Source organism: Chelonoidis abingdonii, chromosome 2 (assembly GCF_003597395.2).
Source record: "Chelonoidis abingdonii isolate Lonesome George chromosome 2, CheloAbing_2.0, whole genome shotgun sequence".
Lineage (NCBI taxonomy): Eukaryota > Metazoa > Chordata > Testudines > Testudinidae > Chelonoidis > Chelonoidis abingdonii.
The window spans coordinates 54,165,997-54,238,085 of record NC_133770.1 but is presented as its reverse complement, the minus strand read 5'-3'; positions in this window follow the sequence as shown (position 1 = coordinate 54,238,085).

Here is a 72,089-nt window from a genome sequence, read left to right as displayed (position 1 = left end):
CGTAGTGCCTTGCTTTATAACCCATGTAGTCCCCCCACCTTCACCCCCTCCGCCTTGTATCCTATGGCCTGGACTTCTTGGAGAACTATATCACTTCAATGCAATGTAGACCCAGATGACTGAGTTCCATGATTCATTGGGTAAGTCATATGACCCTGAGTGCATCTTGGGAGATATAGTCCAACACGGGATCCCGATGCACTTATTCTCCCCATGTCCCAGTCTCAGAATTATGATCTTAAATTTGTTGATATTTATGTTATACCCAGAAGACTTTCCATATTCCTTGTCAGTAATAATTATAATACAGTAACTTCCATTTCTCACAGTAACATCAGTGTTTTGTCTGTGTACACAGATATAAAATGATAATGTTTGGCGTTAGTCAGCTTAATTTTTTTAATTTACATATTTATATTTATTTATTCATTTTGTGAGACTGTTAGATCTGGGCCAAAGTTTCTGAAGCTAAATGAGAGAGGAACACAGAAAATAAACAACATTTCCTAGTTCTACAAATCAAGCTTGAATAGTGTCCCTCCAAGCAAGGTTTATGTGATAATGGGGTGAGTGGATGCACATAAATGGAGATCTGGCCCCCAACCCACTTGCAAAGTGGGAACTAAGAGTTTGAGAAACCCTTCCTGTGATGTATCGGGGATGAACAGGAATCCTTATGTGCCCATTTCCCTAGTGCAGCCCATACACAGCACTTATGTGGTGTACAGGGGTCATTGCTCATAGTGTATGAAATAAGTATCTCCACTCAATCCAGTCAGATGCTTTTTCTGCTTCTTATGAGAGAGTTGCGTGAGTCTTAGCAGAAGAACCAATCAAATGTATCACCATGCACACACTGTTCATTGGATGCCACCTCCATATGAACACTATTCAGTCATTGTCAATAAGGATGGAAATTTCCTCTTCCCATCTGAAGCTCATAATGTGTCAATATTTAATAATGAGAATTGTCTGTAGCTGGAGTATTCTTCTATTTGGTGACCTTCTTTAAGGTATATTGTGATATGAACATCATACATAGAGGAAACAATTTTTTCCAAGGGAAAATATTATTAAACACCAAAAAGGGATAATTTTTGGAGGCTAATGGCTTATAAAATTTTGCTGTGAACCCATTTGGGCTGGCAGTTTTACCTGACAGAATACTTTTTTTAATGTCTTAATTAGTTCTTTTTACTTCTATGCTCCTATTTAAAGGTTCACATTGTACTGAGGATAAATTAAGTAATTTTAGATTTTTGAGCAGCTCTGAGTTATTTTTAGTAAGCTGGGACTTATATAATGATTTGTTATAGAAACAAATTCTTACTTAACCTCTTTGTTAGTCTCCCAAATAACGTAAGGCTTTTTTACTGCAGAAATTACTTAATCACTGTTTTCACAGAAGAAGCTTGTCATATAGTGCCATTCCTTAAATTGTTCCATTTATCTCAGACTCACTGATTTGCACTTTTGTGATTTTGTTAAGAGTACACCTTTTCCTCTATAATTTATACATTGGTCTTTGTGATATTTTTAATGGAATTTGAAGTTTGGAAGGAGAAACTTTTCTTCATGTTATGCTAGGTCAGCAGTTCTAAAACTGTGGGTCAGGATCCCAAAGTGGGTCACGACCCCATTTTAATGGGCTTGCCAGGGCTAGCTTAGATTTGCTTGGGTCAGGGCCAAAGCCCAAACCCAAAGGGCTTCAGTTCTGGGTGGCAGGGCTCAGGTTACAGGCTCCCTGCCTGGCGCTGAAGCCCTTGGGCATCGGCTTTGGCCACCAGGCCTTCCTCCCCCAGCCCCACCCCCCACCCCAGGATGGCAGGGCTTCAGTGGGCTCAAACTTCTGTTCCCCCTCCTGGGATCCTGTAGTAATTTTTGTTGTCAGAAGCGGGTCATGGTGCAATGAAGTTTGGGAACCTCTGTGCTAAGTAGATTAGTTTGATTCTGAAGACAGCTTTGCCTTCAGACTGCCTACACCTCTACACCTTTTGGTAAATGTGTCCATCTCGGTATACTGCACCATGTCATGTGGCATTCATAAGGAACCAAATAACATAATTTTCTATTAACACTGATCAAGGAACTTCATGAGAATAAGGAAACAGTAGTATGCCCAAAGGTTCTCTCTCTGCTTCACTTAAAAGCCTCTGCCTAGAACACTGCCTATTCTCCCCCTCCATACACACATCAATTTGACTTCCAGCTGGAGATTTAAAGAAACAGTGCCCATAACATTAGAGCCTGCAGCAGAGCACAGAGTTTTTACTGTCCATTCATGCTAAGTTTTCCCACCACTTCATCAGTTGTTACTCTTACACAATGAAAATGTTATAGAATAGATGAAAATAATATGAAAAATATTATTCTCAGTGACCTAATTTAAATTTGAATATATATCTTTTATCATATTGTTTATTCAGTCAAGAGCTAATAGAGTCCCGGATATTATGGGTGGGATTCTCAGTACACTAAGATCCCTTATGTATATTTCTCTCTCCTTTTCTTCCATTCAGTTGAGGAACTATTTTAATGGCAATTCCTATGGGCTAGATACTCAGACTTAATGGAGCTACACTAATTTACAACAGCTCAGGCTCTCCGTCTATTTTGTAGATTTTTCTCTGCCCTGTTTTCTATTGTTAGGGATTCAGAGTTTCCATTTTTCTAAGTGTATCTTCAGTTATAGAAATTGTCACTGAATATTTTTTAAAACAAAAATACTGTTTAAAAATAGCTGTCTTAATTAAGATAAAATACTGGTGTGGCCTTTCCCAATTTAAGACTCCACTTCAGCAAAGGACTTCAATGAGGATACTCACGTGTTAAAAGTTAAGCACGTGTTGTAGTCAATCACTAAAAGTTAAGCATGTTTTTAAATGCATTGCTGGCAGGGCAAAACTTTTCATTGTTTAATGTCTCTGTGACAACTAATATCTGAGCTGTATAGTAACAATTTCCCAATGCAGTGGATTATCATGCAACAAACTTAAGCTATGTCTACACTACAGACCTTACAACAGCACAGCTTTACCACTACAGCTGCACCACTGTAAGGTCTCCCATGTAGCCACTCTACGCCGACGGGAGAGCGCTTTCCTGTCAGCATAATTAAACCACCCCTTCTCCCATTGACATAGCGCTGTCCATACTGGGGCTCTTGTCGGTGAAACATGTCTGTTGGGGTGGTGGGTGTTTTTCACACCGGTGACCAACAAAAGTTTTGCCGACAAAAGTGGTAGTGTAGGCAAAACCTAACTTACCAGATATCCCACCTTTCATCCCATGTGCAAATTATATAAGCATCTCTAATTCTTGTATCTGCCATTCTCTCTCAGGAGCATACACAATAAATTGCCATTACTAGGACAAAAGTTTTGGCAACTGTAGCACTGACAACATAATAACAATCCCATGCTGAAAGCTTTCTTTGTTTAAATGCATCACTTTAATAACTTCTCCTTAAACGTTCACATTTAAAACCCAGCCTGCTTTATCTTAAATAGTGTGAAGAGCCAGAGTTTATATTGATGATTCTCTGCTACAGTGTATAATGAGCAGCTTTCCTGCAAACTGTTTTTGCAACCAATGTGTTTATTTTACAAATGGACCCAGGCATGCTGTGTTATGACAGAAACATGTGGTGAAAATCTCCTGCTCACAAATGCCCCTAAGCCAGGAGGCCTCCAGGATATCAACTGAGTTTTGGACCAATGATTTCCTGTTGCTTTATTTAGCTCTTGCTGGTACCCATTTCACTGCTGACTGGCCAAATGCCATTCAGCAATAGAAGAACCTTGCCTGGAGGGTTTGACACAGATGGGTCTGGTGAGATGGGTGTGTTAAGGTGAGGAATCAACCCCCTGACCTTTTTTTACTGATAGTGTTATAACAGATTTTACTCCTCACACAACAGCTGCTCCCTGCTTGAGTATATATAGAATTTATTTATTCTTCATTTTTCTTTGTTTTTACCTGTGAGACACCTACACGCCAGAAATAATTAGGAAATGAATTATCTGTGTACACAGCCCCAAGATGGTGGATTATACCATCATTTTGGTGTCAAGAAATTTACAAAATGGTATTTTACAAATAAATATGAGGTGATTAGACCTAGCTTTTAAAAATAATTTTACATGTATGTTACAAGTGACACATTGAGTGGATCAAAAACTAATAGATATTCCTACCACACTATTATAAAATGTTGCACATTTACAACTGTTAATACTGTCCTTTAATAATATAGTAAAAACTGATTGACTGGGACTGATTCTCCACTGAGACACCTGTAAACCAGGAGTAACTCCATTAGAGTCAATGGTAAAACTGGTTCAAGTGAGAGGAGAATAAGGGTATGTCTAGACTTCAGTCACTGAGTGTGACTGCAGATCAAGCTGACATACCTGAGTTCACTGTAATCTAACTAGCATAGGTCCCAGAAGTCTGAAGCTGTGGCAGTGCAAGTAATTACCTTGGGTTCTGAGTGGGTTTGAAAAACCCATACTCAAACTTCTGCTGCCACAGATTGTTCTGGGACCCAGGCTAGCTCAGGATGTCTAACTGAGATGCAGTCATACCCAGTGATAGCTATGTAGCCTTACTCTAGTTTGTCTACATGAAAACAGACTGCTGTAAACTGGGGTGGGAATCTACCCCACACTAGTCTGCTGTGATCTAATAGACTATGTGCACCCTGCTGGCATGCATTAACAGTTGGTTAAAGCACTTTGAGCTAGTCCTTTTTTACCTTTCTATGCTTGTGACAGCATGCAGAGTAAAAGCAGGCTGCATCCACACCATAGTGTGCAACTACACATGACAGTGAAAGGGGAAGGGGGAGGCAGTGGGAAAATGTTCTGGTTGTGCGGAGCTGCTGAAACTTTTCCCTGCTACTTTCCCACTTTCACTGCAATGGGAAAAGGCTCCAGCAGTAAGAGGCAAGGGGATGCTATTTTTAGCGATGTAGACATAGGAGGCACTCTGGGTGTGTAGAGACACATGTTGAATACATACCCTAAGGTTCAGGTGTGTCTCTACTCTACATGCCTAAGCTGTCTATAATGTCTACATGACTGTTTATAGCTGCACAAGAGGGGCACAGCGTATCTGTAGTCTACATGCCACCATAAATGTAGACATAATCTTTGAAGTGGGTTTAGGTCAAACCTCTCTAACAAACTATTAGCACAAGTCAGCAAGATGCACACAGAGAGTTAGCTGTGGCAGGCTAGAGCAGGGCAGATTCATACCCCAGCTTGCCACGGTCTAATTATTCACGTAAACAAGCCATAAGACTTTTTGGAATACCATTAAAATCAACTAACTATCAAGGCCTGACAATTCAGACACCCCTCAAAATGCAACATAGAGTAATTTCAAAAAATTTTTGTAATAATTCACTAACAAAACTGGACTTTGCATGAAAAAAGTTTTTGAAAACCCAGGTTTAAAGAAGATAAGAAATGTTGACATTAAAGAATTGTCATGTTTTTCTTAGCTCCCTCTTCCCTGCAAACTAGATTAAGGAGGGAGAGCAGGGTAACATAACAGTGAAATATAAAATGAAGCATTGTTAAATGATAAAATTAAAGACTTTGATAGTGATTTTTTAATTATTTGAAGGACGATACTGAAGGACCAGATAAGGAGATCAGAGGAGGTGATGACCATCCTCTGATGGAAGGTAAATGTTGCAAATTCCTGGTCACACAGAATGTGGTAATTTGGGCCTCTCCATTCTATCATGTAATTATTGTCTGGTATAAATGTATGTTCACATAGTATACATGACAATAATTCTGTCTAAAACTGTATAAATAAAGGTGATTAAGCGTGAACTTGTGTCTCAATTCCCAATTTAATCCCTGACAGACTCATGGTAGTTAAATACCCATGGCTCTTTCCCTGGTGCTGAATCTACAAAAATGTTGGAATTCCAAGTGAGTAAAACTATGTGTAGGTGACTAAACAATTATATGTATCATTCATAAAATTATTTTTCAATACATTTATATAGCATTTCATTCAGTAAGATTCTTTTTTTTTTTTTAATTATTAACTGTAAAAAAAATGTTTGGCATATATTGTAAGCAAAGGTATATGGATGCCTATTTCCTGGTACCTAAAAAACCTTAAACATGTACTAGAATCAAATACGGTTGTATATAGCATTTTTGTGTCATATTCAAAGTTTCTTCAAGTACTTTACATTTGCTCACACCAGGAATTGCTCACAGGCAGTTTTGAACAAGTGAAGGTCTTTTACTGAGCACAAATGTTGTCCAGAATCTGGTGGTTCACCACAGTGATTTATTTAGCATGCATCTAAATAGCAACCAAAAATGGGTTAAAAAAATTAATATCTCTTCTGAATGGAAGTAACTCTAAATATTTACCCTATATCATCTTATCAGGCTTTATTCTGAACATGTTCATTGATTTTACTTTTGGAGCAACATAATATTTAATGAAGAGTCTGGTGGCACCTTAAAGACTAATAGATTTATTTGGGCATAAGCGTTCGTGGGTAAAAAACCCACTTCTTAAGATGCATGGAGTGAAAATTACAGATGCAGATGTAAATATACTGACTCATAAAGAGAAGGGAGTTACCTTACAAGTCGAGAACCAGTGTTTACAAGGCCAATTTAATCAGGGAGGACGTGGTCCATGCCCAATAATTGATGAGGAGGTGTTAATACCAAGAGAGGGAAAATTGCTTCTGTAGTGAGCCAGCCACTCCTAGTCCCTATTCAAGCCCAAATTAATGGTGTTAAATCTGCAAATGAATTGTAGTTCTGCAGTTTCTCTTTGAAGTCTGTTTCTGAAGTTTTGTTTGTTGAAGAATGGCTACTTTTAAATCTATTATAGAATGTCCAGGGGGATTGAAGTGTTCCCCTGCTGGCTTTTGTATGTTACTATTCCTGATGTCTGATTTGTGTCCATTTATTCGTTTACGTAGAGACTGTCCAGTTTGGCCAATGTACATGACAGAGGGACACTGCAGGCACATGACTGAATATATCACATTAGTAGATGTGCAGGTGAATGAACCCAATGTTGTGGCTCAGGTGGTTGGGCCCTCTGATGGTGTCGCTAGAGTAGATATGGGCACAGAATAGGCAACAGGGTTTGTTACAGGGATTGGTTCCTGGGTTAATGTTTGTGTGGTGTGGTGTGTAGTTGCTGGTGAGAATTTGCTTCAGGTTGGGGGGATATTTGTAAGCTAGGACTGGCCTGTCTCCCAAGGCCTGTGAGAGTGGGGGATCATTTTCCAGGATAGGTTGTAGATTGCTGATGATGTGCTGGAGATGTTTTAGCTAGGGGCTGTACATGATGAGCCTGTCCTGTAGTAGGTGACTTTTGGGTACCTGTCTCGCTCTGTCAATCTGTTTCCTCAGTTCCCCAGGTGGGTATTGTAGTTTTAAGAATGCTTGATAAAGATCTTGTCGGTTTATGTCTCTGTCTGAGGGATTGGAGCAAATTCAATTGTATCTTAGGTCTTGGCTGTAGACAATGGATCATGTGATGTGTCCTGAATGGAAGCTGGAGGCATTTGGTAAGTATAGCAGTCGGTAGGCTTCCGGTATAGGGTGGTGTTTATGTGACCATCACTTATTTGCACTGTAGTGTTCAGGAAGTGGATCTCTTGTGTGGACTGGTCCAGGCTGAGGTTGATGGTGGGTTGGAAATCATTGAAATCCGGCTGGATTCCAGGTTGGATAATAATTGTTTAAACAAATACATATTTAAAAAAAAGTTATCTGCATGTGGACAGATGATGAACAGAAAAAAAGGCAAAAGTAATCAAACAAATTGTCTGTTATGAATTATTCACCCAGCACTAATTATCATCAAAAATTTCCAGAATTCCATCTTGAGAAATACTAAATACTTCTAAAAATGAATAGCACAAATAACAATTCAAAATGTATGTCACCTCCTGTTAACATCTATACATTCTCAGGTCAAATAGCTACTATGAAGTTGTGAATTAAAACTTGAAAGTTTAAATTGAAAACTGTCTCGTATGTTCTAATCAGTTTTTTGAAAAATGTAACAGTAGTTCCAGGATTCCACTTAAGTAGTTATTTCCCATGGTGTAATTACCAGTGAAGAAGAATAGGGTGATATCATAAGCATAAATCCAAATTCTGAACCTTAGCATACAAAATGTGGGTGCCTAGCATAATCCTCCCTAGCTAATACACAGTAGGATCTGATAGCGTTTTCGCGGGCCCACCAGCCAATTTCCGTCCTGGCGCCCTCGGTCTCGCCAAACACCCCTCCCTGGGGGACCCTCCCATAAACATCGGTGCCCCTGATCTTACAACAAAGGGAATTAAGCCGGGCCCACTTCCCTCCTGCTCTTACCTCCTCTCCAGATGTTTTCCCCGCCGGGTACAACTAGGAATACTGATACAAGTTTCCTTGAATACAAACAGAGGAGGACCAATCTTAACCTTCCCCCGCCCTCTTTCCCCCTCCCACCAATTCCCTGGTGAGCTGGCAGGCTCACTCCCCTGAAGTCCCACAGGAAAAAAAATCAACCAGTCTTAAAAAGAAGCTTAATATAAAGAAAGAAAAAGACATTAAAAATTCTTCTGTAATCAAGTTGACCAATATACTGGGGTAATTGCTTAAAAGAAAAAATGAAATAAACACCTTACTCCAAAAAGATATCAATTTAAAACCATTCCAGCAAAGTACAACAAACATGTTAAATACAAAAAAACAACATAAAAGGCCTATCTTGGTTTTTTCTACTGACTTACAAATTGGAAAACCCCCAGAAAGGATTAAGAAGCTGAGATAGACAAGCCTCCTCATAGCCGAGAGCAACACAGAGAACAGAAAGACACCACCACCCCAAAAAATTCCTCCCTGAAGCTTTGAAAAATCTGGTTTCCTGATTGGTCCTCTGGTCAGGTGTGTGGTTCCCTTTGTTAACCCTTTACAGGTAAAAGAAACATTAACCCTTAGCTATCTGTTTATGACAGGTGGCTAAACTACAGTGACATTGAATTTACAGCTGGAATGCCCTTCCAGCCTGCCCTACTTTGGAGTGCATTATTGGCGGAAAGGCAGGTTTTGGGTCCCTTAAGATTATGTGATTTAAGTCTCAAAGCTCTCCGAAGACTACTGCATGCATAACCATCTTTCCCATGGAAAGAGGATTTTTAAATGGCATAGGGACTTCACTTCAAAATTAAAATAAGCATAGATTTGAATGATTATTTTAAAATATGAAACAAGAATTAACATTTATGTTCAGGACAAAGTTACCAGCTCCCTCTCTTCATGCCCTCATCCTTTATGTATCATAAACATCCTATAGCCACTTTTCTATTGCCTGCAATAAACCCTCAAATTAGTGCTGTCTATAAGTTTCTGCTTGCCTATTTATGTATGTATTTATTTTTTATTTATCAATAACACTACGTATAATCCCAAATACATTAATAATATCACTGCAACAAACTAGCATAGGATGATATCCAGTGTTATCTTCATTTAGGATCACAGAAAGAAATGCAGAGGTGATTTTTAAGGCAGTGTCACTCAGTAAGAATCCCCCAAGACTCAGACTCCCTCATACCTGCTGACACCCAGGTATTGATGTGCAGGTGAGTTTAATGGGTTGTAGGCTGGTATAAGTTGGACACTCAGGATCTAGAAGATGGCAAACCTTAACATAATAGTGGTCTGTTATTCTTGTTGCACACCTTCTTTCTGGCCCCTCAGCAAGTGAGTTGCACCACCTTACACAACTTTATGCACTGTTAGAGTGGGGCAAATTCAGACAGTGTTTAATAAGCGAGTGTGAGAGTAAGTTACATATTGGCAAGTGGATGTGGGCCTCCATAGCGAAGTCAAAGTTAAGTCTGAGGGAGTCTAGAAAAAGCATAAGTTAGTGCAATGTATCATGAGGGGACAGGAAGAAGATGTAATCTACATCCATTTAGACTCTTTCTAGTCTTACAGTATTTAAAGTCTATCCTCAGTTAGACTCACCTCAGAATTTGACCCAGAAGATCCTGGCAGTTTAAGAAAGAAACTTTCTTTGACCATCAAGTCCTTCCCATGATATCATTTACTGGCAGAGGACAAAGCAGATATTAAACTGACAATACACTTCATGTTCAATCTAATTCCTATCCCTGTTGCCATTAGATTTTTTTTCATGTTAGGGCTAATTCTTTCCTATTCCTGTTGCCATTAGTTTTTGACCTAATCCCAGTCTAGATACAGTTCAAGGCTCCAAACTTCAGAAGCTCTGCAGCTGCTGTGCTGTCAATAGGACAAGGGCGCAATGTACGGCGATCCTCCAGCGGCATAGAACTGGTGTAATAACTCTTATGCAACCCCCTTCCTTGCAGCTGGCATAGGAGACATGGCTGGGGATTCCTTTTACCCTCGTGATCCTTAGCTACCAGGAATCAGCTTCTTGGAACCTTTGACCAACTGGACCGGCCCTCCTGATGCTCTGGTTCACACCGGAGAAATGGACCAGGGCAGGGTCAGGAGACCACTCTTCCTGAGCTATGCTGTGCAATTCTCAGCTCCATTTAAGGATCAGGGTCCTGGTTGGTAACAAAAAAGAAGAGGGAAAGTTCACCTTTTTCCTTACCAAAGAAATATATACAAGATCCTAACCAAAGAGCTCCTATAAACTTAGGAGAGTGACATTTAGAATAGAATGCTGCAGCTGCTGAGTGTGTTTTTATATATTAGAGCATTTTAAGATTGTGGGTGTCTCACACGCAAATGATTTAACTACAGTCAGCTGTCCTGTAAGTTGTTCATAATTACTGATTTTGCTTTTCAGATGAACATAATAAAGTTCTCAATGTAGTTCTTTCAACTGCTGCAGCAGTGCTGACTCTTCAGTATTGGATAGTTCAATCACATAGGATATCTTCATATTCAAGTGAAGCAAGATATAAAAAAAGAAAGATAGAAGCAACACAGAGGTAATGTCTGGCGTTATTAGCAGCTCAGTTTCATTTGCCTCACAGTGATGGCTTGGTTCTTTGAAAATTTGAACTTTTAATCACATTTCTAGCAGCACCCACAGCTCTCATATTTCAGGAAGTTCAGTAAAATGTTTCCTTCAGATTTTGTTAATTTCACTTGTAGACTAGAATAAATCTTTTTTTAAAAGGCTAAAGCTCTATGAAAATATCTGGACCTGCTTGTGCAGAGAATATACATTTCCTACAAAGCAAGGAAAAGGCTGATAAGATTGAAACAAATTCTGATTTACACTATTTAGACTCTTCTAGCATTATGGTACCTGTGTGTAACCAACTGGGGAGTGTGCATTGCAAGTCCCCTGCTGTTCCAATACACAGAGGATGAGTTCTTATAGCCCCCAACTAAAGTCTTAAATTTTGAGTTTAAACTGTAACACCTCATGCATTTACTTCTGGAGGTCCCCCATTGCATTGGCCAAGATGGCATCCATCATATGTCTCCTCTCTCCCAATATATCACTCCACATGTTTTCCAAAGGTCTCACCCCAATAGAGCAATATATTGTATCTGTCAACTCTGTTATAATAGCTGAATATCTAAAGACTTGGTTGGGCTGCTGTGTACAGTCAAAGTTCAAACCTGTTCTGGGGCAAGTTATGTTCCCAGGTGGAATTTTGGCCTCACTCAAGTCAACAGCAAAACAGGTAATTTTCATCCATCTGCCCTACAATTAAAATGATTTTATTTGAATGGGTTTTTCCCTAAATATTAAAACTAATATATTTCTGACGTAGTGTCTACAACATGTAGACATTAACGTCTTCCTTGCCTGTCATTCATTATTTCATCCCCTTTCTCTTTGAATCTTACTACTAGAGCTAAGCAAATAATTGATTTTTCAATTCAGTGGACAAAATGAAAAATCCAGAAAAAAAGAAATCTGTTCATTCTGAATGACATTTTTTTTGTGCTGAAAAGAAAAATAAAATTTTAATTAATTTCAAAGAACACGCTTCAAACATTGTTTCAAGATGACATTATGATATTTCAAAATGATATTTTCAAAACAAAATGTTTCAAATTGACATTTTTGAAATATTTTTACAAAACAAAATATCAAAATGACGTGTTTCAAAAATGTCAAAATAAAACATTTCAACATTTTTTACTTGTGTTCCAGGGTGGAGGGTTTTTGGCTGAAACTATTTGTAAATTCAGCCTAAAATGTGGACCCTCCCCCCAAAATGCATTTCTTGGTGGATTTCATAGTCACTGGAAAAAATTGTTCACTTCTAATAATAACTAATTCATGACTTATTAAACAAAGAATGTTATTAAGATCTTAAAAGTACATTGGGATCAGATTCTTACAATCACGGTCAAAGGATGTAGTGCCAACAGTTTGTCTAAACTCTATTCCCTTAACATTTTCTTATTCAGTACTTTTATTTAGAAGAAAGACTAAATGTTGAAGAGTCATTTATAAAGCTACAAGAAACAGCAGCCATTTTAAACAAATGAACATATAACAGGCTTACAGCACTGTAACAGCAGGATACAGGAGAAAAAAATGTAAAAATAGCCACTTCAAAAAAATTGCTTATTAAAGCTCTTGTCTCCACAGCAGGAAATAAAAAGGAAAAATACAGAAGCAGCCACCTTAAAAATGATTTATTAAAAAATGCATCACCAGAGATATACAGAAAGAAAACACTTTACCGACTGCCTGAAAATAAATTTATTCAGCTACACCTCAGCAGGAAATGCTATAGAAAAAATAAAGCTGCCACTGTGCAAAAAATAAAGAAAAGTGTTTCCAAACAAGGGAAAATGACGCAGCCACTCTTTCTTTAAATAAATTACTGCACAATGTTTGTATTCTGTTCAAGAATCACAATAGCTCTACTAACTAAAAGCTTGATCTTACATGGCACTGGACACTGTGGCCCTCACCCAGCAAAGTACTTAATCATGTGCTTATATTTAAGCATGTGAATCGTCCTTTTGGTCTCTATGCTTCTGAACTTTTTTGGATCAGGACCAAAGTGTTCAGCAACTTGCAAAATTAATCCCTATTGACCACATTCTGCTTTGCAACCACCCTTTGCAAGCTCACTTCTCATGGGGAGGATAAAATTGGCCCCAAAGTTGCTGTAGTGCTGCTGCTGTAGTGGTGGTGTATAAAAACTGTAAGCATAGCCCCTCCTCACAGGTGTAGCACAAGCTATCTCCTGATTCTTGCAACTTGGAGTGGTTTCTCTACTCTTCTCACCTGGGTTCTTTTTCTGATTCCTGGTGCCTCCACCCCAGGTGACTCCTTACTGTGTCCAAGACAACACTCAAGGGGTGTTGTCCCTTGAGACAATAAGTAACGCTACTAACTGGTAAGGAGTATAATACCTAGTATACAAGAAGCTATAAAGTACATCAACACAAACCCCAGCAAAGGAATGACACACCCAAAATAACAATATAACAAAGGGGGGATTTATTGGGAGCAGGAAAATACACTTTGGGGAAGGAAAGGGTTAAGGATAATTATTAAGTACTAAACATTAACAAATCACCCAATTCCCCACCTCTCAACACTCAGAACTGCTCCCAACACCCAGCTCCCTCTCTAGGGTGACCAGATAGCAAGTGTGAAAAAACTGGGACACATTTATTCTGGGAGTGAGGCAGGAAAGTATAATTGCATATATAAGACAAAGACCCTTATATTGAGATGGTAGAGATAATATTGGGACATTTGGACATCCTAACACTGGCATCTTCCCAGGCAAAATTTATACTGAGGCTGAGTCCTGAGACAAGTGCCGCAGTGCTGTGTACTTACATACACATAAAAATCTATTAATTGTGGTTTCACCCTGGGTGGGGCAGGGTCCTTTCCTGGTTCCCACCAGGTTCACTGATTGCCTGGTCTAGAGTCTTGTGGAGCTCACTGCTGGCTCTTAGCTCGTGCTGGGTTGGATCTTGGCCTCTCTGGTCTCTGCACAACTGGAACTGACTGATCCATGCAACTTTCCCACAGCAGTTCAAAGTCTTAGAATCAAGGGCTAGGTCTACACTGGGGGGAGGAGTCGACCTAAGATACACAACTTCAGCTACGTGAATAGTGTAGCTGAAGTCAGCATATCTTAGGTCGATTTACCTGGCCGTGAGGATGGTAGTGAGTCGTGTGGAGTTCCGGAGTCGACGGCAGAGCGATGGGGGATTGATTTTATCGCATTTTAGACACAATAAATTGATCCCCAATAAATTGATCACTACCCGCCGATCTGGCAGGTAGTGTAGACATACCCAAAGACTCCCTTTGTGGAGAGTGGGAATTAATCAGAGACTCATTAGTTACTCTGCTTCTCTCCCTAGCAGCTCCCAGGCTCAAAAGCTGAAAACTAAACTTGTCTCTTGCTTTATGAGTCGAGCTGACCCCTTAAATGGGGGCTGAGCAGACCTGGCTTATCAGTGGTCCAGTAAACTGCTTGTCCAGATCACCTCATGAAGAACCCTTCCTCTTGGCCTCAGCAGGAGTTTCTAGACCATTCTGTCTCCAGTCCTGACCCCCTGCATGCTGAGAAATGGTGTCAGAGGGTTCAGGTAGCCATTACTGTTGTAATCTCTTGGGTCAGACTCCCTAGCTGCTCAGTCCAGAGCTCCAGGAGCTGGCAGTCCAAGTGGTGATTACATAAGCTATCACTTCAAATTCTTAAGGGGTTTCTTGGTCCAGCCTGCAGGCTAGGGGGCTCTGTGGTGAACTGTGTGATCTGCATCTTGAAGCAGTCAGTCTGCAAAGAGACAGCTGCTATATTTCAGTTGCAAACACACATTCTGAGATCACACCGGGCACTCAAAGTAACAAATTTTATTTACAGTGGAGACAGTGTTGTCTAGTGGCTAAATAAGAAGACTCTTCAGGCCTAATTTTACTGTTATGACGCTAGTTCACACTGACTGTAGAGCCATTATTCCTAATTTACACTGGTGTAACTCATTGTAGAATCAGACCCCTGAGTATAATCCCAGCTCTGCCTGTTTGTGTAGATTTGAATATATGTATCAGCCTCATAGTGCCTCAGTTTATTCATCTTTACAAATTGGTATAACAATTATTTACCCACCTTAGAAGTGTTGTGTGACTTCAGTATTTAGCTTCCTGGCTTCCATGTATGCACATAAAATGAGCCGAGTATGTTCTCACTCACATCAGTGTTCAAACTCTTTTGAAGGTATTGAGTCAGGTTTTCTGCTCCACCAGTACAAAGATGACTTAAAGGTTCCCTAAAGGGGCTGCTGAGAATTCCTCTGTTGTCATTGTTACCCTTAAGCCCTGCTTCACCTTGCCAGGGCAGGCGACGAGGCAGCAGAGGATGTGACCAGAAGGTGCTGTGGTCGAGTGGTCCTGATAACTAGATCTGTGGGGCAGAGGCAAACAACTGCATATAAAATGGAATCTATTATGGCTGTTCACTTGCTTCATTAACAAAAGAAAATGGGGAGGGTGGAGTGTGTGAAATCAAAGTCCAGTATCTGCTACAATCTCAAAAGGCCACAGCATCAGAGACAGCCCTCACTTGCAGCAAAGGTCATATAGCTGATTCAGCAAATTATGACAGTGAATGGCAAGGATAATTAGAGCTTGGACAATAATTCATAGCAAATTATTTAGTGAATTTCATCTTTTCCTCTGTCCATGTATTATCTGTGATCAGACTGATTTTCTCAGACTTATTCACCATTCAGAACTATTTAAGGGTTTCTTCAGTAATTGCTTCTTGCACTGCAGAACATTCAGAAACAGCACTATGCAAGATCCACAGCCTGTTCTGAAATCTGTCTGAGAGAAATCCAGGCTACTGGCAACTAACAGGTGTCAGAGGAGATTTTTTTTTTTTGTACTGGTTTCTCAGTGGGCTTGGGAATGTGGCTTGGAGATAGAGCTGGTAGAAAAATTCTACCAAAACTTTTTCCTATAGAAAAATGCCATTTTTTCAGAAACTAATTGTTTCACGGAAACTGATCAGTTTCAACAAAAAAAATTGTCGGGACAGTTTCTCAGGTCCAGAATGGGAGAGAGAAAAAAAGATCCAAATAGCCCCATGTTTAGGGAAGTTGCCTGGGTGGGTAGTGAGACACATCAGTGACCCTTGGATAGCTAATAGCTCAGCATTTATGACAGTTGCCTAGGAAGCGGGAGATCCATTTTCAAGTTCCTACCCTGTCTGATTTGGATATTCTGCAGTATCTCATATGTAAAATGGAATTGTTGTTTGCCAGCTAGCCCCATTTGGAGGTCACAATGGAGGAAAAAAATTCCAGAGTTGATTTTTCTTCCTCACTGGAAAGACAATAGCATTGTCTGTTTCTGGTGTTTCCTGATTCAATTAGGGGGTCTGAGTTCTTAAATGCCTCAAGTGATCTCAAATATCATGTAAAGACAGAGGTGATCTTTGAGGTATAAATTGTCCTTAAATCCTTTTAGTGTCTCTCACCTCTCCATCAAACTGCTATGTACATGGAGTTTGCTATAACAGCAGTACCAGGCTTGTGGGTACATCAGAAAGCCATATCTTCAGAGGCTCACACATTCAGTGTCCAGCTACTTTGTGGCTACCTGAAATTACGTCACACTGATGCGGAATGCTGTGATGCTGGCAGTTATTTCTGTATTAACTGCTGATATTTATGTTCATAGCTATGCTGATGATAATAATATTTACTGAGGATACCAAAGGTGGTCATCTACAGGATGAGGTGAATTCAATCCAAAAGGCTCTCCCACCTCTTGAACAACTTCTCACCCACAGGCTGATATAAATCTGTGTATTGTGCTATTGCTAAATATCTACACTAGTCTGAGGCTACTCTTACTCAGACTAAGAACTCTAACCAACATTCCCTCTGGAGGCAAAACTCTCATAGGATTTAGCCTGTAAAAGAAAGGCAGGATCCAGACCCTGAATACAGAATACAATTACTAATGATTCCGGAGTTTGAACTTTTATTTGTTACATTTTTATTAAACTGAAAAAATTTGCAACCATTTAATATTTTTCTACAATATTTTCTATAATATTACATCTTCAAATTGTGCACAAGAATTCTAAAATAAAATGGAGGAAAAGCCTTTCATGATAAGAATTCTCTTTTTTAGTTAATTAACAGTAACTCCAAAAAGTCCTTTTGCATTTCTTTTTAAAAGATGTTTCTGTTTCTGGGAAATTTAAAAAAAAAAATCAGTTATCTAAGATAACCATAATAAAATGTCCTATGTAAAGAAAGGGGTTTTTAATATTAATATGTGCCTTTTATGCCACTTCAGCTGTCATTCTATCTTTAATTTCATATAAACTATTTGGAGTTGATTAACTAGCATATAATCTCTGCCAGCCAAGTACATGAAAAGTTGGTGGTATATTTTTAATCATCTATATTCAGAGCTGAAAATTAATTTTACTTTGATTTTTTTTTAAATCCCCTGATTTTTTTTTTAAAGATCCCCTGATTGAAACTTAAGCAGCCAAACATTTTAGGCATTTAACTTCAATGTTGTGTCCTCCTCTATCAGAACAAAATTGGGCATTTTCCTATACACAATAGAGGGAAAAAAAGCAATTACTATCAATCAGTGACTAAGCAACAGATTGAAGTATTTAGAAGGATTCATTCATACACAGATTTGCAGCAGCGTTCAGCTTCTCTGATTAGATTCCATAGATTTTAAATTGTAGCTAATTAGGCTGTCATAGGTTCATTAATGGCTCTACTGATTCAGCACTCCCTCACCTGCATGCATATTAAAGCTCATTAGCTCCCTTGTCTAAAATACCACCTGCATTAATTGCTGCTGATGCACTAGGACTCTTCAGAAGCCTCTTCTGACAACCAGTCTACCTGCTTGTAATACTCATTGCCCCCCAAAGCTCTTCAGCAGAGCTAGTGCATAAAGTTCATGGTGTTTCACATGTGGTGATGCTCCAGCTGTTGTGAGGGCAGTCATGCCTGTTTTCTGCTTAACAGTAGGAAATAAATAATTAGCAATGCCTGTACTGTAATGCTGAACATAGGACCAGCTTATTTTCTCTTGAGCCTCTCCTGTATGTTATGTAACTATTTAATTTTCAAGCACAAACTAAATGCTAGGAAAGATACAATAAACATAACTAATCTATTATGACCAAGAAGAGTACAGTAGTTGACTTTAAGTCAGGAAAGGCCAGTGATGTAGGAGTCTACACCTGTTGAGGTAATGAGTGCCTAAAAATTCCCAGTAACTTCACTGGACACAGACTGTAATTTAACTTATTAACACATTACATGCTACACTATTCAGGGCAGTGTATCTGTGGTATCACATACATAGATTGTAGGTAGAAAAAACATTTATAACTTTTTAACAGTTGTGCCCATGTCCCTGTTCTTTTCAGAAGTGCTGACCAGCTACAGTTCTGTCTGAAGTCAGGGAGAACTGGAAGTGGTTAGCACCTCTGTAAATCTGACTCTCTATGTTCAGGAAATAACTATCAACCAGGTAGAAGCTTCTACCTGGTAGAAATATTATTATTGTGGTGAATGTGGGTGCTGAAAAGTTGAATGGCCTAAAGCAGAGGTTCTCACAATAATTTTTTTGTGTGACCTCAGCGTGCGGCCACCAATTCTTGCTGGTGGCTGCTCTGACAATTTTTTCTTAAATAGTAATTAACTTTAGGAAAAATAAATACATATGCACATACACGTGTCCAAATCATTGCAATTATTCTATGTAGGATTTTTTTTTTGCAGACTCAATAATAAAATTAATGTGCAGTTGTCTCTAGTCTTTACTGAACCTAAAGAGAATAGAAACACAGATAAGATGCTTTGCACATTCTTATCTTTTTTCTTGTTATGTCTTTTGCTTTTTTGGTTGCTTTCTCTTTAGATTTCTTAGTTACTAAGTCTGTTGTGAAAAGTGATATTAACAAATATTTAATATGGTAAGACTGGGGACAAATCAAGCCCCAAATGAGGAGGTGGATATGGAGGCAGCAGGGGCCAGGAGCATTGGGGGAGGCAGCGAGGGCCAGCAGTGATGTGGGGGATGACCTTGTGGCCAGAGCCCACCACCGTATGGTCGGGGAATGGACCCTGAAGCCCTGTGGCTGGAGCTTGCCACCAGCCACCTCAGCTTGCCACCAGCCACCTTGCCACCAGCCACCTGACTCCACCAGCTCTGGGAAGGTGGGGAACTCATTGGTTATCTGTTCCTCCAGTGTTTGTGTCTCCAGAGGTGGGCAGGGTCCAACCACTGCTGGCGGCCCTAGGGGAGGGGGCAGATGCTTTGCCGCCCCTCCCCCAGTCACTACCCAGGAGGCTGTGGTGGCACGAAAAGTCCCCGGTGGCTGCATTTGAGAAACACTGGTCTAAAGATTGTTTGCTAAGGCAGCTGAAATTTTTAACATGAAAATTTTTCCATCAAAAAGTGGCTTTTTTCAAACAAAACTTTTTTTTTGAAAAATATACATGACTATTCTTTCTTTCTTTCTTTTCAAAATGTCCATGATCTTTTGTTTTGAAAGTGTATGTTTACTGAGAATTGCATTTTCTCACAGAAGATCATGATTTTGCTAAAGGAAAAATTTCAAAATGTTTTCAGAAAAAAATTGGTAAAAATTTGGATAAACATTTTGGAAAAACATAATGGAAAATGTTGCAAAAAAATTGGAAAATGAGTCTATACTATTTGGTCAATAATATGACTTTGTGCATCTGAGTGGCACCGGGGGGGAGAATAGAATCATACTGTGAACAGCAAGTAACTTGAGTCATCAAGGCACAGTCAGATGGAATCAGCAGAGCAAGCTCAGCAGTGATCTTTGTAGGTGCTTTGGAAAGGTAGAACATATTCTTCTTCTTTCCCACCTCCATAGCAAATGAGAGATGTCAGCAGGCATGGGATGGGGGAGTGAGGACAGTGACAATGCCTTCTCCCCCACTGCCCCCAGTTGGCCCCTTTGATGTTGTGGAACTCTGGCATGTGATAGCTGGGCCTCACACTCCAGCAATCACTAGAGGTCCATACTCTGTCTGACTCCTGTCAAGATGCTGGAGAGTGGGAGAAAGAGGCTTCTTCTACCTTTTTCTCCCCAGATGCTTCCTTTTCCCCTCCCTTTCTGGCACTCATGCAGGAACAGCAAAAATGTTGCCCTTAGTTTTAAAACTTTTCTTCAGATCCTGAACTTGTTCCAAGGCTAATCAGATTTTACTAAATGTTTTTGATGAAATTCTTCTCTTGTGTCTGGCACTGATACAGCTCATATTCAGGTTTCATTATGAAAGTGAACCAGAGTCAGTACAGATGGTGGAAATGACAGAGTCTCGGGTATTTTTTCATTCAGACTCACATTTATAACACAACCCTAAGTAATGACTATTGGCACTAACTGACACCTTCACTGGCTGTCACAGTAGGGAGACCAAGAGCATAGAGACTGTGCCACACTTCCAGCAAATGAGTGATGTGGGGATGGTTGCACAGTCATTGCTCTTTTTTTAAACTCTCCTGTGGGTAGCAGGCCTCAGACAGTTTAACATCTTTATGGCCACAGGAGTCTCTCATATTTTTGAAAGTGACAAAAGTGACCCTTGTGTTCATCCTTTCTTCTAGCAACAGTACTTCTTTCCAGAGCGCCTCTGAGAGTCCCACAAGCATTGACTGCAAAAAGCTGTTGCATTACAGTAAAGTATCCCTACAAGAAACTTTGTAATCCACAATCACTGATACACCCAGCACTGCACAGAGACTAATATACTGTATATCTCCTAAGCATATATAATATAAAGTTGTCAACCTGTTTTTATATCAGGAAAGCATAGTCTCCAAAAAACAGACATCTTGGGTTATATAAAGACTGGAGTACAGTCAATACAGTATACAGACAGTAATATAAAGCATTTGTCTGTGTAGGCCTGGGGACTGTTTAAATATACTGGATTACTGGAGCCTTCTGTTCATTTCACAAGCACACATACATTCTTGCTGCATTATAGAAGGGAGCCAAATGATCCATAAAACCAATTTAAAGCCAAGGGGCTATATGGAATCTTCCTCTTCCCTCCACATGGCAGCCTCTATTCCCACAAAATAACTGTTGGGACAAGGGGAAAAGGCCAAGGAAGAGCAGATGTACCTCTGCCTGTGTCATAAACAGATAGCTAAGGGTTAATGTTTCTTTTACCTGTAAAGGGTTAACAAAGGGAACCACACACCTGACCAGAGGACCAATCAGGAAACCGGATTTTTCAAAGCTCAGGGAGGGAATTTTTGGGTGTGTGTCTTTTGTCTGTGTCTCTGTTCTGTGCTCTCTCGGCTATGAGAGTGATTTCTATCTCCAGGCTTTTCTAATCTTCTGTTTCCAAGTGTAAGTACAAAAGGTAGAAGACAATAGGTTTTTATATTTTTTTTGTATTTACATGTGTGTAGTTTGCTGGAATGTTTTAAATTGTATATCTTTTTGGATAAGGCTGTTTATTCATTTTTCTTTTGAGCAATTGACCCTGTATATTGTCAACCTTGATACAGAGAACAGTTTTATGTCTTTTTCTTTCTTTTTATATAAAGCTTTCTTTTTAAGACCTGTTGGATTTTTTCCTAGTTAGAACTCACCAGGGAATTGGTGGGGAGGAAGGAAACAGTGGGGAAGGGAAAATCTCTTTGTGTCAGGGTTGCAAAGCGTACCTTTGCAGGGACTCTGACTGAGGGTGAAAGAAACTTGATCTCTCTGTGTTTGCAATTCAAGGACTTGAAACGGTATCTCCTAGGGCCATCCAGGGAGGGGAAGCCAGGAGGAAATAAAGAGGAGACAAGAGGGTTATTTCCCTTTGTTGTAGACTCAGGCAATCTGAGTCTTGGGATCCCCCAGCGAAGGTTTGGGGAGACCAGAGTGAGGCAGGCACTGAAATTCCTGTCTGGTGGCAGTGCTATCAGATCCAAGCTGGTAATTAAGCTTGGAGGGTTCATGCAAGCACCCAAATTTTGGACGCTAAGGTGCAGAATTGGGATTTATGCTTATGACAGCCTGATACTGTTCTCCCCCAGTGCAAACTAAAATCTGCCTAAAAATCTAGGATTAGTCAGTGCTGCTCAGAATACCATTTACTTTCCCTGCACACACTGTTAGCCCTACTGGAGGGGTCAGAGAACAGTCATTGGCCGCCAGCCAGTGGTAACATAGCAGCAAGGGATCAGTGCTGCTAATGCTGGACTTATGTTGTGTATACATGGTTGGAACCAGAGATTTTGACATGTCCTAGGTTCACAAAACCTAATGTGGTCCCGCCTCTTGTTTCTCCTGCTCTACTCAGCTCCACACAAAGAAGAGTATGTAGCATCAGAAATTCACCTCATCCTGGACCTGATCAAAAGCTCTTTGAAGTCAATGGAAAGCCTCCCATTAGCTTCCATACACTTTGGATCAGGTCTCTAATCCTGCCTACTGTTGGAAGTGTGTGTTTTTACACCTTTTGACATCAGAAGGAAACATAAGAGCCTCAAATTTTGCCTTCTTTGAAGAGTAAAATTCTCACCAGCATATTTGGAAAACAAAATACCATTTATAGGGTAAGCTATACAGCAGAAGCAAGTTCTAATGCACTTCATATTGCTGTATTTACATTAAATTTACTGGATATATCCCCATTTTTCTTCCCTTAAAACGTCTTGTTCATATATTTTTGAAATTGCAGTGTTAGCCCGGAAAAAAATCCTCTCCAGTTACTGCTGCTATGTCTTTTATGAGGCTTACACAAAAGGGAGTGCATACAGCTTTTGAGACCTTAAAGAAACCTGACCTAAAGGACAGGCCTTTGAAGTCTAAAAAACATGTATAATCTACTTTTACTTAGTCTAACAGAAGAACCATATTTACCATGCTCATGTTATTATGGATTTTATTTTTTTGTTCTGAGTACGAGGTGTATGATAGTCTGGAGATTATCAATTTGGGATACGTTTGAAAGTTGACTTTGATCTTCTTAAAGCTACCAATCTCAGCTTTGGAAGGAACAAAGAGATAAGGGAAACTAGAAACCTAATTTGCATCTGATACCTCTGGGGAAAAAAAAAGAGAAACAGAGAACTAAATAACTAGAAAGCCAAAAGTCCTGCTTTACTCACCGCAGGGTCTTTGTAAAATTGCTTGTTTTATAGCCAGAGAGACATCCAACAGACTGTAGTGAGATAAAACCCAGTAACTCAATTATAGCCATGGGCAGCCTTATTCTTTATATGGCTCATAAAACTAGGATTTGTTTTTAATGATGAACTAGAACCTGTATCTCTTTTAAGATGTAAGCCAGAAGCTGCACAACAGGGGCATTTATTCAGACTTGAAAAAGAAGTCAAATGAAAACTGGATGTTAATTATAAAAGAAAATACAGGAATAACACTCTGTTAAGAACTATGTCTGAAACGTATATTTTGATTTTTCTTTTGAATCTGTTTCATTCTCTCTCTTAGCACGTCGCACACAGGCTCCACCAATGATTCTAGCCTCATTGTGACATAAAAATCACAGAGCTTTCTTCCTCACTACTTGTTTGCATGAAATGCCCTGCCTGAGCCAGTCTGAAAAGCCAGTGACCTCTCCTCATGCAAATATCTCCTGAAACCTCATGTCTTTTGTGACACCTACCAGAAACTGACCGAGTCAGGCAGCACTTCTTTGGCCTGGCCTTCTCCAACATAAACACAAGGCAGCATGAACTTAAACAACAAAAACCAGAAAACTCAAACCCTTAACAAAACAAAATGCAACATTGCATGCACAGTTCTGTCTTGGGGAGATGATGACACAAACCACATGTGTCAGATGTTAATCATGCTGTTTAATTCACAGTTGCAAGGTACTCACATACTACAGTGATGGGATGTTATGAAAACCTACACAGAATAGAATAGAAAATCACCTACTTACTGACATCATTTATTTATCTCATAAAGAAACTGCTCATCTGTGTGGAGAAAGGCTGTTGAATGCTGAGAAGAGCATAGAGAACTGGATAAAATCCTAGTGCATCTCCCCCTGCCCCCTCCAGGTACATGGGAGTTATGAAATTGACATCAATGAGGATTGTATCCACTGAAATTAGAGGTGGAAGTTGGTGTGGGATAAGAACAAGAGGGATGAATTGTTGGGGGAAAGGATATTTGTAATTTATAAGATGTGCATTTGTGATCACCCTGACTGCTTTACTGATATGATGTATCCCTCTCCATCCTGATTCATGTATCTTGTTTCTTCTGTTGTATTCCAAGGGGCTGCTTCCCATTCATCCAACCTATCCTATGGTAGCAGGTCTTATAAACACACTGACATGTCTAACTGTTGCAGGACCTATAAACTGCTATCTGAGGCCTGAGACACCCAAAGGGCATTGAAGTACTTTGTCTCAGTGGAGAAATTGTTTTATTTATTCATTCATTTTTGTATAAATATTCTCCTTGAATTCTTCTTTAAACTGTTGTATAGTCCGTTAAATTCACAAAATATTAACATGATCATGAATAAAGGATTAAAGCTCATGGGCTTGATTCTCCTCTCACAATAATGTAAATCAAGAGTAACTCCAGAATGGTCAATTGGCTTTGTGCCTAGTAACTCAGCTTGATCTAGGCATTACTGCCATATAAACTGAGTATAAAATGCTGCCATTCTATTAACAGTGGTTAATAGTAAGTTCTTTTCACTGGTGTATATAACTACAAGATTTCAGACCCGAAGAAAAGATTTCTGTGGCTCGAAAGCTCATCTCTCCCACCAACAGAAGTTGGTCCAATAAAAGATATTACCTCATCCATCTTGTCTCTACAAGATACAAGACAGAGGAAACTATGGGCCAGTTTCTTGGAGCTATGGTGATTTATACCAACTGAGGAGCTGGTCTTTGAATTTCTGAAGAACAATAGAAAGCAGTTATAAAATGCAAAGAATGACATTTCATTTTATCTAGATTAAATACGGAAGGTTTTGACCCTTCGTGACAAATCTCTCTTCTTTTGGTGGAAAGAACTTGAACAAGTCTTAAGTGTAGTTTGGTTTCAGCTGAATTTCCTGAGAGGAACATTTCTAATGAATCATACAGTATCATTTACTCCAACTAAAAACAAAAACAAAAAACCAAATCCATGGATCACTTCCATTCAAATCAATGATACATTTCTATTGAGCCTACATTCAAGAAAATAGCATCTGGTAATTTTTGACAGACAAAAGCAGTGAGTTACTGAGCTCTTTTCTGAGTAGAATAAACACAGGGTTGCTCCCTTTGGTGACTAAAATACTTGGTTCTGATTAGTTAATTCATCCCTTCTGATTTTTTTTATCCTTATGTCTTATTTTCCACTACACTTCTCTCCTCTAGCTCTGGTATACCAACAGTTGAACTAGCCCGACAGGCAGCCTTTTAGTTTGAACAGCCACAGAAACAAGAAGCATGCAGTGCAGCAGAAAATTAGGTGAGCTTTTTTCACACCCCCTGTAATAAAATAGATTATCCACCATAGGGACTAAAATGTGTGGGGCAGACCTTATAGAATCAAAACACATTCATCTCTTATGGGAAATGAACATTCTATTCCAAGGAACCTCCCACTACCCCAGTTCTTGAGTGAGGACTGATGAAAAATGTATCACAGAAACTATAGTGCTGGATGAAGACTATCTCTGCACTGGTGAGTAAGGGAAGGGAAAAGGCACAAAAAATCAGCCATCCCGCACATCCCTTACAACAGGATTAGATATACTTAAAGTTTTTGCTCTGACTGCAACAACTGCTTGGAAGCTACTACCAGCATTAGCCTTCCGAAATGAGGTTGGGAAAAGAAGGGGCTATGGCCATGTGACCTGATTTAACACTTTGTGTGTGTGTGATAGGTTTAGGGGGAAATTCTTCCTTCAGAAATACATATATGAAACTTTTTGAAATCTGTGGGTGTGCACGGGTGTCAAAGAAAACATTATTTAGCCCTTAAAGATGATTTAAAAGAGATCTCTTAGGTCAACATTTTGAAGACTTGTCCAAATATACTGTACAGATTCCATAAGAAAAGAAAGCCTTGGCAATTTTTGCTGGTACATGAAACTTCACTGGGATTTGATGCTATTCACTCTTCTTTTCCAAACTCTCCAGTTCTTTAAAACAATCATTTCTAAGAGGTGTATGTGTAGATAGAGACTTCCCCTTGAAAACTTGAAAAAAAATGAGTTTAAGGATGCATTTTAGAAGTAGCATCTGAATAAGCAGCTAAAGCAGGATAGGTGTTGCTGTACTTTCTTGCCCTTTGTAGTGGTCCATTTTGGGGCTGAGATTCATTAGCAGGATTACCACTGTCTGTGCTGAAGTGGTTTTGTTTTAAATCCACAGAAGCATCAATAAAATAGCTTCCATCAGCACTAAAAATTCTACTGATATTTATTAGAATTCAAAGGAAGGAGAAATGAAACAGAGAATAAAAATATTGCTTTTCTATCAGATCCTCATGTATACTGAGATTCTGTGGCCATGAGGTTTACTGAAGAATTTACCCCTTTGTGCAGAAACCAACCTTTCGTTTCGATAGAATGATGTTGCTAGTCATTGTGGTGGCAGGGAAAAGCTGGAAAATGAGAACCAGTTATAAACCAATGTAATATCCTCTTCCTGAGTTTTCAAGCAGTCTAAAACAATGGCCCAGAGACATGTGATCTTCATCACAATGAAATGTTAACTGTGAAAATGAAATATATTATTGTAAATGTCATTACAGTTAACCATTTCACAGCTTGTCATTTTTGCAGAAATGTCCAGCTAATTTGCTACTCCCTAAATCCCTGTTTCCCACCTCTCCATACAAATCAAATGCCCCAGTGATCCCCTGCCTAGTTGCCAAAACTTCCAGGTTTGTTTATGACAAAACTGAATTTAAGCTCAAAATAAACAATGAGAGGGTGGTTGCAGTGACTGTACCATTCAATTTAATAATTAATTCATATAAAGCTTTTTTTTTATTTAAATGAAACAGCTGTAGAATTTTCAGTTGGCATAACAGAGTGCCACTGAACCCAAGAATCTTGTAGCAGAACACTGATTCAGCTTGCTGTAGAGTATACAAGGGGCTTGCTGATGTAGTTATGGACAATTTAAAATTTCCCAATGCACTTCAATCTATCAAAAACTCATCCAAGGAGCCCAGGAGAAACTACCAAAAGTGAACCCCAAACAAATTATATTAATATGCTAGTATACTCCCCAAAAAGTGGAACAACTCTTTTGGATCTATTTGTTTTATTTTCAAACAAGCCCTGTGTGGCCAAAATGTCATTTTCCTGCAGATAACCTTATATACATTATAGTTCTAGCTGTCAAGCCGGTAGTGTATGCATTGCAGTCCCCAGCCATTAGATGCTCTTAAAGTAGCAGCAGTAGTTGCTTCCTCTCCTTGTTCTCCTGCTAGCCTCCGCTATCACTGCAGAGTAAGGGAAGCGAAGCTTAATTTTGCAGAGAGACCCCAGGAAGCCACAGTGGCAGCAGCAGCAACTACATTTATTTTATTATAATAATTAGTAGTAGTATTTATCATTTATGTTGTGGTAGCACCTAACGGGCACAGTCAGACTGGGCCCCATTGTACAGCACAAAATACAAATATATAATAAAGAACTAACATCTTCTCCCTCCTTCTGACTCTGAGCAGCTAGAGAGCAGGTGCAATAGAAGACAGAGCCACCCATCTCCATAATTTGAGGGAGGAATAACTGGACAGGATTGCAATGGGTGGTTGCATCAAGAGACTGAGGAAAGAGAATGATTGGAAGCTTGGGGCTGAAGTGCCAGTTTGCTCTTCTGAGATTTTCAACCCATTTTCAAAACCAAAAATGTTAGGATAAGCTTTTGTTAATGAAGCAGATTTTAGGATGATTACAGGAAATGAACCTCTAAATCTGTTGCAGTTCATCCATCACTGCATGACACCTGACATCTTGATAAATCATCATTTATTTCTAACTTAGTTTTTTCCTGCATTTTCTGCAATGCAGTTGATTACAACAGCATTTTGTTATGAACTCTAATTTTCAGAGGTTTGCATGAGGTAGTGGGATGGCTCAAGGCATTAGTAATGATCCATATATAGCCTTTGCCTTAGGTCTCCAGTCTAACTTAAGATCAAGTTAGTAGTGACTAAAAGTTATTGACATCCAAGGACTTTTTAGTAGCTTGTATTAAGGGAATTAATTGTCTCAGTGCAGTTCCGAGAGGACAGATGCTGATACCACAAAAAAACAACGTACATTTGACTGTCACTACAGGGAGTCCATGCACTGAATGGGCAAGGAGAATGAATTACCATCTCAGCGCAAGCGATGGTTCGTCAAGGTCAAGGCAGATACATGATGAAACAATGAAGGGAAATGTAGGTTGTTAATGCTTGTCCTACACTTATTTTTATCTATATTTCAGTAGTGCCCAATCAAGGACCATGTTTTGCTAGTTTTTCTATAAACGCCTCAGAACACACAATTCTTGCCCCAAAGAGCTTGTGATCTGTAATTTAAGACAAGGCACAAGTGATGGTAAGAAAATAATCGGAGGCAGCAGATGACAGAAGAAAGATGGGGATAACAATAATATCCTGAACCTACAAAGGTTACTCATGTACCTTTATTTTGTAAATAATAAATTTAAAAAATGGTTATCTCCAGCTGCTGCTTGATTCAGCCATTATTAGTTGGTTGATTTTATGTAGGTATCACAGCAGGTAGGGTTTTGAAGAGGAGGATATTGTGGTTGCTCAGGGAATGCATTCTATGTATAAGTTTCTGCATGGAAGAAAGTGCAGAAATGTGTGGGAGAAGTGGACGAATGGGCAACATTGTGAAGTGGAGAGGTGAGAACCTGAAGCTTAAACTTGATGCAGTGGATGGAACCTGGAATAGAATTACATGCTCAGAGCAAGAGGTCGGAAGATAACCTCGGCAGCTGTATTTTGTGTAGATGGTAACACAGTGATGCGGTGTCAGGGAGACAGGAGAAGAGGAGGTTGCAGTAATCAAGGCAAGAGATAATTAACAAGATATTTTCTGGGATGGGTATGGATGAAAGGGTCAGATTTTAGTGAGGTCGTGGAGCAAGACGTAGAAAAAAGGTAACATGAAGCTAAAAATTGAGTCATTTACTAGGCAAAGCTGCATGTCTGTGCTTCTCTCCCTGTAAAAGCATCTTTGATTGACAGTGTGAAATTTAACAGTCATTTAGTTCATGATTTGGTATAATCACAAATGTCTGAGATTATGAAGTTATAAAATTAGATATGGTGCATGAGGTAACGTGTTTCCTAAAGTGCGCTAAGATGTCTAAGTAAACATGCAGTACTCGTACAGGAATTCACCAATGTTGTTCACCAGTGTGGAGAGGATAATATAGAGGTGGCTTGCAAATCTTATACAAAGTGAGGTTTGTTTCATGATGTCCCCAGTTTTTCTGAAAACCAAAACTACAATAATTATTGATTTGTTCGTTCATTAAGATATGTATTAAAATGCATATAGCATATATGTCCCATGCTCTCGGTTCCCGTGCCAAACTTTTAAAACTACTGCTTTCCAATAGAAGTAACGGGAGCAAGCAGTCTAGCTAGTTTCAAGATGGAACTTGATAATTTTCCAAATGGGATTATATGACAGGTTACCTGTGATAGCAGCGGACTTCACTCAATGAACCTCCCTGCTGGTCCTATGTCCTATATTCCTTTACGATATAATCAACAGACTCCAGCAGCCATCCACAGTTCACACTACCCTGGCAGCAACATGGATAATCACACATTTAATAAATGCCATAGGCCACCAACAAAATCACCACCAACATCCCCTTTCAAACACCCCCCCATGTCCCTACAGGCCAGGATAAGCAGTATGCCTTGATATTTATATCATACACAGAAAGAAGGAAGTGGTTCAGAGAACTGTGACTTTCTGTACTGGAGAGTGAACACAAGAAAGAGGAAGCTAGAAATGATCTGATGTGATGGAGTAGGTTCATGCCACTTAGTCAATGCCTGCCATTGTCAGACACACTTTTTATGGATATTTGCAATCGCACATTGTCACACACTATCTAAACACACTGGAAACAGAACTGATACAGAATGTGCAAGACAAACAGTGAAGTCTCATCATCATTGCTCTTTGTTACTCTTTTTTTTTAAATTCTTTAAGTTGAATACATTTAGGGACAAATCAGTATTCAATGGGATTAAGTCTTTAATGTTTAAACTGTTTGTGGTCTCATACACACATCACAGGATTATTTGTTGTTTATCAAAGAGCGTGTTGAAGGGTATTCATACAGAATAACAATATCAACATACAATAAAACTCGTTGGAAGAATCTAGCAACTAACCAATACCATAACATGACAAAAACATTTACTTTAATCCTTCCTGATAGTTCTCTGTAGCCTAATGTGGGGGAGAAACATGAATAATAATAAAAAACACTATTTGTTAGATGTACCCTAATCATGCTCTTAAACCAGGTGAGATATTTAAGATAGCTAGGTTGCTACTAAGAGGTACAGTATTCTCTTCCCATTTGGTGATACTCGGCAAATGTACAGCAATCTGTAGTTTGAAGGAAAGGGAGTTGTAGACTTTTAACGAACCCTCAACTCCCTCCTCCCACCCCCCAAAAAAATGAAATAGGAATTTAATCGCTGGATCAGTATCAGTGGAGCAAACAGAACCGAGAATAATTGTATCAGCAGTATTTGCAGGAAATAAAAGGTGATAGTATCCTTTTCAGTTTAGAGGATTAAGCCAAAACTGTCATCCTGACCCTAATCTTTTGTTGTTATGACTGCTGCTTTTTGTGTTGTAGATGGTGACAGGAGAGAATGTGACAAAATATTAGTTAACAAAATGATGTTCTTTATATTTCCTCTACAGAATGAGAAGGGCCTCCTCTTTTTGTGGACTTGAAATACTTTGTTGTCAGTTCTAGACCAGTGCTACGTGGAGCCTTTTCTATTAGAAAGGATATTTTGTTCATTTCTAATTCTGCTTAGGATCCACTTTAGTAGCACTTTCTTCCTTAGATTAATTACCCTGATCTAATTCATGTAGTGGAGGACAGCTGTGGTACGTGGGTTGCCCACTGATGTATTGTGTTAAATGATGCCCATCTGTCATTGCAGCATATCAGCATGGATTCAGTGTCATCCACTTCATTGGTTCTGCTGAGATGTGAAGTACCGCTACAATGTTTACTACTGTTGTTAATTTAATATCTACACCTTTAATAACCTGACTGCTGTCATTCGCTGAACAATGATACATGATGGCCAGTGAAGAGCCAGATAGACGGCATTAACTTGACAGCATAGCAGACCATTTGGTACAGTTAATTAGAGCACTTCTGGGCAAAGTCGCTGTTCTGGGTCTTGTAGGGCATTCTCCTGTTGAAATGCCATATTGAAAAATAAAGGAAAAAGAATCTCAACACTTATACTGAAAAGTCTGATCATTAACCCATTTTCTGACACAGAACTGTTAATTTTTTTAATGCTCATTACATCTTTTTACTGCTTATCACTGTCTCCTGGTTTCTCTACAACTCCCCTCTTGCCCCCAATTTTCCCCAAAGCTTTCAGTGTATTTGTTTTGTTTCCTTGGAAACAGAACACTGCAAATATAGTGCACAAAATCTAAATACTGTAGTTTAAAATGTTGTGGTTACATGCATATGTCCCAGGAGTCGATCTTTTGTAAGGCCCCTGGTGTGCCTGTCATGCCAAGATATTTGCCCTGTCAAGGTATTTTATTTATTTATTTATTTAATGGCTGTGAGTATTCAGGGATTCAAAGGTTGTTATCTGTTGGCATATTTTAATACCAATTACAGATATGGACATGGTGAAACAATTTTTTACTTTATTAGGTAATGCTACAACTCCAAGTTTGAATGATGTCCCTAACCTTTATTCTTTTACATAGTTATATGATCCAAAATCAGGCTGATTTGTACACATCAGAATGCAACATATTCCTCCTGTACTGAGACATCTTCTAGTTGGCATGAAGTCTAAAAAAAAGAGTTAGGTGACAGAGAATTTGGAATAAAGCACTGGTAGCAGGCAACTCTGATGATTATGTACCATATGGGACTGTCACGTGCCTTGAACATCTGACTGCCTGGTCATGTGTAGCACAGAAAATGGGACAGAGATAGCAGAAACTGGGTGGGTGACACTGCTTTCATTAATATGCCCATTGGTTACAGATCTCTGCTGCTTACCTGGCATGCGAGGAAGGCATACATACTGCATTCAACAGTATGTCACACAGTGCGTAACACCAAAGATAGAATCAACAGTTGCCTGTGTTGCTGTAGAAATAAAAATCTTTCTTCATTTGCATTTGGAGCCAAGTGAGAGTCAGAATGGACTGGTTGATCTGGCCTAACAACCTCTGCTTCCTCTCCCCATGATGTGGCTTCCAGAGGGAAGTATTAAAGGATTGCAGACAGCTCTGTTCATTATGAAGCCCCTGAGGCAGGCGTAGGTACAGGGGTTTGAGCGCCCTAGGCACACAGCCATTTCGCTGCCCCGCGCGCTGGTCCCCCGGCTCCGCAGTCCTGCCTGCGGACGGTCGGCGGCTCCCGTGGCTCGGGTGGAGCTGCTGCAGTGGTGCCTGCGGGAGGTCCACCGCAGCTGCGCGAGCAGCCGACCGTCCACAGGCACGACTACGGCAGCTCCACCGGAGCCGCGCACCTGCAGACCCTCCTCAGGCACCACTGCAGCAGCTCCACTGGAGCCGCCTGCCGCCACCTCTGGCAAAATGCCGCCTCCTAATAATGCTGGCGCCTTAGGCGATTGCCTAACCCACCTAAATGCAAGCACCGGCCCTGCGTAGGCAACCTATGGCACGTGTGCCAAAGGCGACACGCAAGCTGATTTTCAGTGGCATTCACATTGCTCAGGTCCTGGCCACCGGTTTGGGGGGCTCTGCATTTTAATTTAATTTTAAATGAAGCTTCTTAAACATTTTAAAAACCTAATTTACTTTACATACAACAATAATTTAGTTGTATATTATAAACTTAGAGAAAGAGACCTTCTGAAAACATTAAAATGTATTACTGGCATGCGAAATCTTAAATCATAGTGAATAAATACAGACTCGGCACACCACTTCTGAAAGGTTGCTGACCCCTGCCCTGAGGGAACATTTTGCCTACAATTCCAGTGGAACATGCCAGGAGAGAAAACAGCTGCACTTCCTCTAAGATGGCAGCCAGGTGCCATGGTACTCAACTTACTGACATTTAACATTCATGAAACACTGATTCTGAGAAATCAAGCACTCTCAAATCTGGATATGCCCAATTCAGTTTGAAATCTCAATCCTACTTCCTCTTTATGCTTGGACCTTAAAATATTTTTTTTGGTCATTCTAAATTACTAGCAAATAAATACACAGAGAGCTTGCCACATTGTGAGAGACAGAATAATAAATAAAATAATAATAAATTAATAATAACAACAAATACAAGCTGGTGGAATATTGTGAGTCCTACCAGCTTCTGGTTGCATCTGAAATACAGTAAGATCTATGTTTCTCACATTATGCAAAACTTCTTCCCGTCTCATAGACTTATAGAATTTAAAGCCAGTATGGATCATTGTGATCATCTAGTCTAACTTCCTGCACAATGCAGGACATGGAACCTCTATTCCTGTAATACACCCATAAACTCTAGCTAAGGTACTGAAGTCCTCATATCATGAATTAAAGACATCACATTACAAAGAATCTACCATTACTCAATAAAATCTTCTACAGACCTGTCCCCCATGCTGCAGAGAAGGTGAAAATAAAACCCAGGGTCTCTGCCAAACAGGGGAGAAAGCCTTAGTGGAAATACAGAGGGGTGCAAATAAAATAAATAGATAATAATGATCTTATCAGTAATAACAATCAATAATGATATTGTGTGTTTTTAGACCCTAGAGTGTCAATTCCAGGTGATATTTACTGATTTTTTCTTTTATTTCAAAGATATTAGATTTTATTTCTATATTAGTCATTTACTAATAATTGCATCAGGTGTGATGTCCTATTTAATATGTTGGCTTGAATCACCTTGAAAAAGAAAACAATGCTAAATCTATACCAGTAAACAAAAGTTCTGCAAGAAAGAAGTGCTTGTTTAAAATTCTTATAAAATAACAATACTATCATTGTTCTTTGTGTGTGAGAATATTGATTTTGTCCATCTCACTTGACTGGAAAATCCTAGTTCAAAGGCAGCATGGCACAAATGATGGAAGTTCAGACTGACAAGAAAGAAGGAAAGAAAAATGATGCCACATATTGATTTCTTTCATTTTCTTCATGTTGATAACAATCAGGGGGAAAAAAACGTTTATATAGAAAAAAAACAGAATTTTGTCTTGACTAAATTTTGCTCCCTGATTTGTGCAGGAAGTCAGTGAGAGCTAGCCATGCAAATACAAAATGGCAAAAGATGGCATTTAATGCCATATTTAGAAATCAATAGATCCTGACTTTTGCCAAGCAAGATAATGTTATAGGCTCCCGAGAACTTTCATTTCCTTCAGTGGATTTACTCCAGAGGTAAATTAATGTAATTATTATTATTATTATTAGTGGTGGTAGTACCCATGATGTCCTAGGTCAGTGGTCTCCAACCTTTTTCATCTAGTGGGTGCCAGACGATGAACCACAGAGGACCATGGTGGCGGATGAGCATCCGCTGAAATGCCGCTGACAAGCGGCAACATCAGTAAGCATCACCGTCGACAAGCAGCATCATCCAGAGCCGTCGCCGCCAAAAATCGGCAGCATTTCAGCGATGACGTCTCTGGATGATGATGCTTGTCAGCGGCATTTCGGTGGATGCTCATCTGCTGTCCAGTACGCGGGCATACTTAGACACCCCAGTGGGTGCCATGGTACCCACGGGCACTGTGTTGGGGACCCCTGTCCTAGGTGCTTTCCAGACATACAAGAAAAGGCAGTCTAAGCAGTTCATCCATGAAATTGATCTGTCCTTGACCTAATGAGACCCTGATCCCATTAAAGTCTATGGTAAAACTCCCATTGGCTTCAATGGGACCAGATTCAACCCTGCTATCTATAGGCCAGAGCTTCAGTTACTGTAAATTGGAGTAATTCCACCAAACTCAATGCAGTTACCCTTATCTATCCCAGTTGAGGATTTAGCCCTGTATATCTCAGTATGAAGGGATACAGCCTCCATGAGTGTAATTCAGCATAATTCCATTGACATCAAGGGAACTATGTTGATTTATGCTAGCTAAGAACCCAGTTTGAATATTATAACTTAGGTTTTTTTGCTGATTTAAACAAGATCTCTTTTTTCTTCTCTCATACCTTGCAATATACCTTTGACGCAATGACTGACTCTTGGAGGTGTGCTTTCCACCCTATAACATACTGAGTTCATATTTGCAAAATCAAAGGGTATGTATTACATTAGATGAGTGCAGGTTTTATGATTTTTTCAAAGAAAGTCCAATTAATGAATATATAGTACTATAAAAATGAAATATATATATTATGATGTGGAATATATTTTCTTTCCCCTGGAATGTATTTCTGATACACAGCACCTTTTGGCTCTTTGGAATTAAATATATTGCAAACAGGAAAATTATTAAAGGTTAAGTACTCTATTTTTCATTATAAATTTTCACTGCACAGTAATGAAAACTGAATAAGCAGATTAAAAACTGATTTAAAAATTAATCCACAAATCTCTTCTTCAAGAGATTTCAGTCTTCAATTAGTAACCCAAGATTTAAAAATTTCATATTGAGCACACCAAGATTTATGTTATGGTCATGGTTGTTGTTGCAAATAACCTGGATATAGCAAACATAAAAATGAAAGTATTCTTTGAATCCTACTGTAATATAGGACTTAATGAGTACGAGAAAAAGAAATTACATATTAACTGGCATAGTCTAATATTGGTAAGTACGTGAGTGTAGCCACACTAGCTTACCACAAAAAAATGCTAGTATCTAAATTTTAATCTAGAAAAAGTGAGTGCTCAGAAAGAATTACAACAGGGACAAATCAGGAAAACCAGTTTGTTGAGCACATTTGAAATACTGGGTGAAATCCTGACTTCATTGAAGTCCATGGCAAAATGCCCAAGAACTTCAGTGGGGCTAGGATTTTACCCAGTATGTTCTACTAATAATATAGGGAAAATATTGCTCTTAAATGTATATATACCTCCCATGACTAATAATTCATATTAATAATATGAAAGATAATAATGCTTCCTTTCTCCACTCTTTGTCTTTCTTGTGGACTTTTGAGGATGGTAGTCAAGGCACCACCACAGATGACCAAGAAGAGTTTAGTAAAAATGAAATAGTGAGTGAATAATTGCAAAATGTAGTTGATGAGACAGGATGAGCTAAGTGGGGTGTTTGTGTAGGTTGGTATGTTTTCTATGCACCAAATCCTTAATCACTTTTTACTTCATTTTTAGTCAGGCAAATTCCTATCTTGTGTCCTCCCTTACCAACCAAATGTGATTGAATATTGGATATAATTCAAGAATGTTTTGGAATGATGAGGGGCTTTGATAAATCCAGAACAAAACTTTGTTGTTTTTTTTAATACCTCTGGATCAAAAAATTTCAGACCAACTCTAATTTCAACTGTTAGGTCCTGCAGAGTTTTGCACAAAACATAGCCACGGTGCTTCTAAGTATGAACTTAAACAAACAGAGTTTCATGTGGTTTTCTGCTTCATAAAGGTTTGCATTTCTCAGCCCCAATTCAGTAAAGCTTTAGCACATGAGTTTAAATGCTGTTTTGAATAGGGATGCTTTCCTGAATCAGGGCCCTAGTACTAAGTATACTGTTGCTCATATATATATATATATTCCAACTCCTCTTGCCCTCCATACAGTAAATAATCATGTGCCATGTTATTCTTTATCAGTAGTCCCCACTGTATTTCGCAGACAGTGAAGTGTTTCATTTAGAATGCTCCACCCAAGAAGCTGCAAGCAAAATTACACATAGTTTCTTACTCATTTCATTTCCTTGCAGCAAGCAAGCAAGATCTAGTAAAAATTGTTACATAGGAATCTGTAATGAAGTGTTTTTCTACATATCATAAGACATTGAAGCAGTTATTAATAATTTCCCCCAAATATTCAATGTAACAAATGACTTTGTGTTTCTCCTTCATGCAGTTAGTTTCTGCGAATAGTACACAGCGCCATTGCTTTAGAGGGGTTAGAGAAAAAATCATGAATTACAATAGAAGATTTTCTCCAAAATCTACTTGGGGGGGAGGGGCATTCTGTGCAAAAAGAAATATGTAACAATACAGACACACACAACCACTTCCCCTGTTCCCCGTGGAGTCCAGGGATCCATAGAGATGCTGATGCTCAGTACTAGGCTTGCACAGAGCTTCTTGTGCACCGCCCTCTCCTTCCCTCAGAGCATGTTGGGAACTGCACCTGCCAGGAACTCTCTAGCTCTCTATTCCACCCTCCAGCCAAGGGCGGCTCCAGGCACCAGCACAGGAAGGGGGCGGGCTGCCAGTTGCTGTGAGAGCGGCATTACTGCGGGAGGTCTGCCAGTCCCCTAGTTTCGGTGGCAATTCAGCAGCAGGTACGCTGAAGGCACGGGATTGGCGGACCTTCCGCCAGGGGCGGCTCCAGGCACCAGCGCTCCAAGTGCGTGTCTGGGGCGGCAAGCCATGGGGGGCGCTTGCCGGTCGCTGCTAGGGTGGCAGGCAGGGTGCCTTCGGCAGCTTGCCTGCAGAGGGTCCACTGGTCCTGAGGCTTCAGTGGACCTTCCGCAGGCATGCCTGTGGAGGGTCCGCTGGTCCCGCGGCTTCAGCCTGCGGGAGGTCCGCCGAAGCCGTGGGACCAGCAGACCCTTCATGCTTGGGGTGGCAAAATGTCTAGAGCCGCCCCTGCCTCCTGCAGAACCGCTGCCGAATCCACATGACCAAGGTAGACCTCCCGCAGAAATGCCGCCGAAGGCTGCCTGACTGCCGTGCTTGGGGCAGCAAAAAACATAAAGCCGCCCCTGCCTCAAGCAGTGTTATCTTCTTTCTGCAAGCTGGACTCTGCAAAGTCCAGTGAACCCTAGTGGCGGCTAGCAGCACTGCAGCCCATTTCTGTGAGGGAAAGGAAATTTTGCATACATAAGGTTAATTTCTGCAAAATTCTACATTGCACAATGGTGCAGAATTCCCCCAGGAGTAAAAATCTCTGAGTCTTAAAATTAATCTATAGTCATTTTTTAAGTAATATAACAGGCTCTATTCTACCTGCTTAATGTTTCCCATCAGGAAGACATAAGTAGAGTGCAAAGATAGATTTTTTCTGAAACTTTTCAAAGTTTTCTTTGACAACATATGATTTTAATTTTAAATAGTTGAAGATGAACACAGAAATCTTGCAAGGCAGATGATCATATAGAATTTGAACAAAAAGATTCACTTAATTTATGCCTTTTAAAAGAGGCATTTCATTTTTTAAAGGATATTTCATTTCTTCTTCTCCTTATTGTATTTGGGGGACTTCTAAAAGAAAAAACAGTATGGCAATCAAAAAGGAATGAATATACAGTGATTGGTTTCTTTACTGCAGCGTTAATAACAAATCAGCAGTAATGACAATTAATATTATAGGTTTTCCTATACAATAGGATTTTTGTTCTTCAGTAGCTATGTAACTTACAGTATTTTTTCTATTTCCCTACCAGTCTCTAGCAATATCTTACAATATACATAATATACCTAGAAAATAATTAGCATACTTACTACATAAGTAATCTCCTTCCCATTCTTAATCAGAGAAAGTCAATTATTTCTTGCACTCACAAATAGCATTGCGATGTAAAATACGTTTTATCTTCCCTTCCATCCCCTTTGTTCAACCATTTCCAGATCCTTCATTTTCAGGAAGACACTAGGGCAATCTCACTTTGTAGGATACAAGTAAATCCCATTAAGTCAACTGGAGTTATTCATCTTCTGCAGGGGGAGAATAGGAACTGTGCTTGTCAATTACAATCATTATGTCAGGAATGAGTCACAAACTTGTTGTGAAATGCATCTTCCTTAATGAGGAAATAAGGGTACTCATTTTGCCCTGAAGAACAACCCATGCACCCTCTCTTACTCCCACCTGTGTGGTAAGGAAACGCTAGGCAGAATTTGGCTCAAGGATTCTAAATATGGATCTGTTCTGCTCATACAATGAGACTAAGAGACTCTGAGGGAAAAATATCTGAAACAGAACAACATAGGGTGGGCTTTATGCAGTAGCGATCATCCTGGTGCAGAAGAAATTGAGGAGCAAAGCATAAATGATGGAAGTCCTATTACTAAGAAATTAGTAGATTTATCTGAAGATAAGGAATGGGAAAGTGATGGAAAATTGTCCTTTTTTCCTGCAGCATAAAGGACGGTGATGCTAAAGAAGATTGTGGCTCATATGAAAAGGAGAGTAATGACAAAGAAAAATCTGGTTTACATGAAAAGGAGAGAAACGATAAAGAAGAATCAGCCTCACATGATGATAGAAACAGCAGTGAGAAAAATTGCACAACACAAATTGATACATCAAATTCTGCTTTATGGCCATTGAGCCTAAACTCTGCCAATATTGATTGTACAATTTTGAACAAGCCAGGCAAAACTGAGAATATGACGTTTCTAGTAAATAAGCAGAAGTGACGCTTCTCAAAGCCACGCTGCAAAAGAGCGCTCAAGAATGGTGAGAAACTGAATCTGTGTTGTCTAGTTTACTTGAAATTAGAGTGTTCTGTTCTTGTTTCAAAATATTTGACAAGAATGACAAATCATTGCTTGTGCTTTCTGAGTAAAATTACTGTCATAACTTAGCTGATGCTCTGAAGCAACACGAAAAGTCAACTGACCATTTTCTGGCCTACACCAAATGGATGGAGGTTGAGTCCAGGCTCAGCCTCAATAAATAAATAGACACAGAAAACCAGTGTATTATTCATGCAGAAACCCAGCATTTGAGGAACGTGCTCAAGCATCTAATCTCAATTACCCTCTTAGCCAGGATGGGCAGGGATGGGTGTCCCTATCCTCTGTTTGCCAGAAGCTGAGCATGGGCTATAGGAGATGGATCACTTGACAATTACTTTCTGTTTATTCCCTCTGGGGCACCTAGAATTGGCCACTGTCGAAAGACACGATGCTGGGCTAGATTGACCTTTGGTCTGGCCCCATATGGCCTTTCTTATGTTCTTATATTCTTCCTTGCAAAGAATAATTTGGCTTTCTGGGTCTCATTGGATAAGTTGTTCCCTGAAAATAATGGTAATTTCCTCAGTTTCGTAGAGCTCCTTGGGAAATATGACGATGTCATGTGTGAGCACCTATATTGAGTCATTTGTAAAGAAACTATGGACCATTATTGCAGCAAAACAATTCAAACAAATTGATTGAACATATGGCAAGGAAGATGTTTTATAACAGAGTAATGTGGCTCAGCAAAGTGAAGTACTACTCCGTAATAATGGACTGCACTCCCAACATCAGTCACAGTGAAAAAATGTCATTTATAGTTGGATTTGTTGATGACAAGGATAGCTGTATCCAAGTAAAGTAACACTTTATCTATTTCAGGTCTGTGAATGACTCTACTGGAAAAGGCCTAACAGAACTGTTTATGAAAGTTTTGAATGAGAATAAAATAAAGCTTCAGGACTTCCGTGGCCAAGGCTGCAACAGTGGCATGAACATGAAGGGAAGAAAGAGTGACATCAGGGCAAGGATCCTTGTGCTGAATCCAAGAGCTTTCTTCAAGCCTTGTGGCTGCCATTCCCTCAACTTGGTGTCAGATGCAGCAGCATCTTCTTTAGATTCAGTTTCTCTCTTCAGAAAACTGCAAAGGACACACGTCCTGTTTTCAGCATCAACTATCAGGTGGAAGATCTTCACAGACAATGTTACAAACCATGAAGCCACAAAGTGACACTAAGTGACACTCGCTGGGAGAGCCAAATTGATAGAATAAGGCCAAGTAACTATACCTATCAGCTCTGTGTTCTTGGGGAACCAGGGCACAGTATCCAGCTTGTCTGACTCACGAAAGACCTCCCCCTGCCAGCCTCTGCTTAAACCAAAGCCGATCAGAAGAAAGACTTACAAAAATCAATGAAAAGGCACCCTTCCAGACAGGGGTGAAAGGATTAAGGAAACTCCCCTAGCCTCATTTGCATCAACGATGGGACAGGGAGGCATCTCTATTTGCATACAGAATGGAGAACAGAGCCGCACTGAACTCTTGGGCCAGAAAAGCAGGGAAGCATTGCATGATGAGGGATCTCTGCTGCAGATATTAATGAACCTATGCTTACACACACCCAGCTCAGTAGTTATCAGTGCAATTCCAGTAATAAATTCTTTATCAGTACCCAAAATACTGAAGTTGCCTAATTACATTGTGAGCTCCCTCGAAGGAACATGGCCCATAGCCATGAATGATCAATTCCCATTGTCTAGCCTGAACAAAACAACTTTAGTATACTCCCCTGAACCATCAGTTTACCCATAAACAAATCTAGTGTTCTCCCTCGAACCATTGTTCTTTCCCTACACGTTCAAGTAAGTGATGTGATGCCTGGATCCAAAATCCACATCAGTTCCATTGGGACTGCTTTGAACAGGGGTGTGGTAATCTAGCTGTCCAGTCCCAGACCTGGACTTTAGTGTCCACCAGTCTGGTCCTGTCCCAAACCTGGACTTTTGCGTCCAAAGTTTGGGGGCTTACCTGAAAACTCCCCCAGCTCACTACCAGCTTGGATATTCTCGCTGCCACCAGATCAGGAATTAATCTATGGGGCCTGATCCCCCCTTCTCCCTCTGGTGTCCCCAACCCTCCTTGGTGGACACTCAGATTCCAATCCCTTAGATGCTAAAAGCAGGAAAAATAACCCCTTCCCTCCTTATCAGCTTGCCTCGCGCTAACCTGTGTGACCCAAGAAACCAGCTTTTCTGCTTCCCTCAGGACAATGGAGATGCAAAATACCACAGCTGGGCTCTGCCACCCCTTGCTCCAGGAACGAGGGAAACTTGTAACCAGCAGAGAACAGAGAGAATTCTTCGTCTCTTTCCCCGTAGTCTGCTCTTTCCCTGGACCAAATAGAAAAATAGCCACAGCCTGCTTTTCCCTTTGCCTCCCTAGGAAAAGAACTTTCACAAGGTTTACAAGAAAACTTATAGAAAAAAGAAAGAAAATATAAAACAATCATCTTGCATTAAGAAACTCAATACAGGCTCTTGCTTATAAGAAAATATAAGAAACAGTCTGATTTAAAAGATAGCCAATTAAACCAGCACAAACAAATTAACATACAGGTAAATACACCCCAAAGACCATCATAGCTGAATTACTTTGCGGTTCCTGGGTACTTACAGATGTTTAGAAGAAGTATTAGGAGGGAATTAGAAGGAAGACTTGGTTTCCTCATAGCTAGAGAAACAACAAAGACCCCGAGTATACAAATCCCGCCCCTGACTTTAAACAATCCAGTTCTCTGATTGGTCCTCTGGTCAGGTGTTCGGTTACCCTTTTCAGGTAAAAGAAACTTAACCCTTACCTACCTATCCATTTATGACAAGGGGGTTGGACTAGATGAACTCCTGAGGTTCCTTCCAACTCTGATATTCTATGATTCTATGATAACTTCATCTTCTCCTGACTGATCATGTTGGGGGCTCTCCCTGTCTCCAGCACTCCAGTCCCTCAGCTACCACCACCACCTGGGAGCCCTGGTCGATTCAAGCTTCATGGAGTGGTGAAAACCTAACTCTCTCTCTAGGTATAACCTTCTGACCCTGACTTGTGTGATTAGTTATAATTTTCTAAACCTGACTTTGGTAATCAAATTCAAATTAGATTTAATATTATAATTGTTTTGTTTGTTTGGTTCCCCTTGTATGGTTACTACCTGGCAATAAATAACTTTCATGGTTAAGCTGGTTGCTTTTCCCTCTCTCTCTCTCTCTTTCCCTCCTCCCTTGTGGGTGTTTTTTTACTTCCCCATTAGCTCTGCAACAATGCTCCTCGTACCTAAGCTAAAGATCCCTGCAGTGCCCAAAAATCCTGTGGGGTTTGCTCATCAAATGTGTTACTACCAGAACAATTGTAACATGAAAGTGAGGATAGGAACATGCTGAACCTGGGACATATAAGGGTGGCATTAGGGAAGTGCTGCTCGACCCAGCCTGCTCAGGTGTACTTTATTCTGGTGTGGTGCCCATGGCATATGAAGGGCTTGGAAGTGCTGTTTGACCCAGCTTACTGAGTCCAAGGGCATATAAGGGGTCACCTTGGGAGTGCTGATTAACCCGGTCCTCTCACATGTGCTCTGTTAATGCATGTGTGCATGTTCATCTGATTCTAGGGCTGGAAGAACCCAGCCCTGGTGAACTTAGGTCTTGCAAGATAGTCCCGTTGGGAGGGAACGTGCAGAGGTGGGGAGTAGAGCTTTGTATGAGAACACAAATGACACAAAAAGTACATTGATAGAACTATGGTAGAAAAGAGCTCAGTGGACCTGTCACAGGGCAGGTGTACCCCATCATCCTCTGGATACTATGGCCAAGTCCAAATAATTGCTCTTCTTCTCAGGGTGGGAAAGCCCAAAGGTTAGAGACAGTATGGCTCCCCTTAGATTCCGGGCAGCACAGCCTAGTGGCCCACGTCAATGAGGTGGCCTGTAAGTCAGGACACTATTTCCTAATGCCCAGAGTCTGAGGGAGATGTCCTTGGATTTAGGAAAGTATGGCCTACTGGCCACAGTCATTAGTACCGCCCCTCAGCACAGGGCGATATGGTCTAGTGGCCAGAGTTAATAGTGATCAAACTATTTGGGTCAAACATGGCGAATGATTTTTGCTGAAAAAAATGGGAAAAAAATTCAGAAAAAATTGGAACATATCATTTTGAATGTTTCTGAATTAAATAATTTGAGTTTTCATTTTGAAATGGCTAGATTTAACTAAAAGGATTGTAAAAACTACATGAAAATGAAAACAAACATAATTTCAAGTAGAACAAAACATTTTTTTTGCGGGGAGGGGGGAAAGAAGTGTTTATTTCAGCTAGACAAAACTGAAAGATTGTCATTTCAGGTCAACCCAAAACTATTTTTATCTATATATTTTGGTTTGCCTACTGAACTAAAAAAAATATTATTCATCCCACTTTATGTCACCGAGTCTAATGTACCTCAGTATCAACCCAAATTTATGCCAATGTATCTCCACTGAAATGAATATGCATACAATTCAAAGTAGATAACTATGTAATCCAGGGTTCAGCAACCTTTCAGAAGTGGTGTGCCGAGTCTTCATTTATTCACTCTAATTTAAGGTTTCACATGCCGGTCATACATTTTAACATTTTTAGAAGGTCTCTTTTTATAAGTCTATAATATATAACTAAACTATTGTTGTATGTAAAGTAAATAAAGTTTTCAAAATATTTAAGAAGCTTCATTTAAAATTAAATTAAAATGCAGAGCACCCTGGACTGTTGGCCAGGACCTGGGCAGTGTGAGTGCCACTGAAATCAGCTCGCATGCCGCCTTTGGCATGCGTGCTGTAGGTTGCCTACCCCGATGTAATCTGTGGAGCTGCTCTGGCATAACCAGTAGTTGATCAGACCTACTAATTTTTTTAGGAGATTATAAAAGATGATAAAATTCAATGCTGAAACTTGGAACATTGAAAGAATATAAGCTTACTATTTCCCCTTTTGTAAAGTAAGTAAGATGGTGCTTACCTTTCATGCTTAATTCTCAGATATTTTGTGAGGATTTATTTAAGTTTCTACAGAGATTTGGACCTAAGAGAAAGCAAAATATTTTCCTGGTTTGAGAACCGTTTCTAACTTTTTCTTAGGCGTTTTTTAACACAATCTTCATTGGTTTTAGCAGAAGATGCGGCTATGTATAAGAGGTCTATGGGCTGCTCTATTTTACGCTTGACTGGCTGCAGCCCCAAGAGATTGTTCTGGCAGCTGAGAATAGCTAGTGCAGCCATTCTCAAGCCACACATTCTTCTTTCTAACCATTCCACTTACACATCCCTTACATACCAGCCCTCAATAGGTGTAAAGGGCAATTAATAAAAGGACCAGTTGGGCCCTATGTCTTTAATATGAGCTGGTGAAATATTTTTGCAAACCAAAACAAAAGTCCAGCCATTTGAAATGCAATATGAATGATTAAAAAGAGACTACTATATACAAAGCCAGTTCTAGCATAAAGGCGCAGTAGGTGGCTGCCTGAAGTAGCAAAACATTAGAGGCAGCAAAAAGTCTACTATGAATGACTGCAGGGCTGAGGAAAAAAGAACATTGCCCAGATTGCTGAGGGCACCAAAAACTCTAGAACCATCACTGATTGCAAATTAACAATTTTAATAGAGTCTTTTCAGGAAAGCCAACTCTGTTGAAATAATAACCCTTAAATGATTATTAGACCAAAGCATCAAACCTGTTGTGACATGATGGAAGGAGTCAGTTAATTTCATGGGATTATTTTAATATTTTTATGTATTTTTAAAGCTTTTGTTAAAAAAGGGACATTAAAAATTGAAATACCGCTGGCATAGCCTAGTGGTCCATTTGTAAGTCAATGTCTTGTCATGTAGGGAATACAAGATTGGGTTCTCAGTCAGAGTGATGAATGATAAATGGCATAGTACGTTTATGGAATAATACAAGTAACCGTCAAATTCAAAAACTAAATATTTCTGACTATCCATAAGGAAATATGTGACTGCAGTATAGTTGGATGTTTGTGTCTCAAAAACTGATGAGAAGTTAGATTTACATTTCTCAAAAAACATCCCAGCCAATGGCTGACTGGATTTTCCTTCTCAGTCTCAAACTTTAGGGTCCAACCCTTCAATGGTATGAGCACCCACAGCTGCTATTTAAGGCCCTAATACAGCAAGAGGCTGAACTATGTGCCATTAACCTCAATGGATCTACCCACCGGGCTTTCCGTTAGGCACACACTTACGTAGCTTCATGAATTGGGGCCTATATCAATAGGAGTTATAGGAACTCAGCCCTTTGCAAGAGACATTTAACACCTTTCACGACGAGTCCCTTAGGGTAAATTTTCATATAGTTTTAAACTGTTTAAATAAAATGGGACTTTTCTTTAGCCGATGTTATAATTTAATTTAAGTTATGCTGTTTCATTCCATATTATATATACTATAGAAAAATTATTAATGCAAATCTGCATGTTCTCCGGTTAGATGGGTACATTTTCCTTTCGACATATCTAGGTAACTGCTATTAATGATAATGGAAAGTACCTGTATGAAGAAAAAAGAAAGGGAAATAGACTGTATTTCTTCTATAGTGGCAACAGTGATCCGTTCCTCTTCTAACATCAATTCTTTCTTATGACCCTTCCCAGCTCTGCCAAATCCATACCATAAATCAAACATTTCCTAACCGTCTGTGCCAGAAATTACATTCAATTTTACTACTTTACAAACCTCTGGATAGTCCTTATTGTCAAAAATTCTCTTTCTCTCTCTCTCTCTCTCAGCTCAAGGAGGTGTTATGTAGAGTGATTTTTTTTTTCTTTTTCAAAGACAACTGGAACTTTAAAGAACAATTGACAACCTAAAAGACCAAAGCTGGTGATGACAGTGTCATGAATTATGCTGCAGAAACCTTTTAAGGAGTTCTAAGGGATACTGTTTTTAAAGAGCACTGAACCATTTTGCCTTTCCTTGTAAATTCAAAGCATCACAAGCCTTCTTGCCTCCTTTGACCTAGCGCTTGTGCATTTTATCTTACCCAGGATTTCCAATAGATCAAGAACACTGATTGAAATCCCGTAGTCTACCGCTGGTTCTGATGCCCATTTCACATTCTGACAGAGAAAATTCCTCATTTTCTGCTGTGTTGTTTTTCTGTGCATAAATGATAAAAGAAATTAAGATTTGTAAATGTTATTTATGCCATGAACTTGGGAAGACTCAATGGAAATGAATACAAATAAGACACCTCTCAGCAAGCTCTGTGCTGCGAGAGTGGAAAACACAGGGTACCTCATTATCACAGAAATAGATGCCAATATCTGCCTAAGGTGGTAATGGCTCTTTTTAAGCTCTCTTCAAATTCAAACACAAATGTCAAATTGGAATGTCTTTCAAGGAAGCAGTATGTTACTTGGAATTTATTCATATAAGTTTTAAGAAATATCCCTCAGGGAAAGAAAGACTCAATTTTTCACTGATAAAGATAAAACAGAAGGCTATCTAAGGTGCTGGGATCATACGACACAAAAAAACTAATGGAAGGCCAGGCAAAAGGTATTGAATCTGGAAGTAGGCAAATCTCAAAAGGTTGATATTCATTTTGGATTCACTTTGACCTTCTAATGTTCTCTGTGTTTCACAGCCTGAAATCCAAACTTTGTGTTTTTCAGCAAAGCACTAAAAGCTGTATGTTTTTAGTAATGGTACTCAAAAGCAGTTTACATGGCTGAGGATCTTACAGGTGGGTGAACACATGGTTTATGTTTTGTGAATAATTCATAGCAACCTTGTGAACGTAATTCACATAATCAGTAGAATTGAATAGCAATTGTAACAGTGGTAAAACTCCACAACATCTAACCACCAAGCAAAATACTCTGTATCAAATAGTAATATGTATATTCATGTGGTGCCAGGTCATCTGAGGGGTAAAAGGTTGTGCACTATGAAAGAAGGACAAGTTTGCCAAGTTTTTCAAAGTGACTAGCAATTTTGAGTGCCTCATTTTTCAGATGCCAAACTGAAGACTCCTGAAGGATACCTAGTTTTTAGAAGGTGGTGACCAACATTGATAAGTGTAAAGTAATGCTTCTAGATTAGCTGTTACCACTCAAAAAAAGACATCTGAAAGTTACCATGGATATTTCTCTGAAAACATCAGCTCAATGTTCAGCAGCAGTCACAAAGGCTAATGGAATGTTAGGAGCTGTTTGGAAAGGGATAGCAAAAAAGGCAAAAATATCATAATGCCATATAATGTCTACACTTTGAATACTGTGTCCAGTTTTGGTTGCCCCATCTCAAAAAGGATATAGTGGAACTGGAAAAGGTTCAGAAAAGGACAACAAAGATGATCAAGGGTATGAAATAGCTTGCATATGAGGAAAGATTAAAAAAATTAGAGAAGTTCAGCTTAAAAATGAGATGACTAAAGGAGAGCATGATAGAGGTTTATCAAATCATGAATTGTGTGGAAAAGTGAATAGAAAAGTGTTATGTACCCTTTCCCATGATACAGAAATCAGGGGTCAGACGATAAAATTAATAGGCAGCAGATTTAATAAAAAACAGGAGGAAGTACTTTTCCACACAGCTCACAATTGTGAAACTCATTAACGTGGGATGTTGTGATGGCCAAAAGTATAACGAGGTTCAAAAAAGAACTAGATAAGTTCATGTAGGATAGGTCCGTCAATGGCTACTAGTCAAGATAGTCAGGGATGCAATTCCAGGCTTGAGGCAATCCTAAATTGCTGACAACCAGAAGCCAGGAGGGGAAGACAGGGTTGGATCACTCCAACTGCCCTGTCAAAGACAGGTTACTGGGCTAGATGGACCACTGATCTCACCAAGTATGGTATTTCTTATTTCTGAGGTTCTTAATAAGGTGCTATTCACCTTACTGTTAATTTGGCCTTGAGTAAGGTACTATTCACTGTATGGGTGGAAGGATTGGGCCTAAGTGAAAATATTATAGCATATTTATTTTTAAACATTAAGTCACAATGAACTGATTAGCAATTATATAAGCTAAGAGCCTTACTGGTGGCATTTTCATTTACTATAAAGCTGAAATGTACAGGAGTCCAACATTCTTTGATACATTTATTTTGTCAGTAAAACTTTAAAACCTGTTTTTTATATTATGCACTATTACAAAAGCTAACAGTTTTTTTAAAAAAGCAGTAAAACAGTTAATACGAGAAACAAAATAGCAATTGATCACTTACAGTCAGGTGACCTGCTTGTGCAAAGCTGTGTTCGCAGAAATATTTCATATTCTCATGAGTCCCACTGAAACATATTTCATTTTCTATCTTCTTTCTACTGTACCTCTAAATCAATAACACTTTGTTTTAATCAAACATGAACAAGTTCTAATTATTATTTCGAGTATGCCAGGATCATTCTCAGACAAAGTGTTAGGTATTCATTTTCAATTCCAGGAGAAAGTAATAGTGAAAAAAAGGGCAATAGCAAATCTGTTGTGTGTTACTGGGGAATTACCATCTTCTGTGGCAAAGATTGCCTTTGTATAAATTGTCCTTGTAGAGACTATTGCACAAATCAAGCAAATCATTGAACTATAAGTGTAATTTTAAGCATGTGAGTAATTGTATTGACAATAAGCACATGCTGTAGCACTTTATCTGATAGGAGCCTACAAGAGGCTGGACACAACATAGACCACAGGTCGGCAACCTTTCAGAAGTGGTATGTTGAGTCCTCATTTATTCACTCTAATTTAAGGTTTCACGTGCCAGTAACACATTGTAATGTTTTTAGAAGGTCTCTTTCTCTAAGTCTATAATATATAACTAAACTATTGTATGTAAAGTAAATAAGGTTTTTAAAATGTTTAAAAAGCTTCATGTAAAATTTAATTAAAATGCAGAGCTCCCTGGACCTGTGGCCAGGACCCAGGAAGCGTGAATGCCAGTGAAAATCAGCTCACATGCTGCCTTTGGCACATGTGCCATAGGTTACCTACCCCTGACATAGACCAAGTGAAAAGACTATATTGCATCCTCTGTAGTAGTACAACCCAGTACTGTTTTTGGTTTCATCTGAGTTTGTATAACACATACTAAGAATAGTACTAAAAATGTGTAGCTCTAGACCATTACAATTGTAGGATGGAGAAGATAAACATGACAAAAAGAGAGCTTTGAACTAGTACCAAAATTAAGTCAGGCGGAGTTTAGATGCCATACTTAGCCAGCAGCCATTCCAAGTACCATCACGCCACCACTTCAGAGCTAAAGGAAAGACAAAGATCAACTTTCATGTTCACCAAGCGCTGTAAAATTAAGACTCTGTTTGTTACAACATGGCAGATGAGATGATTCTGTAAAATGCCAAAAGAATGAAATTTGCATAAATATTAGTAGTTCAATTTGCCCATCTAATTATCACTACAGGATAGAGAAGATACACAAGAATTGAACTGGCTTGCATTATCCATGAAAATGGAAAACAGTCTAATGCTGGGTTATAGTGTTAGAGTTCATCTGAGTATAGACTAGAGCCAGAGGTTGTAACTTCTATCTCAGTTTGGTGGTGGGAGCTTGGAAGAATTGGAAATATTACATTTTTTAATAGAATGTTGCCTTGGTTGGTGGATTTTTCCTTGGGGAAGGTTGAATCAGAGGGAAGAGAATCAAGTAATTTTTGACATGGTCCAGGTTGATGAGAAAAGCAACTTTTGATTCTAATTTTATTGATGAATCTGAAAGGAGTTTAGTGTCTTCTGGAGCTTATCAATTAGGCGCTGATCCAAATTCATTAAAATCAGTGCGAGTCTTTCTATTGGCTTTAATGGGCTTTGGACCAATCCCTTAGTGCTAGGGATCAGAGAGAGTGTTTACTGTTTATCTAACTTTGTTTTCCTTGTTTCTTGTGTATAGAGGAAGAGAAACAGAATCAGAGGTGTGAGATAGGTGCAAATACTTTTTAAATACTGACATGTTTTGCAGGAGTTCAGGTTTTGCGCCTCTATATCAGGTTCTATCTATGCCACACCTCAAGGTATTGTGAGTAAATTAAAATTAGCTATCATTCTCAAATTCTCCTGGAACGTGAATCTGAAATACACTTTTAGTAAGCAGTAGCACTAGAAAGCAGATTATAACTGGTTTCACCATATCATTGACCACCTGCACCTTTAAGTCAAGGGGGAGGGTGGGATGGCTGGCCAAATGAAGTGAACAATGCTTTATGGATGGAGAAGGGGGAAGATGAAAACTTCTGCAAAAGGGTCAGCATGGTTACTGACTCATCCCCTAGGAATGCAGGATTTAAAAAGGGCAGCCCTGGGCCTGAAGCCTCCCTTTTACATAGAGTAGTCTGAAGCAGGACCTACCCTCCCTCCTTTTTATGAGGTACAATACCAGGTTTGGTCAAGACCTGCTGTGGGCATTATGCTAGTCACTCTTTTTTACGGGGGCTGGGAAAGAATTTTTCCCTTACAACCATATTTGCTTGGGTGCAGTTGTTTTTTTTCTTTTTTTTTGCCTTCGCCACAGCAGGTTCAGGAAGGGGTCTGTTCATGCATGGCATGACAGGTGGTAGACCAATGTTGTAACTCATTATTTAAGTCCAAGGCAGATGTCCAGTGCAGGTACTCCATAAGAAAGGTATACAGAGACCGAACAAATAGTTTGGAAAAGGACTTAAAAAGAGGTGTTTGTTAAAGGAACAAACAGGGGCTGGTTGGGGACTCCTATGGTTGGTACAGCAGGGAGCCAACGCCTCATTCTTATAGCCCACCTTAACTCTCCTGTGGGGTGGCGGGAACGGTAAGATTCTGGCAACGGAAAAGAGGGAGAACTGGTGAAAGCCTCCTGGGTATATAAGGTCTCGGAAATAAATTTGCTGGAGAGACTTGGATGGAAAAGATGGGGAGCTGGTAAAAGTCCCAAGATAATTATGGAAAAAACATGGGGTTACCTGCACTGTACACTTTTATCTGCCTGGTGGTCCCAGACATCTAATAATAAAGTTGCAGTATGATTAAACCCATGTCAAATGTCTCCTGTCCATCTTTCAGTATAGCCAGATGACATAATTGACAAGTATTTCAGATTACTACTGAAAAGAGATTTGCTGCAAGTTCAGTATTCCCGCTGACTTTATGACCATAACTGTGAGTATTGCAGATATCTCACTAACCAGGAAAGGAGGGAAAATATCAGCAATGGTACCCTGCATATTAATGGTTTACATAAATGTGTTATATTAATCCTAGGAGGACATAGGCAGTACAATGTACGTAATAGATTAATAGAACATAATCTCCAGTACCACTCCTAGCTGAGGTGAGATGGCTGTTAAGAAGGCTCCAGAGCACTGTAAACTATTTATTTGACATTTACTAAAAACAGCTTAATGACAGTGACATTTTAGCCCTGTGCGTCCGTTTAATAGTTTTCATTAAAATGCTTCATTTACTTAGATTTTCCATATATCTCTCCCATTCTCTTTCAATTTTTTTGTTCATTTGCTCTTAGAAGAAGTAATCTCAAACCTGTACACTGGCTTTGGAAGAATACAATTTACAATCATTATCATTACAAACCTATCTAGATAAAAAAAGGATAAATAATTAGAATTTTGTGGGATTATTTTTTCATTTGTTAAAATGACAATAAGTCATTATGTCCAAGATAACTCTTCAGATGAATCCATACGTCTATGCCAAAGGTCATCCCTGGAAACAAAATTGTATATTGTTATGAAACTGCAATTTATAATGCATATTGCTCTCAAAAAAATCTTTAGTAGTGATCTTCTGTAATGAATATGATGAATTTGATTTTCAGAGGAGTTTTTATCTCAACATCTCTCTGCAAAGCAATCAGAACTCAAGCAATGCAATAAGGATGCTGACAAATTAAGATGTAACTGGCTGTAGATTACCTAAATTGGGGATAGAAGAAGATAGAAGGATGATGTTGAGACACAGAAGACTATATCTACACTAGAGACCTTACAGCAGTACAGATGTACTGTTGCAGCTGTGCCACTGTAAGGTATCCCACATATCCTCTCTATGCCGAGGGGAGAAAGCTCTTCCATCAGCATATTTAAACCACCCACAAGGAGTGTCAGTAGCTATGTCAATGTGGAATGGTGTGTTTTTTTCACATCCCCTACAACAAAAGTTTTACCAACAGAACTGCTAGTGTAGACATGGCCTAAAACACTGGACAAGAAACCAATAGGCTTGGGTTCTAACTCCAGTGCTACCTCACATAAACTGTGCAACTGTCCGAAACTGAGAAGTTGATGGTCAGGCCTAGTGGTTGAAATAGAAGTGGTCAGGCCTAATGGTCAGTTTGGGAACTGAAGCCAGGGATCAGAGCAGGACTCAGGATCCAAGAGCAGAGTTGGAACAAGGCTGGAGCAGGAGCAGGCTGGAACAGGGCAGGAGCAGTCTATGAGAACCACCAAGCAGTGGGGGATACTCTGGTGAGAAAGCAATGTTGAGCACACGGGGGTGGCTGCTCTCATTAAGAACCCATCCCTGGCCCTTGGAGCAGCTGGTTAGACCTTTGCCTGAAGATTGGCTGAGCCCTAGTTGATTGACATGGAACCTTCAGATAATCAAGCTCAGGGATAACTCAACAGACTCAGAAAGACAACTCATTACAGCAACTTTGACAAGTCACTTAATTCCACTGTGTCTTTTTCGCCACAGAATGGGGATAATTTTTCTTGCCTACCATGTAGGGTATGTCTACATTGCAGCAGGGAGTGAGCCTCCTAAATGGCTAAGGTAGACTCACACTAGCTCTGCTAAAGCTAGTGCACTAAAAATCCAGTGTAGATGTTGTGCATGGGTGGAAGCTCAGGCTAGCTGCCCAAGCTCAGTCCCAGGTCAGGTCAGGTCAGGTAAGCTTCAGAACCTGGTTTGCCACCCCAACCACAACATCCAATCTGCTGTTTTTAGTGTTCTAGTGCGAGTCTGTCTACCTGGGAAGGGAATCTCACTCCCAGCACTCCCATAGGGTCATTTTAATGCTAGATCTATTGATATATGTGAGATTTTCAGGTATTATAATGACCAGCACTACAGTAAGGTCTCTCCTGCTGACCTCTGAGAGAGATAAGTGTCAGTGTTTCCTGTCAGCAGACAAAAAAGCTCTAGAGTCCTGAATGCTAACCCAGGTGCTATCTAATATTCAATAGACTCCTGTATTTTTTCCAAAGTAGTAACTATTAAAAAAAAAGAAAGACAGAAAATAGGATGTAAAACTGTACAGAAAACTCTGAACAGCTTGATTCATTATAGAAGCTTGAGCACCAGTTTTTTTGAAAACACTGAAAACTCAACATAAAAATTGAATTGGCATTTTTATTGTTGCAATAAAGAAGCCAAATTTTGAAATAACAACCTATTTATGCCTGTATATTTATATTTTGTGGATACAAATTAAACACCCTTTTTTCCAAAATTTAGCCTTATATTTTTAACTACTTATTTTCTATAACTGCAAAATGTGAGACAAAGTGACATGTCTGCACAAAATAGTAGTTTTATTCTTATGTAAGAATGGCTGTACTGGGTCAGACCAAAGGTCCATCTAGCCGAGTATCCTGTCTAATGACAGTGGCCAATGCCAGGTGCCGCAGGGGAAGTGAACCCTATAGGCAATAATCAAATTATCTCTCTCCTACCATCCATCTCCACCCTCTGACAAACAGAGGCTAGGGAAACCCTTTCTAACCCATCCTGGCTAATATCCATTAACAGATTTAACCGTCATGAATTTATCTAGTTCTCGTTTAAACACTGTTATAGTCATAGCCTTCACAGCCTCCTCAGGCAAGGAGTTCCACAAGTTGACTGTGTGCTGTGTGAAGAAGACCTTCCTTTAATTTGTTTTAAACTTGCTGCCCATTAATTTCATTTGTTGGCCCCTAATTCTTGTATTATGGGAACAAGTAAATAACTTTTCCTTATTTACTTTCTCTACATCACTCATGATTTTATATATCTCTATCATATCCCCCCTTAGTCTCCTGTTTTCCAAGAGGAAAAGTCCCTAGCCTCTTTAATCTCTCCTCAGATGGGACCCGTTCCAAACCCATAATCATTTTAGTTGCCCTTCTCTGAACATTTTCTAATGCCAGAATATCTTTTTTGAGATGAGGAGACCACATCTGTACGCAGTATTCAAGATGTGGGCATACCATGGATTTATACAATGGCAATAAGATACTCTCTGTCTTATTTTCTATCCCTTTTTTAATGATTCCTAACATCCTGTTTGCTTTTTTGACTGCCGCTGCACACTGTGTGGACGTCTTCAAAGAACTATCCACGATGAAGCCAAGATCTTTTTCCTGATTTGTTGTAGGTAAATTAGCCCCCATCATATTGTATATATACTTGGGGTTATTTTTTCCAATGTGCATTACTTTACATTTATCCACATTAAATTTTATTTGTCATTTTGTTGCCCAATCACTTAGTTTTGTGAGATCCTTTTGAAGTTCTTCATAGTTTACTTTGGTCTTAAGTATCTTGAGCAGTTTAGTATCATGTGCAAACTTTGCCACCTCACTGTTTACCCCTTTCTCCAGATCATTTATGAATAAGTTGAATAGGATTAGTCCTAGGACTGACCTTTGGGGGACAACACTTGTTACCCCTCTCCATTCTGAGAGTTTACCATTTATTCCTATCCTTTGTTCTCTGTCTTTTAACCAGTTCTCAATCCATGAACGGACCTTCCCTCTTATCCCTTGACAACTTAATTTACATAAAAGCCTTTGATGAGGGACCTTCTCAAAGGCTTTCTGGAAATCTAAGTACACTATTTCCACTGGATCCCCCTTGTCCACATGTTTGTTGACCCCTTCAAAGAACTCTAATAGATTTCCCTTTACAGAAACCATGTTGACTTTTGCCCAGCAATTTATGTTCTTCTGTGTGTCTGACAATTTTATTCATTACTATTGTTTCAGTTGATTTGCCTGGTACTGACGTTAGACTTACCAGTCTGTAATTGCCGGGATCACCTCTAGAGCCTTTTTCAAATATTGGCAATACATTAGCTATCTTCCAGTCATTGGGTACAGAAGCCAATTTAAAGGACAAGTTACAAACCATAATTAATAGTTACGCAACTTCACATTTGAGTTCTTTCAGAACTCTTGGGTGAATGCCATCTGGTCCCGGTGACTTGTTACTGTTAAGTTTATCAATTATTCCAAAATCTCTTCTAATGACACTTCAATCTGTGACAATTCCTCCAATTTGTCACCTACAAAAGCCAGCTCAGGTTTGTGAATCTCTCTAACATCCTCAGCCATGAAGACTGAAGCAAAGAATCCATTTAGCTTCTCCACAATGACTTTATCGTCTTTAAGCGCTCCTTTTGTGGTCCCTGATTGTCCAGGGGCCACTGGTTGTTAGCAGGTTTCTGCTTCTGATTTACTTAAAAAACATTTTGTTATTACCTTTGAGTGTTTGGCTAGCCATTCTTCAAACTCCTCTTTGGCTTTTATTACATTTTTACCCTTAATTAGGCAGTGTTTATGTTCCTTTCTATTCCTCACTAGGATTGACTTCCACTTTTTAAAAGATGCCCTTTTATCTCTCACTGCTTCTTTTACATGCTTGTTAAGCCACAGTGGCTCTTTTTAGTTCTTTTACTGTGTTTTTTTAATTTGGGGTATACATTTAAGTTGGGCCTCTATTATGCTGTCTTTGAAAAGCGTCCATGCAGCTTGCAGGGATTTCACTTTAGTCACTGTAACTTTTAATTTCTGTTTAAACAATCCCCTCATTTTTGCATAGTTCCCCTTTCTGAAATTAAGTGCCACAGTGTTGGGCTGTTGAGGTGTTCTTCCCACCACAGGGGAAGTTAAATGTTATTATACTATGGTCACTATTTCCAAGCGGTCCTGTTATAGTTACCCCTTGGACCAGCTCCTGCGCTCCACTCAGGACTAAATCAAGAGTTGCCTCTCCCCTTGTGGGTTCCCGAACCAGCTGCTCCAAGAAGCAGTCATTTAAATTATAGAGAAATTTTGTCTCTGCATTTCATCCTGAGGTGACATGTTCCCAGTCAATATGGGGATAATTAAAATCTATTATTGAGTTCTTAATTTTGATAGCCTCTCTATTTTCCCTTAGCATTTCATCATTACTATCACTGTCCTGGTCAGGTGGTCAATAATAGATCCCTAATGTTATATTCTTATTAGAGCATGAAATTACTATTCAACTATTACAACTGATATTGATTCCATTAGGAATATTAAAGGCTACATTTCCATATGGGAATGTCTACTTTGTGAACGTAGGGCCTGGTTCTCATCTTACTAACACTTACATGATATGGGAATATCTCCATGGAAGTCAATTGAGTTATGTCATACTGGTGTGAAACTGATGTGAGATGGGAATCGGGACTATAAAATCAGGATTAATAAATTAGGCCAAATTCAGCAAGGCACCTAATCATACACTTAATTATAAGGAAATGGCTATTCCCATTGGTTTTAAAAGAAAAACTGAAATAACCTGAAAAATAGCTTCATAAACACAGATGGTATAAGGCAATGTATATAGCTCAAGAACCAGTGACCAGTGACTGATGCTTCAGAGAAAACCAATGCCTCCTTCACCCCAACCGCCAGAATGCACCTGAACAATTGTGTGAAGCTGTATTGATATCAGACTCTTGTCTTTCAAGGTGTTTAGATAACGCAGACTCAAATGTTCCAATGTTAAAAACAATAAAGCTGACTGGATCATGCTGGTTAAACTAGTGCAGGGGTTCTCAATATGTACCCCTGGAGGTATGCAGAGGTCTTCCAGGAGCTCCACCAACTCTTCTAGATATTTGCCCAGTTTCCCAACAGGTTTCAAAAGCACTGGTGAAGTCAGAACAAACTAAAATGTCATAGAATGACTTGTTTATACTGCTCTATATACCATACCCTGAAATGTAAGTACAATATTTATATTCCAGTTGATTTATTTTATAATTATATGGTAAAATGGAGAAAGTAAGCAATTTCAGGAATAGTGTGCTGTGACACTTTTGTATTTTTATGTCTGATTTTTGTAAGCAAGTCATTTTTAAATGAGGTGAAACTTGGGGGTATGTAAGACAAATCAGACTTCTGAAAGGGATACAGAAGTCTGGAAAGGATGAAAGCCACTGAACTAGTGTGAAATCAGTCTGCTGTTGAAATCCTCTTATGCTCTATTCATTCTACTTGTACTTTAGAGTTACGAAAATGCCTATTATTACCCTGTTAGCACATAAATGTGTATATCAAATTTCCACTTTCCTCTAATATATAATCTAGAGATCACTTGTATCTATTACATGACAAAAGTTTGTGTGACCCGCCATATGACAACAGTATTCATAATCTCCATTAAACCAATATTACCATCTACTGAGCAGTTAAATTATGACTGTTATTTAGTGTTTCAGCTGTAGTGTCATGTGGATTCCAAACCATTAAGGCACCAGATAGATTGTTAGAACTCTTCTCAAGTGATATAAAAACTCCTGCCTCAGGTTCACCTGTGACTGTTGCAGGTGAAAAATATCTTGGGAACATTATTCTTAATTAAAAAGTGGATTAAATATATAGCAGAAAGGATTGTAGGGATTTGTTTAGGTTTTTGAAGGAATCTGTTGTATATTTCAGTCCACCGCATTCACCTATGAAAATGAACGTAACCGGGTACCCAACTTAGAAATGTACATATAACAATACTAATTAATAATTAATTCTAAAAACTGTTTGCTCACACCATGTTTATGGAGGTATGGTTCCGGGTATATCAGTGTGTTTCTGTTATATTCTATAGAGATTTTACAGAATTTATGTTGTTCAAGGACCCTTACAAATGGCTTAACTTTTGAAATGAAAATGTTTACTTATTATTATGATCATTGTCATCCTTATTAATTAATAATTAGACATAGGCAAATTGGTTTAGATAAAGTAGGAATGAATAGAGCTAATTTATTTGACGTTAACAGGTTTGGCAGACAAAGACCCTGAACCAAAACCCATTAAAGTCAACACTCATCAATTTCAATAGACAGTGTCTCAGTCCCAAAAGGAAAAATAATATATCATAAAGCAGAAGGGAACCAGTGGTTGAAATAGGCTACCCAGGAAGAGAATCTTACAGCACCTGAAGCAAGCAGAAGTGGGAGCTGTAGGAGAACACTGCTTACCAAAACCAAAAGAGAAGAGGGAGAGCTCCCCTTTGGACATCTATAGCAATTTATACACTGTACAAGCCCACTGAGATTAGATAGGTTGCAAGTAGTGAAGGTAGAATTCAGCATAGTCTGACATGATCCTCACCAAAGATAGTTGATTTTATAACATTTTTTAAAACATCTCAGTTTAAAGAATGACATTTATTCTTTTTTTAAATTATATTTTCACTGCAGAAGTGCCATTTACAAAAAACAAAAGGAAAAGATGAACTTCTTATCCTTGAAACTAATCTCCTTAGATCAATTGTTAAATATTTTCTTACGTCTATGGTCCTGTGGAAAATAATGAATTGCCATTGTTCATTCAGACATGCAGGACCACTTCACTCCTGAATTCCTTCTAATTTTCCTAGAAACTGATCAAATGAATCCCTCTTGCTGAACAAATTAAAAATATTATCAGTCATGACTGCAACAATTAATTAAGAAATGCAGTGAATATAGTAACAAAGATTAAAAATGCATCTTCCCTAATTTTAAGTCATTATTTTGCATAATCACCACCACTCTTGTGATTGAAGGCACTCTCAAAAAATCATGCATAGCATTTAACAAGTGGCCTGATCTAGACATCAGAAATTATTAAAGATCTAAAAACTAGAAATGCCTCCATCTTAACAACAGTTGGACACAGTTGAGGTGTTGGGGTGGAAGTAGTAAGCTTTTCATATTGAATGAAAAAATAGGAAATTCATTTTCCATGATTAAAGGTTTATATTATTTTTATTATTGTTGTTTGGTTCACAGTGCCAAAAGTGTGCTATGTGATTTGCAAAAGTATGTAAAATGACACAGCCAGCTCCCCAAATAACTTACAAGTCTATATGACAAACAAATGAGAGCAAAACATGTTTCTTGAAGGGCAATAGGAGAACACAGGTACAATAATAAGATCACACAAATATGTTATGCATATTTTGTCACAATTACCAGGCTGACTGAACCTCTGGTCCCTCCTTCAAGTGCACCCCTTTAGGTCTCTGGCTTCACCTCTGTCTTGGATGTGGAATCATGCAATTCTCCCATTCTCAGGTTGAGTCCTGGGCTGCAGTCCCCTAAGATCAACCTCAATTGTCTTTAGTATCTGCAGCTCTGTTCTCTCTGGGAGCAATGAGAGTGGACAATAGCCAAAATAGCCTTCTTAACGTAAGGTATTATTTACGTAGAACAAAAGACTCATAGAGGGGAAAGGTCTTAAAACAACAGGATAGACTATATGCATGTCTACCTTACCAGGTGTTTATCCTTCTTCTGTATGGGGATGCCAGTAGGTCAATGATTCTTATAGGGGCCCCACTATCTCCACTAAGGTTTGGATCCATCTCTGCCCTCTAACTCATCCCAGTTCTCTTCCCTTCACCACCTTCCTCCAACTTCAAGAAGTGTCACTTAGTTTAGTAAGGATACTTAATACACTGTATGCAGTCCTCTTTTTTCAGCTAATACACAGCAACCAAAGTTTGTTTAAAGTAGTGCAAGTGGCAAAAGGTTCCAGGGGAGACTTGAAAGCTCACAGATTGATCCTGGCAAGACTGGAGATTTCAAAGGAGTTGAGAGGGAGGAAATGTGTTTTCTTCTTTGCAAATTTAGGGACTGATCCTGTAACCCTTATTCATGCACATTCAAACTAGCATATTCATTAAGAGTGAAATGCACCCCATGCAGGCAAACAGCACAAGGTCTATTAGTAAGTGACGCTTAAGCCCTATTTTGAGGCCCCCTGGTGCAGGAGGAAGTGGGGGGTCATTCTATTGTTGATTAAGCACTTTAAGATCCTCAAGTGAAAGCAAAGTGTTTCTGCTTGTGGGAAACAAATATATAAGAGGATAATTTGGGCAGAATTTGTGGTGAATTTGAAGGCACCCCAAATTATAATGCAGTGAAGTGAACCAGCACAATGAGAAGGAGTGAAGCAGTTTCATTGTGTTGGTACAACATTCTTGGGCCTCACCTCGGAGAAGCAACCTGAACATAAAGGCAGAGAGAAGGCCACTACCCACACCCTGCCTCACCCCCCACAAACACCTATTATAGATCACCTAGAGTGGAGCTGAGATATAAACCCGTTTGTAACTACTGAAGACAGTGGAGTTACCCTAGGTTTATGCCAGTTTAACTGAGAGTAGAAAAAGGCCCATTGAGTATAATTGAATCAAGGAGTTTTCTATTATGTTCAAATGACTTTCACAGCAGGAAACTCCTGAGAACACTAAGGACAGCCATACTTTCAAAACAATAACACTTTAGCTTTTTTTTCAGCATTTAAGCTTTGCTGTTTGGGTGGGATGTTTTACAATTCACCCAGGATTTCTTGAGTTATTTACATTACCAGTGATTGACAGTGAGATTTTTTTATTCATGATAAATTGAATTCCAGGACAACTCTACATTTTACAGTTTATTTTTCAACAGAAATTTATTTCTCTTCTCTAACTCTCATCTGAACTGGATCACTTACGTTACTTAAGTCTGTCATGGTATAATTCCCCACTCTGAACCTTAGCGTCCAAAAGATGAGGTACCAGCATGAATTCCTCTAAGCTTAATTACCAGCTTAGAACCTGTAGCGCTGCCACCAACCAGGAATTCCAGTGCCTGGTACACTCTGGTCCCCAAATCCTTGCCCGGGGAACCCCAACACCCAGATCCTTTGGATCTTAACACAAGGAAAGTAAACCTTTCCGCCACCGTTGCCTCTCCCAGGCTGCCCCTTCCTGGGTTACCCTGGAAGATCACTGTGATTCAAACTCCTTGAATCTTAAACAGAAAGGAAAATGCACCTTCACCCCTCCTTCTCTCTCCCCTCCCAGGCTCTCCCTGAGAGAGAAGTAATCGTGCACAGAGAGAAATTGCCTTTCTCTCCCCCTTCCCTCCTTTCTCCCCACAATTCCCTGGTGAAGCCAGACCCCGTCCCCTGGGGTCTCACACAAGAATAAAAAAAAAACAACAATCAGGTTCTTAAACAAGAAACTTTTAATTAAAAAGGAAAAACAGTAAAATTATCTTGTAAATTTAAGATGGATTAGGTACAGGGTTTTTCAGCTATAGACACTGGGAATACCCTCCCAGCCTAGTATACAAGCACAAATTAAAATCCTTTCAGCAAAATACAAATTTGAACTCCTTCCAGCCAAATGCACATTTGCAAATAAAGAAAACAACATAAGCCTAACTCACCTTATCTACTAGTACTCACTATTCTGAACTGATAAGTTTAGTCCGATGGGGATCTTGAAAGAATTGTGAGAGAAACCTGGTTGCATGTCTGGTCACTCTCAGAACCCAGAGAGAACAACAACAAATTCTAACAGCACACACATAAACTTCCCTCCCTCAAGATTTGAAAGTATTCTGTCCCCTGATTGGTCCTCTGGTCAGGTGACAGCCAGGCTTACTGAACTTGTTAACCCTTTACAGCAAAAGAGATATAAAGTACTTCTGTTCTATTAACTTCTACTATCTGTTTATGACAATGTCATTTATATTCAAACAGGTGTTGAGTTTCTATTTTCTACAGTAATCTCTGTTCATATGTCAGCTGAGATTCAGGGATGTTTGAAAAAGTCTGAAGACTGAAGACAGTAGAGCCTGCAAAAATTGAGATTGTTACATATTTCTGGAGATGAGTCTAAGACCCTTCCAGATTGTTATTCTTAGGGACAGTGACTCAAACACAGAGACAAAACTGTTGAAACCAAAGTTATAAGGTAATTAACATTGTGTTTTCCTTTTTAATTGAAAAAGAAAATGTAGTTCTGGTTCAGCAACCCTGACTCAGTATTCTGGGTTCTTTTTTTTTTTTTTTTTTCCCTCAGTAAAGCCTCCTCATTTAGCTGGAGGAGATAGTGGGTAATGCAAACTTGAGTTAATAAGCAGAAAAGTGTACAACAAAAAGCACTAGATTTCCATTCTTGGAATCAGAATATACTTTTTGATACAGGTTAGAACACTGGGCCTTTCCTTTTACTGTGATAAAAGGCTATAGGAAACATCTCTTATTGTCTTGGTCGATAATTCAGTGTACACTTGATTTCTCTTGCCTACTTAAACCATTTAACCTTAAGTTAAAAATTTTTAAATGTGATTATTTGTTGCACCATTTTATGAAAAATGTTCTAATTTTACGAACTTTTATTTTTTAATCTACTTCTTAATTATGTTTTAATTTTTTCACTTATTTGTTAATGTTTTTTTAAATAGCTCTCTTTTTTCTGGCCAACCTCTCATCCCCAAAAAAGAGAGAAGAGATGCATGAAGGTTACCAGTGAAGATTCATAAACCATTGTGAATAATGTCAGAACTATAATTTAATTAGTAGCCCATCTGTCACTTTCTGTTTGACGAGCACTAAATGTCCAATTATCATTTAATATCTGCTCTAATCAGTTCTGGCAAATTTTGCAGGCACACAAGAGATGACATTAATAGATGGAAGTGAAGCTACTTTTGCCACATTATCAGAGAGAGAGAGCTTGTGCAGTTTTGACTTATGATGGGGAAGGTATGAATTCATTCCAATTAGTATTAAAGACATTTCATATACTCTGTATTGCTGCACATTGCTAACTAAAGCTTCTCCTTGTTCTTTCAAGAATTTATCAAAATAATGATATTTTTTGTGTGTGTGTGGAATGTATCATTCTGGCATACTTCCAGAAATAATGTATCCATTATGTAATGTGTTCTCTCTCCCTGTACCTTCACAATCTCTCTCTATAACGTGTCTATGAATTAGTTTGCACCTTCTGTATATTTATTCTGATTTAATGCAAACATTAACACAAAATGCAATTGATCTGCAGGGTGCTTTATAAAGAAAAAAGATGTTGAATTAATACTAGTAGTTGTTGTTTAGTTGCAACACATGATCTAGTATGATTTAACAAAAGATTTGCTGACATTTCGGACTGCCAAGCAAGCAGCACTCCAACCTAAATACTTCCTTTTCTCTGGCAAAGACAAAAGAAGAAAATATGTAGCTTAATGAAAATTCACTGTGTCTCCTAGGAAAATATAGTGCTTATGTTTTAAAGCTGTCTGTTGCCTGACATTTATTTCCACATCATGTTACCAGGCATATAATAACATGCTGATAAGATCGATGAGCTCTGAAACACATATTGATGACATCATAAAATACACTTCTTCAACTGTAATAAGAGATTAATAACACTACTTGGACACACCTAGGGTCAAGGGCAGATCAGCTCATACCCATTCAGACTCCAGATCAATATTGGAATGATCTTTGAAAAAGGCTTTTGTCTTGACAAGGAGCTTCTTCTAATGAGATAGTGCTTTTCATGTGACATTTTAGATTTAGTCCCCACCTCTGATGCTGCTAACTGAAATGCTTCAGCACTCAAAACAAAAGAAAAAAGCAAATAAAAACACACCGAAAATGTCTGTAGCATGACTGCTTAGGTTGGCTGCTTAGCAGCTAATAAGATTGGGAGAGCTACTTGGCAGGCCCACTGTAGTGATAAAATAGCCAGTCACCAAGTAAGATTTAAAGTAAAGCCTTCTGCAATAGTTTTGGCTGTATTTCTAGCATTAAAAGTCATTTCTGATACATCCATATTTCTACTAATAAGATTGAATCTGAGATTGTACTGACTGCAGCTTGAATTTAGTAGGAACTTGAAAGGCTGCTGTGATCCTGCTTGACCCTTCATTATTCTACCCATCCCAGCACACATTATAGCACAGAGTATTTAGAAAACAGAAATCTGCTCTTTGGTACCTTGGTGGTTCATCTACTGTACATGAGGAGGAATTCTCATTATATGCATCGCTGTGTGTATCCTATGACCTCTAACCTCTAACAACCTGCTGCGCTTATGAGGCAGTGATTTAACTGCCAGCTTTTAAAACTTGTGTCCTGAAACTTCTGAATAAAGAGACAACAAAGGGATTTCTGCTTAAGAAAAACCAACAAAACAGACAGATAGACACACACACACACACACACTCACACACACACTAAAAAAACCTAATACTGCTCCAGGGGAATGAAAATGCAGAAGAAGGAGGTTTTGAGTGAGCAGGCATTATTGATCCTGAATTCTCCCTCCACCTTTAACTCCCACAGCTCAAAAAAAGCTGACCCTGCTGCAGGTCTGTGCTGTAAGAAGCCCTGCAGGAAAGCTGTGATCTACTAGTCAGCAGCTGGAGCAAAATCCACAAAGCCATTGATACCAAAATGGCTATCAACAGTGCTCTTCAGCTTTGTCACGCATTACCTTCCTTCTTTAAGGTATTCTTTAAGAGCCTTTGGGGAGTGGAAGATAAGAGCAACTTCTTTGCTATAGGAATAATTACACAAGAAAGTGATGGTCTGACTATAGAGCTGATATCAGGATGCAAAAATATGAATGTGATTATTTTTTCTTTTAACCAGGATAGAGCAGTGGTCCTCAAATATTTTTATATTGTGGGCAACATCCTAATACAGAGACAATCTTGTGGCCTGTTATGTTTACATAATACGTTACTCCCTTCCTAGTTATGATCATGTGACATCCAGGGCCGGTGCAACCATTTAGGCGAACTAGGCGGTTGCCTAGGGTGCCAAGATTTGGGGGCGCCAAAAAGTGGCGCCCCCCCAAATTTTTTTAAATGGTTGCAGCTGCTGCTGCTGGAGGGGCTGAGCTGCCGGCAGCAGCAGCTGCCTGCCGCCGGCAGCCCCAAGGTGTCCCCCGGCGTCACGCACCCGCTGGTCTGCGCGCCCCTGAGATCAGTGCGCCGCAGCCGCAGCCCGGCAGCCCAGGGCGCCCCGCACCCCAGGGTCAGGGAGCCGCCGCCAGACCCGGCAGCAGGGCCCCCCGCCTCCCCAGGGTCAGGGAGCCGCCGCCGCAACCCGGCAGCCCAGGCGCGCGCTCCCCGGGGGTCAGCAGGGCGCGCCCTCCCCCCGGGGTCAGGGAGCCGCGAGACCCGCGCGCCGGGCGGCGAAATGTCCCGGCGCCTAGGGCGCCAGAAACCCTAGCGCCAGTCCTGGTGACATCACTGTGATCAATTACAGCAACTGAAAAATAATTACAGTAGAACCACAGAGTTATGAACTGACCTGTCAACCACACACCGCATTTGGAACCAGAAGAACCTGCAATCAGGCACCAGCAGAGACAAAAAATAAATAAAAGCAAATATAGTGCAGAACTGCGTTAAATGTAAACTGCTAAAAAATAAAGGGAAAGTTTAAAAAAAAGATTTGACAAGGGAAGGAAACCATTTCTGTGCTTGGTTCATTTAAATTAAGATTGTTAAAAGATGCATTTTTCTTCTGCATAGTAAAGTTTCAAAGCTGTATTAAGTCGATGTTCAGCTGTAAACTTTTGAAAGACCAACCATAATGTTTTGTTATGAACATTGTCATTTGTTATATCATGAACATTTCAGAGTTACAAACAACCTCCATTCCTGAGGTGTTGGTAACTCTATATTAGGAATGTAGAGAGTCTTTTTCAACTGTTCTGCTCATGGCTCTGATCCTTCAGAGTAACTCCAGTTTCCTCTCCTCTTATGTAACTCATGTAACTATGGGGACTGACGGAGGCAACTAGACAAGCTCCTTATTTGTCCAGCTGCTTTTACGGGTATCCAGATTGCTCTTTGCAATAACTAGCCTGGGCATCTGTAGACGCAACTGGAAGTTGAAACTAATACTGAGTAACCTGCCCTCTCTCTGCAACCTTTCAGCAAGTGCTCCAGGTTCCAAGGAGAAAAAGAATGTTGTTCTGTTTACAGGGTGGTAACAGGCCTGCATCCAGGACTAAAAGTACAGCTACCAAGTATACACACAGCTCAGTATTCCAGGACTGCACAGAGGCTTTTGGGGCCATGAGGCAGAATCTAAAACTGACAGTGCTCCCTCCCCCACCATCAAAAAATGACCATGGAGATGAAAGAGACCCTACAGGGGAGGGATTTGGAGAGAGACACTGTCCCATACTTACCCTACAGCAGTGGCTGGTCTCCTTCTGGGGGCATTGCAGGGGACTGGACTAGGTGACCTCTCCAAGTCCCTTTCAGTCCTATTATTCTATGATTGTGATCTGGTGCACAGGGTCTCAGCGCCATTCAGGTTCAACCCAGACACCCCCTGTTATGACAGAGGAGTGGCTGGGGCAAACCTGAGTGGTGCTGTAACCCTGTAAGCCAAGTCACAATCCCACTCATTCAAATTCCATGGGTTTGGGGGTGCTCTCAAACTTCTCCCTTTGCCCCCCCTCCCTTCTCGATGGCCCTGCAGTATTATGAACTAAGTTAATTGATGAGGATAGTTGGTACCTTTAATAGAGTTTTAACAGTAGACACTAATGCTCAAAAATTTAAAATGGAGAGTTAATAATACGTGAATTAGGGTAGCTATGTTTTATGTTGCAAAACTACCAATGTCATGTGGAGGGAATGTGTGTGGCTTAAAGTCTAGGAGCCAACAAAACTGCAGATGGGATAGGTCTGGGGAGAAGCACAGAGAGACGTAGGCTAGGGTTGCTTTTCAAAATCAGACACTATAGGCCCCTCCCCCTGTGTCATAAGTAGATAGGTAAGGGTTAATTTTCTTTTACCTGTAAAGGGTGAACAAAGGGGGAACCAAACACCTGACCAGAGGACCAATCAGAGACCTGGATTTTTTTTAAAGTCTGGGAGGGAACTGGAAACTCGGGGTCTTTTTGTTTTCCTCGGCTGTGAGTAAACAAGCTTTTCTTCTAACTCCATCTTCTTTCAAATATTCTACTATCAAGTGTGAGTACAAAGGAACCAAAGTAATCGGCTGTGATGTGCTTTGATTTGTATTTACATGGGTGTTGATTTGCTGGACTGGTTTAATTGGGCTATCTTTTAAATCAGACTGTTTATTCCTATTTTCTTATAAGCCATATTCCTGTATTGAGTTTCTTAATGCAGTATTATTGTTCTGTATTTTCTTTCTTTTTATATAAAGTTTCTTTTTAAAACTTGTGGGAGTTTCTTTTCCTAGTGAGGCAGAGGGGAGAGGAATTTCTGTGCCCGGAGCTCTGTTATATCTGTGACAGGCTAGGCGGGGGGAGGGAAAAGCCCAAGCTCTGTGTCTTACTTTCCTATTGTCCCAGGGCGGGAAAAGGCTATGGGACAAAGGGAGGGGTGAATCTCTTGTGTGAGCTGACTAGGTTTGAATGCATAGCCTCGGGGAAGCTAGATTGCCTCTCTGGTTGTATTCAAAGGGAATAGGACAGCATCGCACCGGCTAACCCAGGAAAGGGGGGGAAGCTGGGGGATGAGATAGAGGAGACCCAGGGGCTCTGGGTCTTGGAGGGGTCCCCCAAGGAAAGGTTTGGGGAACCCGAGGGGGCCGAAACCCTGGAAAACTTCGGCTGGTGGCAGCGAGATAAGATCCAAGCTGGGTATAAGCTTGGGAAGGTTCACAGTAAGCACTCAGATTTTGTACGCTAAAGTCCAGATTTGGGACGGACGTTTACCACACCCTGTCACTCGCTACCCCGTCCTCTGGGACTCACCTGCCACCTGCAGAGCTGGGCTGAGAGGTGCTGATGTCCAGATTGCCTTTCTGCCTAGCTGAAGCACAGCAAGGCAGGGCGGTGGTCCCCAGATCGAGAGGCTGGGCGCAATCGGGGTATAGGGGGAAGAAGGGGGATCTGTCCCCAGAGAGAGGAGCTGGAGAAAGCTGGAGCTCTGGGAGGCTGAGAAGGCAGGACAGGCCATCACATGCAGTGAGTCCAGCTGCCAGCCCCGTTCCTCAAACACAGTGTGCTGTTAGGATCCCTCCCTCTGGGTGGAGCAGGTACCTTCCTCTCCACTGGAGCCAGTTCCTCAGGGCATGTCCACACTACAAACTTAAGTAGATCTATGTTAGGCTGACTTACAGCCACCACAGTAATTACAGCAGTTTTTCATATCCACACTACCTTTTTCTGTTGGTCGTGTGCATCCTCACCAGGAGTGGGCAGTGTGGGGGACTGAGAGCACAGGCTGTCAGCTCCACATGGGGCTCCTCTCTGGGAGCCCTACTGCCACACGGGCTGTCAGCTCTGCACCTGACTGGGAGCCCATCCCAGGCTCTCAGCTCTCCTCCCTGCTGGGAGTCTGGCCACCCTCAGGGATCTCACCTCCACAGGAATGCCCTGCCGGGAACCTGGCTGGACCCCTTGGGCTCTCAACTCCCCCATCCACAATGGAAGCCCTGGGATGACAGCCAGAGCTGTGAACCAGGCACCAGGTTCACAGCAAGGAGCCTACCAGCCTTTCTTGACAAGAATGAAAGTCAACAGCTGATCTTCTCTCAATTCGCTGAGCCCCTCCAGCAGTAGCTGCTCTTCCCACCGCCTGGCAGCAAAGGCCGATTGTGGTTAATGCAGTACTAACTGGACACTGCACAGGACCCCATTCAACCAACTGGACTTTCCAGTCAAAAACCAGACACCTGACAACCCTATGATAGACAAAAAAGTTTGCTGGAGTTGGGAAAGCTGTGTGCTCTGTGTTATTTCAGGGTTAGCAACAACATTTCCCATAATATAGATATAGGTCAATATCTGTCACCAGGTGAGCTGGCTCTTTAAAGTGGTTGGGACTGAGCTGCACTTCTCACAGAAATGACTGCAAGGGTCAGATGATGGGGAGCATGACTAAAACTTGGTAAGAGCAGCCAGTGCTCAGATGGAAGTAGAGCTGGGGGAAGATTTCAGGGAGAGCAGCCCCAGAGAGTCAGTGTTCTGTCAAGAATGGGAGACCTGTTAGGAAAACACCTCTGGGGATTGCTGCCTGTGCTGGTCAGGAAAATTGCCATGCTATTACTTATGAGTTTTGTGTTTGGACAATATATTGTGCAAGGCCTGAAATGGACTTTGCGGCTGCCATTGGTTCTTTTTGGGTTGATGAGACAGCTACCAGCCTACAACATCTTTTACCTTGATTTACCTGGTCATGGTCAATCCTTGGGAAGAGCATAAGATCTACCTTTACTAGCTAAATTGAGGCAAAAGGCACTCAACTGCACCTGCACTAAAGAAAAGCTCATGATTAGGTTGGGGGTAGATAACATATATTAACTGGAAGCAGCTGGGCCAGCCAGCTACAGTAGCCCAGCAGGGTAGGGATATGGCCCCAGCTTCCAAGGAGCTTTGCTGGTAGGTCTAAAACAGACTCTCAGAAAGAGAGATTCCTTCAAGGGAGCCAAGAGTTTCAGGGCTCCTCCTGCCCAGGGGAATGTCTAGCATTCAATAAATTATCATGGCTCTTTTCGGTGCATGACTAGTGTTACCAGCTGTTATGATTTTATTTTCAAGCTTCAAAGTATATGAGGATTTTTTCTTAAAACCCCAACTCCTAGAGTCATATGGTTATATGAAAATCTTGGCTTTCATTTTTAAAAGTATCTCATCCTCCTGGTTGAGGTAAAAAGGTTGAAAACATGAACCCTAAAGACTCAAAGAGGGAGAAGGGAAATAAAAATAACAATCTGAAATGTGTTATTTTTTTCAATCTCATGATTTTAGGGGACCTGAGGTATGATTTTTTTAAAGTTGATTTATTTATTTAATGCTGGGGTTAGTAATACTGATTTCCCTCATTCCTTCCTCTCTTTCATCCCCACATGGAGTCTGGGTTTCCCACTTCACCCATTCTTTATTGGCAACTGATTTTTTTCACATGGAACAGCACATCAAATTGTCAGTGAATAGAAATACTTTCAAAATAATAAAACCAAGCATTTAACCTCAGCTTGTATTTAAACTTCAGTTTCACTAGGACTTGAAGGCACTTAAATGTCCAGATTTTTTTTTTTTTTTTTTAGATCTTATTGTTTTTTATAGCGTGCCTGTGAGCATAGCAACTGGTTATGTGGTAAGAGCTAGGAATAAAAGAAATATTTTAAAACAACTTTTTAATATTAAAAAGGCAAACTATGCAAATAAGACCATGCATAACCATCACACGCACAAATTAAGTTGCTGCTTCAGTAGCACAAAATGTCCAGATTTCTGGGCCTTCACCATCCTATGCATGCACTGCTCTTGACTGTATCTTGGAGCAATAATTGTAAAGCAGATGCACATCACACCAAGCGCTGCACCTGGGACAAGAGTTTTCCATCCTAGCACATAGAATCATAGAAATGTAGGGCTGGAAGGGACCTTGAGAGATCATCTAGTCCAGTGTTTCTCAACCGTTTTAACACCAGGGTCCAGTTTGCTGCTTTCCTAAACTTTGTCAGGGAAAATATCTGGGATCGATGCCCATCCATGGATCAGTCATTGAGAAACATTGATTTAGACTATCCCTCTGTGCTGAGGCAGAACCAAGTATAGCTGGATCATCTCTCACAGGTGTTGGTCTAATCTGTTCTTAAAAACCTCCAATGATAGAGACTCCGCAACCTCTCCAAGAAGCTTATTCCAGTATATCCTTATAGTTAGAAAGTTTTCACTAATATCTAACCTAAATATTCCTTGGTGTAGTAGATTAAGCTTAAGGTTTTTTTTAACCTTCCTCACAGGTCAGGTTTTTTAAATGTTTTGTCATTTTTGTTGCTCGCCTCTAGAACCTCTCTAATCTGTCTACATCTTTCTTAAAGTGTGGCACCCAGAACTGGACCCAGTGCTCCCGCTGTGGCCTCACCAATGCCAAGTAGAGTGGGATAATTACCTCCCATGTTAATACTTCTGTTAATACACCCCAACTGCATCACTCATATTCAGTTTGTGATCCATTATAACCTCCAGATAGTTTTCAGCAGTACTACCACCTGGCCAGTTATTCCATATTTTGTAGTTAGGCATTTGATTTTTCCTTCCTAAGTGTAGTACTTTGCACTTATCTTTATTAACTTTCATCTTGTTGATTTCAGACCAATTCTCCAGTTTGTCAAGGTCCATTTGAATTCTAATCCTCTCCTTCAATGTACTAGTAATCTATCCCACCTTGGTGTCATCTACAAATTTTATAAGCAT